This window comes from Chiloscyllium punctatum, chromosome 46 (genome assembly GCF_047496795.1).
Source record: "Chiloscyllium punctatum isolate Juve2018m chromosome 46, sChiPun1.3, whole genome shotgun sequence".
NCBI classification, from domain to species: Eukaryota; Metazoa; Chordata; class Chondrichthyes; order Orectolobiformes; family Hemiscylliidae; genus Chiloscyllium; species Chiloscyllium punctatum.
Window position 1 is genome coordinate 13,636,065 of NC_092784.1, and position 72,089 is coordinate 13,708,153.

The following is a 72,089-nucleotide window of genomic DNA, read 5'->3' on the forward strand; positions in this document are numbered from 1 at the left end:
CAGGGTTGTTAAGAAGGCATCTCGTGTGTTGGCTTTCATTAACAGGGGTATTGAGTTTAAGAGCAGTGAGGTTAATGCTTAACTCTATAAAGCTGTCGTCCAACCACACTTAGAATATTGTGTTAAGTTCTGGTTGCTTCATAGAACAGAGAACAGTACAGCACAGAACAGGCCCTTCAGCCCACGATGTTGTGCCGACCATTGATCCTCATGTATGCACCCTCACATTTCTGTGACCATATGCATGTCCAACAGTCTCTTAAATGTCCCCAATGACCTTACTTCCACAACTGCTGCTGGAAACGCATTCCATGCTCTCACAACTCTGTGTCAAGAACCCGCCTCTGACATCCCCTCTATACTTTCTTCCAACCAGCTTAAAATTATGACACCTCGTGTTAGCCATTTCTGCCCAGGAAATAGTCTCTGAGTATCGACTCTATCTATGCCTCTCATTATCTTGCATACCTCAATTAGGTCCCCTCTCCTCCTCCTTTTGTCCAATGAAATAAGTCCGCGCTCAGTCAACCTCTCTTCATAAGATAAGTGCTCCAGTCCAGGCAGCATCCTGATAAATCTCCTCTGAACCTTCTTCAAAGCATCCACATCTTTCCTATAATAGGGCGACCAGAACAGGATGCAGTATTCCAAGTGCAGCATTACCTAAGTTTTATAAAGCTGCAACAAGATCTCACGGCTCTTAAACTCAATCCCCCTGTTAATGAAAGCCAAAACACCATATGCTTTCTTAACAAACCTGTCCACTTGGGTAGCCATTTTCAGGGATCTATGTACCTGCACACCAAGATCCCTCTGTTCCCTCGCACTGCCAAGAATCCTATCCTTAATCCTGTACTCAGCTTTCAAATTCGACCTTCCAAAATGCATCACCTCGCAGTTATCCAGGTTGAACTCCATCTGCCACCTCTCAGCCCATCTCTGCATCCTGTCAATGTCCAGCTGCAGCCTACAACAGCTCTCTATACGGTAAACGACACCATCAATCTTTGTATAGTCTGCAAACTTGCTGACCCATCCTTCAATCCTATCATCCAAATCATGAATAAAAATTACAAACAGTAGAGGCCCAAGGACAGAGCCCTGTGGAACACCACTCACCACTGACGTCCAGGCAGAATATTTTCCTTCTACTATGATTCGCTGTCTTCTGTTGGACGGCCAATTCTGTATCCAGACAGCTATGTTCCCCTGTATCCCATTCCTGCTGACCTTCTGAATGAGCCTACCATGGGGAACCTTATCAAATGCCTTGCTGAAGTCCAGATACACCACATCCACAGCTCGACCTTCATCAACTTTTCTAGTCACATCCTCAAAGAACTCGATAGGGTTTGTGAGGCACGACCTGCCCCTCACAAAGCCATGTTGACTGCATTTAATCAAACCATGCTCTTCGAGATGGTCTTAAATCCTATCCCTCAGAATCCTTTCTAAGACCTTGCAGACGACAGACGTGAGACTTACTGGTCTGTAATTGCCGGGAATCTCCCTATTTCCTTTCGTTAAGAGAGGAATTACATTTGCCTCTCTGCAGTCCTCAGGTATGACTCCAGTGGAGAGCGAGAATGCAAAGATCTTCGCAAGTGGTGAAACAATCACATTTCTCGCTTCCTAAAGCAGCCGAGGGCAAATCATTCCGGGTCTGGTGACTTGTCAACCTTAATGTTTGACAAAAGTTTCAGCACATCAGCTTCCTCTATCTCTATCCATTACAGCATGCACACCTGCTCTTCAAATGTTTCATTCATTACAAGGTTTGTTTTTTTTCCTAAATACAGAAGCAAAAAACTCATTTAGGGCTTCTCCTACCTCCTCAGACGCCACACACGTTACCTATGCTATCCCTGATCGGCCCTACTCTTTCTTTGACCATTCTCTTATTCCCCACATAAGTGTAAAATGCCTTTGTGTTCTCCCTAATCCGTTCTGCCAAGCCTTTCTCGTGCCCCCTCCTGGCTCTCCTCAGACCATTTTTGAGCCCCTTCTTCGCCTGCCTGTAATCCTCTAGAGCTGAGCTTGACTCTAGCTTCCTCCACCGTATGTAAGCTACCTTTTTCCTTTTGACGAGAGGCTCCACCGGTCTCATCATCCAAGGTTCCTTTATCTTACCCCTTCTTGCCTGTCTCAGAGGAACACGTTTATTAGTCATTGCAACAATTGTTCCTTAAGCAGTCTCCACATGTCTATAGTGCCTTTACCATGGAACAATTGCTCCCAGTCCATGCTTCCTAACTCATGTCTAATTGCATCATTCTTTCCTCTTCCCCAATTAAATATCCTCCCATTTTGCCTAATCTTTTCCTTCTCCATAGCTATGTAGAATGTGAGGCAGTTGTGGTCACTATCATGAAAATGCTCTCCCACCGCAAGATCTGATACTGCCCCGGCTCGTTTCCGAACACCAAGTCTAGAATGGCCTCTCTCCTTGTCAGCCTGTCAATGCACTGAGTTAGTAAACCCTCCTGAACACGCCTTACAAAAACAGCTCCATTCAAATCATCTGCTCGAAGGAGGTTCCAATCAATATTGGGAAAGTTAAAGTCACCCATTACAACAACCCTACTACGTCCACACTTTTCCAAAATCTGCCGACCTATGCTTTCTTCAATCTCCCTGCTGCTATTGGCGAGCGTGTAGTAAACCCCTAACGAGGTGACTGCTCCCTTGCTGTTCCTAATTTCCACCCACACTGACTCGGTAGACAGATCTTCCTCACCAATGGTAACTTCTGTAGCAGTGATGCGCTCTCCAATTAGTAGTGCTATACCCCCTCTTCTTTCCCCCCCTCCCTATTCTTTTTAAATGCCTTCCTGATATAGGTACTCACTGCTTTCCTTCCCGGCTGCCCCTCTGGTCCTCGTCACTTCCTCCGCTGCTCCCACTCCTTCTGTGAAAGAGAAAACAACGCTGACCGCTATCGGTAAGTAATTTTTAAAAAACTGCCTTACCTTAGCTGCAGTCTTTTTGGTTCGTCTTTCCTCCGCTGCTGCTCGCACTCACCTGTGGAAGTCTCGGAAAGTGTGCAGAGCATATCTACCAGGATGCTGCCAAGACTGGAGGACATGTCTTAGGAAGAAAAGTTGAGAGAGCTAGGGCTTTTCTCACTGGAGCGAAGAAGGATGACAGGTGACTTGACAGAGATGTACAAGATGTTGAGAGACATAAAGTGGATAGCCAGAGCCTTTTCCCAGGGTAGAATTGTCTATCAACAAGGGGCATAACTTTAAAGTGATTGGAGGAAGGTTTAGAGGAGATGCCAGAGGAAGGTTCTTTATTCAGAGAGTGGTGGGTGGGCGGAGTGCAATGCCAGCGGTGGTAGTAGAGTCAGATACATTAGGGATAGTTAAGAAGACTCTTGGATAGGAACATTGAAGTTAGTACATTGAAGGGTATGTAGGTTAGTCTGATCTAAGAGTAGGATAAAAGGCCAGCAAAACATTGAGGGCTGAAGGGCTCTTACTGTGCTATACTGTTCTGTGTTCCAAGTTTCACTCAGTTTGTGGATTCTCATTAATTGGTGATTCTTTGAGGGAGTGAGGTGTGCGAGGGAGTGAGCTGTGTGAGGTCAGGAAGCTGGGGTAGTGCGTTAGACCAAGACTTCCAGTTTTGATGCGCATTGTTACATTCATCTAAATGCCAGCACAATATGCGTGGTTAGCTAAACCAGACAAAATCCATCAAGTTCCGTTATTAAAATTATTCTTGGCTTGCCGTTGGCTCCTCGTTTCTTCAGAAGCATTCTGTTGAGTGTCCTATCAATTAGTATCAGACCATCCACAAACATGTACAATTTTATTTTGATACTGGTGAATATGAAGGTACATTTATTGGGTATAGTTTGAGAGGCTTCACTGTGAGACACAAGATGCTGCAATTGACTGTCAATTGTGAACGTTTACACCCAGTGTCTGGTCCAGGGGGCAGATGTATGGACTCTGGGGGACATGCCAGATGTCATCACCATAAGTAAATTGTGCTTTGTGATTCAGACATTCCATGTCCATACATCTGCTCCATGGGCCAGGCTCTGACTGAAGATGAATTTGTTACCGCTGATTCCTGGTCAGTCATTGGTATCTAATTTAGAAAGCATTGATACCTGCACTGAGAGCAGTGATAGCCTGTTGGTTTCTTTACTCCTGCTCAAGGCAGATCCTAATTGATTCTCTGTGAGAGAATGTTTATAGACTGCCCTGACCCCGGATGGAAACTCTCTGGGCAGATTCAGGAGCAGACCAGTGTCTCACTCAGTGCCACAGGCAGCTGTGAGGTCCAGTAGCACTGTACCCGAATTCACCCTTTTGAAATCCACTTTTAATGTCGGTCATGATGCAAAGTGATGGGTTTACTGACCTGATCAATGATCAGGAGTTTGCCACGTTTGTGAATTGGGCAATAATAAGATATGAGCTACAATTATTCAACCGAACAATAACTGCATCATCTCTGAAAACAATAAAATTAATTTTATTTGATGGAATTAAAATATAAACCCCGAATAACGTTTTATGATACAAAGGTAAAGAATTACATTTTGCTTTGTACTGAAGAAAAATATGTCGTCTGACTATTAGGGTGATCACAATTACACATTGAATCTCAGTATTCAAATGCGTACATTGTCGCTCTATCATTTACAAAATGATTGACCTCTGACTGATTGCATATTCAGAGTGAGCAAATGATTGAACAATCAGATAGAATTATAACTCTTACACATTTAAATATAACCAATCGATTTAATTTCTCACCTGAAATGTGTGAGCTTCAGTTATTTGCAAACAATTCTATTAGTATTAAAATAATGATGGAAAAGGACAGACTAGATCAAAAAGTTGAAATTCTAAATTGGAGAAAGGCCAATTTTGACGGTATTAGGCAATATCTTTCAAAAGCTGATGGCGGCAATTGTTCGCAGGTAAGTGGACGGCGAGAAAATGGGAAGCCTTCAGAAATTAGATAGCCGGAGTCCAGAGACAGAATATTCTTTTTAGGCTGAAAGGAAAGGCTGGTAGGTATAGAGAGTGCTGAATGACTAATGAAATTGAGGGTCTAGTGAAGAAAAAGAAGGAAGCATATGACAGGTACAGGTAGGATAGATCGAGTGAATCCTTAGAAGAGTAGAAAGGCAGGAGGAGTATAGCAAAGAGGGAAATCAGGAAGGCAAAAAGGGGACATGAGATAGCTTTGACATAGAGTTAAGGAGAATCCAAAAGGATTTTACAAATACATTGAGAACAAAAGGGCAAATATGGAGAGAACAGAACCCTCAAAGATCAGCAAGGTGCCTTCGTGTGGAACTGCAGGAGATGGGAGAGATACTAAACGAGTATTTTTTATCAGTGTTTACTCAGGACAAGGACATGGGAGATGTAGATATACGGAGAAATATATAGTGACGTCTTGAAAAATGTCCATATTACAGAGGAAGAAGTGCTGGATGTCTTGAAATGCATAAAGGTGGAAAAATCCCCAGGACCTGATAGATTAGGTGAAACTTGAAAGGGTTCAGAAAAGATTTACATGCATGTTGCCGAGGTTGGAGGGTTTGAGCGACAGTTGGAGGTTGAACAAGCTGGAGCTGTTTTCCCTGGAACTTTGGAGATTGGGGGTGACTTTATAGAGGTTTATAAAATCATGACGGGCCGGGGTCGGGTAAATTGAGAAGGTATTTTCCCTGGCGTCGTGGAGCCCACAACTAGACGGCATAGTTTTCGGTTGGGAAGGGAAAAATATAAAAGAGATGTAAGGGGCAACTTTTTCACTTAGAGTGTTGTAAGTTTGTGGAATGAGCTGCCAGAGGAAGTGGTGGCGGTTAGTACAATTGCAACATTTAGATGGCGTCTGGATGGATATATGAATAGAAAGTGTTTAGAGTGTTATGGGCTGAGTGCAAGCAGGTGGGAATAGATTGGGTTGCGATATTTGGTCGGCATGGTCAAGTTGGACCGAAGGATCTGTTTCCATGCTGTACATCTCTTTGACCCTATAACTTTAATTTAGAAATGTCAATAATTTGACATGCACTATCAAATAAATAAAACGTTTACATTATTAAATTGTAGCATACAATAAGTTGAAAACTTGCTATTTTTAGAATGAATGATAAAGAACAAAGAACATTCCGACACAGGAACAGACCCTTCGGCCCTCCTAGCCTGTGCTGATCCAGATCCTCATATTTTCTAAACCTGCACCTATTTTCTAAGGGTCTGTATCCCTCTGCTCCCTCCCCATTCATGTTTCTGTCTAAATACATCTTAGATAACGCTATTGCTCCTGCCCCTATCACCTCAGATGGCCACACGTTCCAGGCTGCCACCACCCTATGCGTAAAGCTCTTCCCACTTATATCTGCACTAAACCTTTCCCCTCTCACTTTGAACTCATGACCTCGAGTAATTGAGTTCCACAATCTGGGGAAAAAGCTTCTTCCTATCCATCCTGTATACATCTGTCTTGATTTTGTAGACCTTAACCTTCGACTTTGTAATGAAAATAGTCCTAATCTACTCAATCTTTCTTTCTTCATCTTCGTAGGCGACATGGTCGCACAGTGGTTAGCACTGCTGCCTTACAGCGCCAGAGACCCGAGTTCAATTCCCGCCTCAGGCGACTGACTGTGTGGAGTTTGCACATTCTCCCCGTGTGTGCGTGGGTTTCCTCCGGGTGCTCTGGTGTCCTCCCACAGTCCATAAATGTGTAGGTCAGATGAATTGGCCATGCTAAACTGCTCATAGTGTTAGGTTAGGGATATGGGTGGGTTGTGCTTCGGCAGGTCGGTGTGGACTTGTTGGGCCGAAGGGCCTGTTTCCACACTGTAAGTAATCTAAATCTATATACAGCATTCCAAATGCAGCCAAGCCAAAGTCCTATGTAACTGTAACATGGCCAGCCAGCGCTTGTACTCAACACCTGAACCAATGAAGGAAAGCATACCATATGCCACCTTGACCCCTTTCTGACCTGTGTTGGCATCTTCAGGAAACAATGGACCCAAAAACCCAGATCTCGCTGTAAGTCAATTTTCCCCAGGTGTTTTCTGTTTACTGTGTTGTTCACTCTTGCATTTGCCCAGATTGAACTCCATCTGCTATTTCTGTGCCTATCTCTCCAATCTATCTATAATCTGCTGTATTCCTTCACTCTATGCTACTCCAACAATCTTGGTGTAATCTGCAAACTTGCCAATCAGGCAACCAATACCTTCTTCCAAATCATTGATATATATCACAAACAAAAGTGGTCTCAGTACGGATCGCTGTTGCACACCACTGGTCACAGGTCTCCATTTTGAGACATCCCTTTCCACTACTGCTCTCTGTCTCCTGTTGGCCAGCCAGTTCTCTATCCATCTAGATAGAACACTCTGGACCCCATGCGACTTCACCTTCTCCATCAGCCGACCATGGGGAACGTAATAAAACGCCTTACTCAAGCCCCTCAGTATCTTCTCCAGCAGCTTCCCTACCGCCGATGTCAGGCTCGCCATTCTACAATTACCTGGATTATCCCCGCTATCTTTCTTAAACAAGGGGACAATATGAGCAATTCTCCAGTCCTCCGGGACCTCACCCCTGTTCAATCATCCTGCAAAGATATATGTTAAAGACGCAGTTATTTCCACACTCACATCCTTCAGTAACCTGTGGTTGATCCCATCCAGACTTGGGGGCTTGTCTAACTTAATACCTTTCAGAGTCTCCAAAGCTTCCTCCCTCTTTATGTCGACTTGACCCAGAGAACTCAGAAATCTATTCTAAACTCAACATCCGTCATGTCCCTCTCCTTGGTGAATACAGATGCAAAGTACTCCCGAAGAATCTCTCCTATTTTCTCTGACTCCACGCATAACTTTCTTCCTTTGTCCTTGTGTGGGTCAAACATTTCTCTAGTTACCATCTTGCTCCTTATATATGAAAAGAAGTCTTTGGGATTTTCCTCAACCCTGCTTGCTAACAATAACTCATGACCACTTTTTGCCCTTTTAAATCCCCGATATTTACTGGGAAATGTGGCTAGTGAAAAGAAAATAAAAATTTGTTCGTGCGAGTGGGAACTCAGACCTTTTCAAAGTGTTTTGTGCGAAAAATAATTTGAAATTTGTCTCAGTGCAAATACATGCAAGAGAAGAAACCTCTTGGGAAGAGTACTTTTCAGCCACGATTCCCCCCAAAGTACTTCTGAGGTAGAAATGAGGGACGGTTTGTAACAAGGGCACAACAGTAACTATGGGTGGTTTGAACATGCAAGTTGGATCAATTAATCAACTTGACAGTGATATCCTTGAATAAAGATTCAGAGAGTGTATGAGAGATTATTTCTGAGAGCAGGCCATCATGGAAACAACCGGAGAATGGGGCTCAGTGGTTAGCACAGCAACAGGGACACAGGTTCGATTCCAGCCTCAGGGGACTGTCTGCGTGAAGTTTGCACGTTTTCCCTCTGTCTGCATAGGTTTCCTCCCACAGTCTGAAGATGTGCAGGACAGGTGAATTGGCCATGCTAAATTGCCCATAGAGTGATTTACGTAACTCAGAGGGGACTGGGTTGGTTACTTTTCGGAGGGTTGGTGTGGACTTGTTGGGCCGATGAACCTGTTTCCAAAATGTAGGGCATCTAATCTAATTTAGTGTTGATATTATGCAACAAGGAAGGATTGGTGGATGAGCTTTGCCTTGGAAGGAATAGACACAACATGCTGGAGTTTCACATTCAGATTGAAAGAGTGAAGACTGAGTCATACATGTGAGTTTTAGCGTTAGGCAATGATAATTATACAGACCGAAGGGGGGATTTGGCTGTGATGGTCTGGGGGAAGAAAAGAACAGTCAAAGGCAGGACAGCTGAAGAAATTTGGTAAACAATTAGGGAGATACTAAAGACCAAAGAAGAATTGCATTATGGAAAAAAAAAACATCCATATCTTGATGAGGAAGTCAAGGATAATATGAAGACAACTCCCAGCGCATATCATACTTCACACGTTAGTCACACTGTGGTGGTTTGGGCAAGTCAGTGGCCTCGTGGTGTTATAATTGAATTCTTATGTGATAAACCCAGATAATGTTCTGGAGACCTGGGTCCAAATCCTGCCACAGCAAGTGGCGGAGCTCGAATTCAAATCTGGAATTAAGAGACTGATGTTGCTTATGAATCGATTGCCAAGAAAAACATACCTGGTTCACTGATGTCCTTTAGGGAAGGAAAAAGCCATCCTTACCATAGACTCACCACTCTTAGACTGAAGGCATTTCTCCTTATCTCCGTTCTAAACGTTTTCTCTTGACTCTCGGGCTATATCTTTGAGTGCTTTCTCTCCGAACAGTGGAAGCATCTTCCCAACGTCTACTCTGACCAGGCAACCAGTATTCTGTAAGCTTTGATTCGAGCCCCCTTCACCCTTACACACTCCAGCGAGTATAGACCCAGAGACCTCATATGTTTAGCTTTTTCTTCCTAGGACCATTCTTATGAAGCTCCTCTGAACACGCTCCGGGGTGCTACATCCTTTCTGAGTTATGTGGCCCAAAACTGTACATAATACACCAAATGTGGTCTGACCAGAGTCTTATCGAGCCGCGGAAATCCATCCATTCAAGTCATCACAAAAGAAGTGTCATCACTGTATTTGCCTTTCTGACCAGATGGACCACCTGAAATAATAATCTTACAATAGTCAATAATAAATGTACCATGGAGTTACAAATACGAACAATGATTAAAGAATGCTGGGAAGTAGAACCCATCCTTGATCAAACTCTGTGTGCTCTTCCACGTGCTGCGGAATCCAGACAGGCTGCAGCTACCCACAGATGGTTTGCAAACAAACCTGACAGCTCCAGACCCTGTAATACCAACCTGAAGTTGGACCTGAATGGGACAATGGAAATTCGCCCTTTGGGCTATCAATATGACAACCCCAGGTTGGTTCTGATTGATCAGGGTAAATGAACCTGATCATTTCATTGGCAGATCCTACACTCTCCCAAAAGGTGTGAAGACTTGGAAGGATAAGAATCACCATAGAAACCCCTCGGAGAGTGGTAACTCGAGAATAACCACTGAAAGAGAAGACACCTACAAGGCAATCAGAAGAACAAGAAGACTTCACCACGTGGAATCCGGTCAACTTCTGGTGGGGTGGTATGTGATCATCCATGCTGAAGTTAAACCGTAAGATAGATTGTAGTGTTTTTCATTACGTTATAATACTTTTTATTGTTCTAACATTAATTGCTTTCAATAAACAAATATCATTGTTTATAAGAGTTGACTCAGTCCTTTTGCTGAACATAAGATTTGAAACACACTGTGTGGCAGGTATAGCACCTTCTTAGCTACTGACACAACCTGCACATTTACCTTGAGATAATCCTGACTGGAACTCGCAACACTCTGCACTTCAGACTTCTGAATTTTCTCCCCAGCTATAAAATAGTCCATGCCTCTCTTCTTCCTACTGAAGTGCATAACCTCGCACTTTTCCAAGTGTACTCCATCTGCCACGTCTTTGTCCACTCTCCTGCCATGAATAAACCCTTCTGCAGCCTCCCTGCCATCTCAATGATACCTGTCCCTCTATCTACTTTTGCATCATCTAAAAGCCTCGCTGGATTGCCCTTAGTTCCTTCATCTAGATTGTTAACGCACAAAGTAAAAAGTTGTGGTTCCCTTGCAAAACACCAGTTGTCATTGACTGCTGTCCTGAGAAGGACCCTTTTATTCCCACTCTCTATCTTCTGCCAGACAGCCAAGCTTCTGTACACACTAGTATCTTACCTCTGATACCATGGGCCCTGACTCAGCAGCCTCCTGTGAAGCACCTTGTTAACGTCCTTTTTGAAGTCCAGACACATAGTATCCATTAGTTCTCCTTGATCTAACCTGCTTGTTACATCCTCAAAGTGTTCTAACAGATTCATGAGCATGACCTCCCCTTGATGACACCATACTGACTTCGCCCTACTTAATTATTCACAAATCTCATTCTTCACAGTGGATTCCAGGAAGTTACCCACGATCGAGGTTAGGCTGATCAGTTTGTAATTTTCTGTCTTTTGCCTTATTCCCTTTTAAGCAAGGTGTCAGGGAGATCCAAGATGACAGCGACCCAGCAGGTCTGAGTCTACAGAGCTCTGCCCAAGACTCAGGCAAAGTGGGGTACCCATTCTCACCTCACCGGTTAAATAGTTTAAAATAGTTTTCGCCCTGCAACCTTGCCATTTAGCAGTTTGATGCTTTTGAAAATGTCCAAAGGCAAAGGGTCTCGCAGTTCACAACAGAGAGGGACCCCTCCCCCCAACCCGCAGCAAGACCGATGTCTGCGGCTGTCCTGGGGGACTCACCGGCAGGGGTAAGCCTGAGCTTGGAGCTTGTTAAACTCCGAGAGAAGTTGCTGCGTCCATTGAAGAGACCCAGTCCAGGTGGGAGTCGATTTCGATCATGTTGCAGAAACATGACGGAGAGATTGAGAAACTCGGGCAGCGTGTCGGAGGTATAGAGCAATGGACCACGGCCTCTGAGACCACTGCTGAAGTCTCCATGGGTCAGGTCTAGGCTCTGGAACATCGAGTCCCGACCATAGAGGCACATATTGACGACCTCGAAAATTGAGTTCATTGGAAAATATTCGGTTGCTGGGCCTTCCCGAACGGGAGGAGGAAGGCCAGCTTGTTGAATTCCTGGAGCAATGGCACCCACAGCTGCTGTAAGTGGAGTCAGAGCTCGGTCAGGTGTGGGTTGAACGGGCCCACCGGGTTGCTGTGCGCCGGCCCGGGTCGGACCAGCGCCCCCGCCCAGTCCAAGTTCAACTTCAACATTACAGGGAAAAACAGATGCTGCTAGAGGCCTCCAGAGTCTTGGGGAAGGATTCGCATGCCATGATATACAAGGGGTTCAGGATAATGTTTTTCCAGGACTTCTCTCCAGCTGTGGTCTGCAAGAACAAGGCATTTGATGAGGCGAAGAAGTAACTGAGGGATTTAAATATTCAGTATTCTATGTGCTGCTGTCACGGAGGATGTGTATATAACTTTGGATCACCGGAAAAAAATAAAATAATTCCTGGCTTCGATCAAATAGACTGCAGTACTTGAATTAGATTGATAATGACTTTATTTTGCCGTCCCCTTTGTTTTTTCCTCCTCCTTTCTTCCTCTTTCTCTTCTCCATCTTTCCTTGGTGAGGGGGTGTGGGCTGGGGGTCCCCTTCCTTATCCTTTCTATGGACTCTTATCTAGAGCTCGTGCTGTTTATTTGATTATTAGGGGACGTTTCTGAGTGTTATTTTTATTTGTTTGCTGATTACCTGCTGAGATTGTAATTTTGTATTTTTATATATTTTCATCTTGTGTTGTTTTGCTAAGTGTATCGAGGTGATGGTTTGTGTGGGGGTGGTTTAGCTCGCACATTTTTAACGTCTGCTCAAAAAGATATTGGAATTTATTTGCTCTATTTTATTATACCTGGGCCGAGGATATGGTTCTGGCTGGGAGATGTTATGGCGGGATTATTGGAAGGTAGTAGTGCCTCCTGTGAACAAGGGGGAAAGTCTCCTTTTAATCATGTCTGATGTAATTTTTTTTGGGAGTAGTTCTTAGTTGTTTTGGTATCGCTGTTTAAAGAGTGTTTTTATGTGTGAATCGTTGTTAGTTTTTATTCAATGTCTTTTGGGTGGGTTTCTTTCTCCTGGCGGGTCTTGGGCTTGCTTGGACGATCATGGCTAGTCATTCGTTTAGGTGTTGCACTGGGAATGTCGAGGAGAGCCACTCACTAATCAAAAGGAAAAAGATATTGTCAAGTCTTAAAAATGAAAGGGTGGATGTAGCCTTCCTACAGGAGACATATTTACTTTCTAAGGAGCATTTAAGGCTGAAATAGGGTGGGTTTGGTCAGGAGTTCTTTTCATCTTTCAGCTCAAAAAGTAGGGGAGTAGCCATTCTTATTCAGATGAATCCTCCCTTCCAAATGCTAAGCCAATAAAAGATAAGTCTGGATGGTATATATTAATTAAAACTCTATTATATGGAGAGGAATTTGAGATCTCTGTTGCCCACAGCCCCCCCCCCCCCCCCCCCGGAGCACCCTTTTAAATTTGTGACGGAAGTGTTCTGTACGTTGATGGCTCTCGGGGTGCACCACACAATTACACAGGGAGATTGTAATTGTATCATCAACCCAGGGCTGGACAGAATATCTAAGATCTCTGCGGGCATATCTATGAGACCTAGGCAGTTGGCGGATCTGAGTAGGGAGTAGGAGTGGTGGATGTGTAGCGGTGTCTTCACCGGGAGGCTAGAGACTTTACTTTTTGTTCTAACCTTCACAAGTGCCATACCGGAATCGATATGTTTCTGTCCCCTCAATCCTTTTGAACTCAATATTGTTTTATGAAGTAGGTAATATTTCCGACCCTGCCGCAGTATAGATGGAGGTTAAGACTAGTGATGATGTGATAGCTTCCCGATATTGGGGAAGAGACAATTTCCTATTGAAGGATAATAAATTCATAAAATATTTCTGGCAGGAATTTAAAACCTTCTGGGATATCAACTCCAACATGGCCAGTAACCCTTCGGTGATTTGGGAGACTGCTAAGGCATATGTGTGAGGTTTGATTATCTCATATTCTGTGATCCGGAAAAGACAAAAGGGAGAACAACAGTGTCTGCTCGAGGCTCGCCTGAAGGCGGCTGAGACAGCGTACGTTGACAGACACTCCATTACTAAACTACAGCTGATCACAGCACTTAGGGCAACTTTACCATACTTGAATACCACACTTACTCAAACAGCAAAGAGGGAGCTATTACTTGCGAAGCAGAGATTATTTGAATACAGTGACAAGCCTGGCAGATATCTTGCATTCCTTGCCAGAAAGAAAAAGGCTCCCCAAGTCATTACATCTATTAGAAGGAGTGCTGGTACCCTGACTTGTTAACGTAAAAAGATCAATGCAGCCTTTAGAAAGTTCTACTTCGAATTGTATAGATCACAGGACTGTGAGGATAGAACGAGAAAGATAGAGTCTTCTTTTAAACTCTGACCCTCCCGGGCCTAACCTCGGAGCAAGTATTGTTCTTGAATGCCCCGCTGGCAACCCAGGAAGCCCAGGAGGAGGTGAAGCAGCTCCAGAGTGGCAAAGCGCCCAGACCAGATGGATTCCAGGCTGAGTTCTATAAAGAATTGATTGGGGAATTGTTTGGGACAGTTATAAACATGCTTAATTATTCACATAGTCAGGGCTGTCTGCCGCCTTCTCTGAGAGAAGCAAATGTTTCTCTCATTCTTAAGAAAGGAAAGGCCCCAGATGACTGTTCTTCGTATAGACATATATCCTTGTTGAGTGTGGATTTTAAAGTTCTCTCAAAAATGTTGGCATTAAGAGGGTTGGCATTAAATGGGAGAGGGTTTTACCATTTATTATAAAAGAGGACCAGATGGGGTTTATAAAGGGTCGCAGATCAACTAATAACATTAGAAGAGTCTTATATATGGTACAAGCCTGCCAGCAGGGAGCGATACTGGGATTAGTTGTCTCCCTAGAGGCAGAGAAGGCATTCGATCGGGTAGAATGGCCATATCTCTTTTATACACTGGAACGGTTTGGTGTAGGAGAGGTCTTTACTAAAGCAGCGATGATCACCAACAATTCAAGTTCAGATAACTTTGCTGTTGGCAGAGGTTGTCGTCAGGATTGCCCTCTCTCATCATTACTTTTACGCTAGTGATTGAGCCGTTGGTGGAAGCTATACGAGCTGACCATAATATAATGTCTCCACAGGTTGGATCGGTTAAGCACAAAATTACTGTCTCTGCGGATGATGTCCTCCTTTTCATAAACAATCCATTGACTTCTGTGCCCCACTTAATTCAAGTGGTTAAATTATTTGGCATGTTCTCAGGTTATAAGCTCAATTTTGTGAAATCATAGGTCATGCCGCTGGGAGGTCTTGCCAGTATATTGAATTTTCCAGATGGATCCTGTTTCCGTTTTCAGTGGTCACTGGGGGGCTTTCTTTACTTCGGTATTTTTAATACTCCGGCATTTGGTCGGCGATATAAAGTCAGTTATACACATTTATAGGAGAAAAGAAGATAGGACCTTCAATGCTGGGAAGATCTCCCAATATCCTGGCATTGGTCCGCATGAATATCCTACCTGGCCTTTTATATGCTATGAGAATGCTCCCCTTGATGTTGCCGAGACAGGCGCTATGTAAGCTTTATGGTTGGCTTGGCTCTTTTCTTTGGAGTCATAGACGGCCCCTTCTTAAATTAGAAAAGCTGCAGCTTCCACAAGTAAGGGGTGGGCTTTTTTTCCGGATTTTAGGAAGTACCAATTGAGCACTCTATTATTCTACATTGCTGATTGGGTCAATCTGGTTAGATACGAAGGCCTCCCAAGCAAAATATCCCTTCAGCAATCTACTATTTATGCACAAGTTGAGAATTATTACGATCATTGTGAAAATCCTATTGTATTAAATAGAATCAAAGCCAGGAGGATAATGCAACAGGATGAGGGCAATCTAAAAAACCATATACTGCTATAGTGGAAATGTTGAGATTCTAGCCAGGGCTGACTGATGCTGGATTCAGAACGTGGGAATTCAACGGTATCTCCCGTTTTGGAGACCTTTTTGATGGGGAGGTCATGATGTCCTTCAAACAGCTGCGTTAGAAATTTGGGCGGCCTAGCAAATATCTTTTTCAATATTTTCAAATACGAGACTTTATACAAAACATTGATAATTAATCCATATAAATCTGATAGGGAAAGGAGAATGCTTCGGCGGATGCATCCACCCGCGGTCAGTACTCTCTACCACTAACTAGTTAATAAGGTATCAAAGGACATGGAACGGGTATATAATTGTCAAGAGTTGGGGATGGAAATATCATAAGAGATGTGGGAGGACCTCTGGGAAAACGCCAGGAAGATCTCTATCTGTAACAGAACTCAGGCTATCCAATTGAAAATACTTCATAGCGCTCACATGGCACCTGAGCGACTTGCAAAGTTCAAGGCAGGAGCACCGCCAATGTGTCCTATGTGCAAACTAAGATTTGGTACTTCCACGCATTGTCTCTGGAAATGCCGTAAGATCCGCATGTATTGGGACAGAGTAGCGAATGCCTAAGCAAAGATTTTGCGGATGGAGATTGGATTGGACCCAATGCCTCGACCTTTGGGCTCCCCAAACTTCCCCTCTTTGGATGTCTACGGAAGGAAGTTATTCATTATTATTTCCTTATGTCCGTAGGAAAAGCATTTTAGTGAATTCGATATGTGGAAGTCCCCCATGACTTTCAAATTGTCACTGGATAGTCATGGAATATATCCTCCTTGACTTCCTTACGAATGTGGTGCACCAAAAGACCGAATTATTTTGTAGAACATGGCAGTCCGTTTTGAACTACATTGGCACAGATATATCGGCCACATTGTTCAGAGCCTTTGCTTAGCCGTGGAGATGGCTGTGGCTGGTTCGGGGGCCCCTGGGAGGAGGAATCCTGTATCAATATAGGTTCTGTTAAGACTTTTAATAAAAATAAAAAAGTATCTAGTTATTTATTTACTTATTTATTTTCTTTTCTCCTTTTGTTTTATTGTTAGTAATGTAGGATATCCTATTTTATGTTTTGCTAGTATAGATTAGTAGTTTGTTTTTAAATTCTATATTGGGGTTGTTATTATATTGTAAAGCAGAATACACTAGTTTGCACTATTTTTGTAATTTTGTAAAAAAAATTCAAAAATCTTCTTTTTTCATACAAATATCTATTTTTTAAAAAGTGTCACGTTCACAATTTTTTCGTCTGCTGGGACCCTTCCTGATTCCAAAGATTTGTGGAACGTCACTATTCAGCTTATTTAACCATTTAGTTTTTCGAGCAACTTCTCCTAATCGGCTCTGCCTGCTCATTCTCTTGAATTTTTGGGATATTATTCATGTCTTCCGCCGTGAAAGCTGACGTGAAATAATTATTTAGTTTCTCATCTATTATTTGTTCCACACTACAATCTTATCAGCGTCATTTTCCAGTGCCCCAATATCCACTTCTGCTTCTCTTTTTTGCCCTTTATATATCTAAAGTGACTCTTGCAGTCGTCCTTTATATCACTGGATAGCTTACCCTTGTATTTAATCGTCTTTGTCCGTATTTCTTATTTTGTTGCCCTCTGTTCCTCTTTGTAAGTTTCCTAATCCTCTGGTTTCCCACTGCCGTTTGCCATGTTATCTGCTTTCTCTTATGCTTAAGCTTAAGCTTCCTTATTAGGTCTGCCTCACTGCACAGCACTAAATCTAGAATTACCCATTCCCTTGTTGCCTGCACGATAAACTGATCCAAAAAACCCATCTTGTAGACATTCCACAAATTCCTTTCCTTGCAAATTACTGCCACTAATTTTCCCAGTCCCCCAATCACTGTAACTTTGCCTCTCCTTCATATCTTTTCTAACTCCTGGTCTATCATGCGCCCCAGCACCTGATTACGATTCATTACTCCGACGATGGTTTTCCACCTTTGCGGTTCCTTAAATCTACCCACACACACTCCAGACTATCTGACCCTACTTTGAGTAATGGGAACTGAGTGATGGGACTGCAAAACACTTTAGCTTTGCATCAAACTTATAGCTTAGACATGGAGTAAAAATATTTCATTGTCAATTACTTTGAAATGTCGCCACAGTGTGTTTCTTTGGCCAAATATTCTGTCTGCATTAGGGAAGAATACAAACTTTTGAAACTCTTAGAGAAGGAAAATATGATGAGAACATGAGTCTGTAAGAAGATTAAGGTGGGCCAAGCGAAAAGGCATATATTGGTGTATGGAACATAGTAGAAAAAATGTGTCTATGCTGAAAGATATTTGCAGGTTGAATGGAAAGTAGGGTATTATTTCAGTGGAGAGATTGGCTTCAGGCACAGAGGAACCAGGCACCTCGATTACAAAATAAAGTTTTTATTGAGGTAAAATAGACGTTGAAACTTTCTGAAACAGAAATCATTTAAAAGTGGGGACGATTTTGTGCAGATTTATAATGTTGTGAGAGAACCACACCAAGAGAGTGATGGCCACAATTATATGAAATGCAATCCAGAGAAGATTCATTCAGCTGACTCCTGGGAGGAGCGTTTATTTATGTGGGACATCTTGAACGGACCAGCCCTGGATCTGCTGGAGTTTAGGCGAACAATATGTGATCTTGTTTAACCCCAGAATATTCCAAGTAGTCTTTTCAAGTTGAATTCTGAAACAATGTTTCAGCTTGTGTCAGAGATTACCATGAGTGGATGGGTTGTAAAGCTGAAGAATATCTCAGTGAAGAAGATGGTGATTTGGTGTAATCATCTCAAAGTATTGTGCCTTTGTGGAAATCCCTTCCGAGAGAGCGATGGAGAATAAGACATTGAATATTCCTTAGGGAAAGACAGGCAGATTCTTGACTAAGAATGATGCACTAATGTTTTAAGAGCAAAGGAGGAATGTCTGATTGAGGCCACAACCCCTTTCCGCCTTCTGCAAAGACCGTTCCCTCCGTGACTACCCGGTGAGGTCCACAACCCCCTACGACCCACCCTCCCATTCTGGCACTTTCCCATGCCACCGCAGGAACTGTAAAACCTGTGCCCACACTTCCTCCCTCACCTCTATCCAAGGCCCTAAAGGAGCCTTCCACATCCATCAAAGTTTCACCTGCACATCCACCAATATCATTTATTGTATCCGTTGCTCCCGATGCGGTCTCCTCTACATTGGGGAGACTGGGCGCCTCCTAGCAGAGCGCTTTAGGGAACATCTCCGAGACACCCGCACCAATCAACCAAACCGCCCCGTGGCCCAACATTTCAACTCCCCCTCCCACTCTGCCGAGGACATGGAGGTCCTGGGCCTCCTTCACCGCCGCTCCCTCACCACCAGACGCCTGGAGGAAGAACGCCTCAGCTTACGTCTCGGAACACTTCAACCCCAGGGCATCAATATGGACTTCAACAGCTTCCTCATTTCCCCTTCCCCCACCTCATCCTAGTTTCAAACTTCCAGCTCAGTTCCTGTCTCCTTGACTTGTCCGACCTGCCTATCTTCTTTTCCACCTATCCACTCCACCCTCTCCTCCTTGACCTATCACCTTCATCTCCTCCCCCACTCACCCTTTGTACTCTATGCTACTCTCTCCCCACGCCCACCATCCTCTTGCTAATCTCTCCATGCTTCAGGCTCACTGCCTTTATTCCTGATGAAGGGCTTTTGCCCGAAACGTTGATTTCGCTGCTCGTTGGATGCTGCCTGAACTGCTGTGCTCTTCTAGCACCACTAATCCAGTGATTGAGGCCACAGTCAGATCATCCTCGATCTTATCGCATGATGGAGCTGTTTTGATTCCTTACTCCTGATGCTAGTTTCTGCATTTGTGTTGTCTTTAAATACTGAAAACTTCTGACACAATTCTTATGAACATGAAAACTCTCCTTTCAGATAATTGAGCGCAGCTTTCCAAATGTGACTTTTAAAGATAACGGGAAAAGCACTCAGGAAAGATTCATGATGTTGTAGAGAGGTCAGGAGCATAGGACAAAGCGAAAGCCTGCCTTGAAACTGCTGTAAAATCAGATTGTGTCCAATGGATAACTTTAATACTTCAGATTCCTTTCAGTTGTTCTTGTGAGGTGCGTTTCATTACCAAGGCCAGCATTCTGTTGCCTGTGTTTAATTTCTATTCAGAATATAGTGATAAACTCCAGGGATTCATGTGCTGCAGGAACACTAACAGATATGTTACAAAGAGAGAAAAGGGTTCTGAACAATTTGACAGTGAAGGGATAATGATATAACTGCATATCCTATGTGCCCTCTGAGATTGTATTCCTCACTACTTGATACTCACAAGCTATGGAAATAGTGAGACTACATTCTCTGTTTCCAACAATTAAAGTGATAGAGTCATACAGCATACAAACACGCCTTTCAGCCCAGTACAACTATGCCAGCCAGAAAACAGCAAACTACATTATTCCCAGTTACCTGAAGATCTATACCCTACTATTCCCCGGCAATTTCTTTTTAAATGCTGTGTTACCGTGTATCTGTGACCTGAGCTTTTTTGTTCTTTCAATACATGCACGAAATGCTTTCACGGAAATAGATCATACAACTTCAAACACCGTGACCAACTCATCAGATCCACAAAATGTCCTCATTGTTTAATAATTATTAGAAAATCGGATTGTCTTCTTCGTTCATTTGGGATTTGCATGGAGCTAGACCAGCAATAATGTATCCTTGAGAAGTTCCAGTCCAGTTGGTCCAGTTCCAGTCCATCCACGTGGCTGGTGGGATGGAGTACCAGCAGTGAATCTAATGTGCTGGTTTGGCTGGGAGTAAATATTACTGGTAGTGGATGGAGTGTTACACAAGCTGTCTTGCTATGACGAACAGCTCGCAGGAAAACGGACTCTTTATCAATATGAATATATGAGAAGGAATTTACTATTCTTCAGAGAAATAACAACCTTACACGGAAAGTCTATATAATAATGAAAGGAAGTCTATTTCTATGTCCTTGGTGTACTTAAAATAATGGTGTCAAGCAATTAGAATAATGTTGGTGCTGTCGTTGAATGACTTTTCACTGAGCATGTGTGTAATCCTCGGTGTTCTTCGAGATGACTGGCGTGTCCGAGGTTGAATAAGTGCTGATACTCCATGGGATGATGCTGGTTTATAATCTCGCCACTTACTGAGCACAGTTTGAAGAAACAAACCAACAAGTCCAATTGGCTGCTGCTTCAGAATATTTCAGAGCTTTCATGGCTGCTACCACATGGAATCATGTTATAAAGACAAGGCCCATCGTGTCTTCATCATCCAGTGCTGATACAAGTGCTTTACAAAGTTTGTGAGGTTTCCTTCCTTATCCACCCTCTCAGGCAATCTGGGTTCAAAACAGATTCAACTAATCCTCTCTTCGTGTCTTATCTTTTAATTTAAACGTGTTCTCCCATATTTTTAACCCTTTGACAAAGGGGAACAGCTGCTGTCTGTTCACTCAGCTCATACCTTTCACGTTCTTATTCACATGGGTTTAAACTAGTATGGCAGGGGGGTGCGAACCTGAGCTGTGTACGAGAGGTGAGAGTTAATGCAGGTGAGGCAATAGCAAGAGGTAGACCAGCTAGTGGGAAGGATTTTCCTGGGATGGAACGAAGGGACCAGTTAAAGTGTGTTTGCTTTAACGCAAGGAGTATCAGGAATAAAAGTGATGAACTTAGAGCATGGATCAGTACCTGGTGCTATGATGTTGTGGTCATAACAGAGACATGGGTTTCTCAGGGACAGGAATGGTTGCTGGATGTTCCAGGGTTTGGACAATTTAAAAAGAATGTGGGGGGGGGGGAAGAGGAGGGGGTGTAGCACTACTAAACAGAGAGAGTATCACAGCTACAGAAGCTTCCATTGTCGAGGAAGATCTGCCTACCCAAGTCAGTATGTGTGGAAATTAGGAACAGCAAGGGAGCAGTCACCTCGTTAGGGGTTTACTACTGGCCCCCCAATAGCAACAGGGAGATTGAAGAAAGCATAGGTCGGCAGATTTTGGAAAAGTGTGGACGTGGTAGGGTTGTTGTAATTTTTGACTTTAACTTTCCCAATATTGATTGGAACCTCCTTCGAAAAGAAGATTTGAAAGGAGCTGTTTTTGTAAGGTGTGTTCAGGAGGGTTTCCTAACTCAGTACGTTGACAGGCCAACGAGGGGAGAGGCCATTCTACACTTGGTGCTCGGAGACGAGCCGTGCAGGTATCAGATCTTGTGGTAGGAGAGCACTTTGGTGATCGTCAGCGCAACTGCCTCACATTCTACATAGCTGTGGAGAAGGAGAGGATTAGGCAAAATGGGAGGATATTTAATTGGGGAAGACGAAACTATGATGCGATTAGACATGAGTTAGGAAGCATGGATTGGGAGCAATTGTTCCATGGTAAAGGCACTATAGACACGTGGAGACTCTTTAAGGAACAGTTGTTGCGAGTGATGAATAAGTGGTAAGATAAAGGACTCTTGAATGACAAGAGCGGTGGAGATTCTCGTCAAAAGGAAAAAGGTAGCTTACATAAGGTGGAGGAAGCTAGGGTCAAGCTCAGCTCTGGATGAGTACAGGCAGGCGAGGAAGGAGCTCAAAAATGGTCTGAGGAGAGCCAGCAGGGGGCATGAGAAAGGCTTGGCAGGACGGATTAGGGAGAACACAAAGGCATTTTATACTTAGGTGAGGAATAAGAGAATGGTCAAAGAAAGAGTCGGGCAGATCAGGGATAGCGTAGGGAATTTGTGTGTGGAGTCTGAGGAGGTAGGGGAAGCCGTAAATGAGTTTTTGCTTCTGTCTTTCCAAAAGCAACAAACTTTGTAGTGAATGAAACCTTTGAAGAGCAGATGTGCACGCTGGAATGGATAGAGATAGAGGAAGCTGATCTGCCAAAAATTTTGTCAAACGTTAGGATTGACAAGTCGCCAGGCCCGGACCAGATTTTTCCTCGGCTACTTTGGGAAATGAGAATGCAATTGCTTCGCCACTTATGAATACCTTTTCATCCTCGCTCTCCACTGGAGTCTTACCTGACGACTGCAGAGAGGCAAATGTAATTCCTCTCTTCACGAAAGGAAATAGGGAAATTCCCGGCAATTACAGACCAGTAGGTCTCACATCTGATGTCTGCAAGGTGTTAGAAAGGATTCTGAGGGATAGGATTTATGACCATCTGGAAGAGTATGGCTTGTTGAAATGCAGTCACCACGGCTTTGTGAGGGGCAGGTCATGCCTCACAAACCCTATCGAGTTCTTTGAGGATGTGACTAGAAAAGTTGATGAAGGTCGAGCTGTGGATGGGGTGTATATGGACTTCAGCAAGGCATTTGATAAGGTTCCCCATGCTAGGCTCATTCAGAAGGTCAGCAGGAATGGGATTCAGGGGAACTTAGCTCAGCGAGTGGTAGTAGAACGAACATATTCTGCCTGGAAGTCTGTAGTGAATGGTGTTCCAGAGGGCTCTGTCCTTTGGCCTCTTCTGTTTAAACTTTTTATTAATGACTTGGATGAGGAGATTGAATGATGGGCCAGCAAGTTTCCAGATGACACAAAGGTCGGGGTGTCGTTGACAGTATAGAGGCTGTTGTAGGCTGCTGAAAAACATTGACAGGATGCAGAGATGGGCTGAGAGGTGGCAGATGGAGTTCAACCTGGAAAAATGCGAGGTAATGCATTTTGGAAGTTCGAATTTGAAAGCTGAGTACAGGATTAAGGATAGGATTCTTGGCAGTGTGGAGGAACAGAGGGATCTTGGTGTGCAGGTACATAGATCCCTTAAAATGTCCCCAAATGGACAGGATTGTTAAGAAAGCATATGGTGTTTTGGCTTTCATTAACATGGGGATTGAGTTTAAGAGTCGTGAGAACTTGTTGCAGCTCTATAAAACTTTGGTTGGACCGCACTTGGAATACTGTGTCCAGTTCTGTTCGCCCTATTATTGGAAAGATGTGGATACTTTGGAGAGGGTTCAAAGAAGGTTTACCAGGATGCTGCCTGGACTGGAGGGCTTATCTTATGAAGAGTGGATGACTGAGCTCGGACTTTTTTCATTGAAGAGAAGGACGAAGAGAGAGGACATAATTGAGGTATACAAATTAATGAGAGGCATAGATAGAGTCGATAGCACGGGACCTTTTGCCAGGGCAGAAATGACTAACACGAGGGGTCATAGTTTTAAGCTGGTTGGAGGAAAGTATAGAGAGGATGTTACAGGCGGTATCTTTACACAGAGTTGAGAGAGCATAGAATGCGTTGCCAGCAGCAGTTGTGGAAGCAAGGTCATTGGGGACATTTAAGAGACGACTGGACATGCATATGTTCACAGAAATTTGAGGGTGCATAAATGAGGATCAATGGTCGGTACAACATCGTGGGCTGAAGGGCTTGTTCTGTGGTGTACTGTTCTATGTTCTATGTTCGACAAGTCTGTCAGGTTCAGTTTCCTCCCACAGTGCACACAGGTTCAGTAGATTGACCGTGCTAAATTACCCATCATGTGCAGCGAGGTGTGTTGGCTCTGGGAGACGCAGTAGGGTAGGAGTCGGGTTAACCATGGGAATTGCAGGAAAGGGATATGAGGTGGGTCTGGGTGCAATGCTCTGCAGAGGGTCAATGTGGACTTGATGGGCCAATGACCCATAAAATAACAAAAGTAAAGGTTAAATCAAACAAAGAAACAAAACAAAAAACAGAATGCTGGGGAAACCGAGCAGGTTTGGTAGCCTCTGTCGAGAAAAAAACAGATTTAGAACTTTGAGTCGACTCACCATGCATCAGATGTGGAAGCATCTGGGAAATTCTGCATTGTGTATTGGTGGATTGAGTTGAATATATGGAGAAATAGAGACATTGAAAAAATAAACAAAGGGACTGTGGATAATCAGCTGATATGGAAATAAATTGGGAGATCATTTTCATTTATTTTTCATCTTTTCCCATATCTCTGAGTATCATGCCCATGTAGGAAAATGTCAAAGTCACAGTTTCAAGTGAGTTCTGTCCCCTCTATCACTCCATCCTGAGTGTAGTCATCTTCTTTCCTTCATTAATGGGACATGGGTGTTGTTGGCTGGGCCAGCATTTATTTCACTTTCGAGTTGCTTTTGAGAAGGTGCTGGGGAACTGCTTCTCTGAACCAATGCACATCGACGTGCTGTAGACTGGCAGTGGTTCAGTCTGTCTGGTTACACGTCTTTGAGACCTTGTAGTGTTATGACTGAATGTCTGACTTGACCATTTCAAAGGCCATTTGAGAGACTACCACTGTTGACGGCCTGGAATCACATGCAGGCCAGACCAGTGAAGAAATCAAATTTCCTTCCCTGAAGGAGACCAGTGAGCCAGATGTTCTTAGTTTTGGCACCCATCAATATTTCATTAGATTGATAATTCCAAATATTTTATTGAATTCAAATTCCAGCGTCTAATGTGGCGGGATTGAAGTCCGGGTTTGGGTCATTACCTGGGAAAGGTATACCATTGGGAAATATTTGTGGAAATCTCAGAAGTTACAGTCTAGAGAAAATACAACTAGACCATCACCTCCCCAGTATCTCCACCATCAATAACGGTGTTGCTATTATCGTGACTGACGAACAGATAATTGTGCAGTGACATTGTCAACTATTTCCACGAGAGCAGAACTATTCATATTTCAGGGACGGCACAGAAATGTAACAGTTTATCAGCCAGGATTACAAACAGAGGAGATGTAGGCATTTTCAACACTGTGCCATATATATAAGTATTGACTTGCTCCTGACATTGGAAAGTCAGTGTAGTTTCTCTCCATGGTTTTCTTGGATTTGTGTTGTCAGCTGCTGCATTCATTCAGGGAGACCAGAAGCCCTAGTGTTCCTACTCTGTGCAAGGTATGAGGATAGATTTTATAGAGTATCTGAGTCTGCTGAGAATGCATAGGGAGGAGTAGAGCACTGCATTATCCTTACTGAGATTTCCACAAATACTTCCCAATGGCATGCCTTTCCCAGGTACAAAGAGTGAATCCGGTTTATTTCAACAATCAGGAGGTCACAGAGCTGTGCAGTCTCACACCAGGGACAGGACTATATTCAAAATGTCCATCAACCATTTTGATTCTGGACCTTTCTAGGCAGGAGTAGGGGACATATCCATCATGCCAGAGTCCCATCATCTCACATATTCACAAGGTGACTGTGGCCACCTCTGTCCAGTCAGGTGAATACATTGGTTCTGTCTAAACAGAAGAAGCAACAGAAAATCTTTTTCGGAAATATTAGAGAACATGGTTACTGGCAAAAGTGAGGAAATTAAGAAATTTAGAATTAGTAATGTTGAAGTACTGGAATAACTAATTGTGTTGAAGGTTGGTAAGCTGCTGGAACAGATCGGTGATTAATTTAGAGGGCGACAGAGATAGGGTTGGAGAATTGAGCTTGATGGATAACTCTTTTCGGAGCTGGTGCAGACACGATGGGTGAATACCCTCCTTTTTTCCTGCCTTTTACGTAATTATATGAAAGAGATCAAAACTCTTTATGATGTGTAATGAATCCTGCAGACTGTAAAGCAGCCATTGTGTATTGTGACCACACATGTTTACAACAGGACGGAGAGTGAAAACAGAAAAACAACTGGGGGATAGGTTTATGTCATTAGTGAGATAACTATGAGCAATTTCTGTATTTAATTATAAATAGATCATTGGAGAGCAATAATATGATTGAGTAGTGTCAACCAGATTCAGGACAGGAAAAACGTACTGGAGTTTATGGACGATGTTGGTTGTGACATCGACGAGTGAGAACTAGTGTGAATGGTGTATTTGGATTTTCAGAAGAAGGTTGACACCGTTACACACAGGTGAGAGAAGAAAGTTACAGTCCTTGGGTAAGGGGAAGGTATCCTGCAAGGATTGACAATTGGATGATGGAGAGAATACAGAGACTAGGGTCCTTCTTTGGACAAAAGGTCACGACTGATTGGGTATCACATGCATCAGTGCTTGGAGCATCGCTGTTTGTAACACAAAGAACTGATTTGAATGTGAACAACGCATACAGTCCTTTTCATGTTGGATTTATTTAAAGGTGAAAGTCTGCGAAGTGCTTTTGACACAAAGGATCGGAATGTCCTTGGCCACTAGTCACGAATAGAATTCGTGCAGAGCATCCATTAATCAGAACAGGAAATGGAATGGCAGCCTTCATTACAAAATGAATCATGTGTAGGAGTTGTGGAATGTTGTTGAGGCAGTATTTGGCATATTGTGGACAGACCTTCTGACCGTTATAAATCAATGATCACCTTGTCAGAGAGGAAGTGCAAAGCTGTTTTATCAGATTAATCTCTGGGATGATGGTAATATAAAGCGAGTGTGAACGAAATGGATGTTTAGTTGGGAGCACGGTGAGAGCATAAGAGTTGATTGTATTGAAACTTAAAGATTATGGATGAACAGGCATTATGTCCAGAGAAAGACATTGGTGGCATAAGAAATTACATTTTGCCTATGATACGTACTTCTTGGTAGTTTATGTACCTCTGTGAAGCTCCTGTGTTGGTTGGGAGAGAGCTTCAGGCTCTGAATGAACTCTCATTGCCTCAATGTGCAGTTGTTGTGTGACCCTGCACTGAAAGTTACATTGTTCACAAATCTGTCAGCAATTGCAATGCCTAACTCCCGAAAATGTTAGCCATTCCCAACAGCTTCTGACCTCAATAGAGAATACCGGTCTACCTTCTCGGACATGTCCTCTCTCCTCACCATCAACAAACCATATTAATATATACATTGTGGACCATTAGCAATGGAGCCAGGAGGAACGACATGGAGCAGTCTATCCATGCAGTGTCTGTTTCATTGGTTTGTCATGTTTGGTTGTAGATAACATCGTCCTATTTTTGTACAAGGGGCTTGAGCGGCTGAACGTCCACCTCATGATGTCATGGGAGACGCTCAGGAACCTGACTGGGCAACCCGTGGTTCCTGTTTAACAGCTCAATGTGTTTGACTGGACTCCTTACCTTCCTGTGTAATAGTCAGGAGGGAATGAATGGGCTATCCCTGTTCTTCTCCAATAGCATTGATGGACGGAATGACCTCCTCATATTCCTGTCAAGTTAACTTGAGGTGCTGTACGAGCACCCCTCTTTACTCTGGTAACGCACAGTGTGTAGCAGAACTGTAACATGAATGTTACTGACACTTCAACAGCACAAGCCTGAATGCTGTCCGGGTATTCCTCCACATGGACACAGACTGCTTCAGGAGCTGAGGGGGGCACATTGTTCTGAACATTACATGATTATCAGTCACCCCCTCCACTTCTGAGATTCTGATGTGGGGAAAGACACCGAGGCGCAAATGAGGATGTTTGTGCTGTAGATCTCCCGTAGAGATGTCCCGAGACTGAGGTGAGATATGTCGAAGAACCACAAACATCTTGTTTGTGCTGAATCACTCCAACCGGTGGGGAGGTTACCCTTGAGTTCCATTAAGTTCCATTTTCTTCAGGTAAACACTGCCTTGTTGTCAGGGCCAGTAACTATTACCTGTTTTTTATAAATTTTGTTCATGTCAATAGGTCACGGTTGTGTGTGTGCGGCGTGTTTCCTTCTCACATAGGGTGTGACCATCGGGACTTCCCTATCTCAGAGAGTTTGGGGAGATAGATCATTGAGATAGTGGTAAGACAGGGATGGATGGATGTTTGACATGGCAGGCACTCCAGGAGATGGGGCATAGAGCAGATCAGCCATGATCTTATTGAATGGAAAGGCAGGCAGCGGGGACAGAATGACCTATCCTGCTTCTCGTGTTCTTGAATACTGTTATTGGAAAGTTCATCTTTGTTATTTTCCTGGCTGTCCTGTGAAGGAATGCTGTAGTCAAAGAGACCAGAGGATTTTGTGAGCAATATCTGGGTACAGTAAGGGGTCATTATTCACTGTGAATCTGGATCAACAACATGACAGATAAATGGAGAGGGGGGACTTCTGTAAGGAGTGAGGAGGGAACTGTTTCACAGTAACACCAACTCTTTTTTCCCAAGAACGTTCTCCAATCCACACCAAATCATGTTTGACTGTATTCAGGAGCTGAAAGATCTCCTCGGTTTCTGTGCACCAGGTCGTAGGAGCACGTAATCTCCAACTGCTCCTGTGTAGCAGATTGAGGTGCTGAATGGAATGGGGTGAAATAGGACTGAGATACAGGAGTGGGTCCCTGCCCCAACAAGCACTATGTTTATGGCTGATCAGATTGTGGTCTCAGCTGCACGTTCCTATCTGCAGTTCATTATACTTGAGTCACTTTCCCGTCAAATATTTAACTAACACACCTTTGAATAAATGCAAACACACAGGTACCACAAACCAGTGGGGAGGGGAAATTCCCACTCAAATGGCCTTCTGAGAATTTCTCCTTATCCCTGTTTCGACCGAGGTTAGAGAGTCATTGCTTCTTTTTCTAGACCCACTCCTCCAGACGTCACGAAAAATTATCCGTGTAACTAAGTGTGTGATGTGGTAAATGATATCCGTCTCAGACTGGGTCAGGTTCAGTGTTAGGAACAAGTCAGACAGGTTTCTTAAATTTGTAAAAAATCTAAAACCAAAGCAAAATTACTCGAAATACGATGGATACATAAATGAAATAAGAGTTTGAACATTGACAATATGTACATCAACATTTATTTTTCTATAAATCTGAGACACAGAAATATGCACACAAAGACACACGCACACGCTCACACACACGTCTGAAGGCAAAAGGAAAAAATAGAAACTCTGCAGAATATTAATTCGAAAGACCACTGTCCAAATAACAGTTAATTTTATGACAATTGCAAAATTGAGATAGTTTCAATTGTTATTTTGCCTCTGAAGTGATTCTGCCTCACAGAAACTGCTAGCACTGGGGTTTCTTCCTGGAACAGTTGGATTTGGCTGAATTCCCTTTTCTGCAGGCAGAGGAGAGATTCCAATGAATCCTCAACACGAACCTTCAAAGAGTTCGAAAGATGGCTGATTGGTTTTCAGCTCTCTTATGTTACTGTAGAGAAGTAGAAGTAGAGATGGAGCAATGGCCGTTTGCTTCTACGACAGGTCGCATTTGCTCCCTCTCTGATCTGAAACATGCAATAATGTGACCCAAACACCAACCTGGACTCGGTAAGGTCTGGGTGAACATTCTCCTAATTGAATTACTCCATCCCCGTTACCTGCTCCATTTAGAAATAATTTGTAATTTATAATTTGAAGGTATATTTAGATGTGTCTGCATAATTTTTGTACAATATATTAAAGTCTTCATAGTACCTGTGTTAAAATGAGTATATTGTTTTTAAAAGTAAATCCTTAGTTTTATTCTCTAATCCTCAGCTCAGCCCCAATACACTCTCCTCAGCGTCTTATATGGTTCAATACGATCAGCTCTCATTCTCAGGCCTGAATTATTCTGACCTTGTAGAGTCCATGAGGGGTATGGATGCGGGTTCAGCCAAGGTTATTTTCCAAGGCAGGAAGAGTCCAAACCAGAGGGCAAAGACTTAAAGTGAGAGGGGGAAATTAAAAAGTGGTATCTTTTTCACACAGAGGGTAGTGCGTGTATGGGACGAGCTGGCAGCGAAAGTGGTGGTGGCTGGTACAATTAAAACATTTAAGAGGCAATGGATGGGTATATGAATAAGAAGAGGTTAGAGAGTTATGGGTTAATGTTGGCAAATGGTTTTACATCAGATTAGAATATCTGGTCTTTGCAAATGAGCTGGACTGAAGGGTCTGTTTCCGTGCTGTATGACACTATGGTTCGATCAGGTCTTCATTCTAGCAAGGAGTAAAGTGAAGCATCTGTGAAAAGCTTCTAAAACAATTGCATTTTTTTTCTTTCAATTTCAGGGTTCATTACTACATACAATACATTCGATGTAGTCTCAGCATCGTCATGTACAGATACAGTAAAACATCCCGATGAGTATACCCAATTGCCTTTGGATGAAACTGCATCATTCAATACACTTCTCTAATCACTTGTTGAATCTGCTGACTAGATTTATATAGCTCATGTACCGAGACACACACATCGCTCCGTACCAATGCTTCTGCGATTTTCTCTCCATTTAAGTAGGTTACTGTTATTTTATCTGTTCTGAGCACTGACTTCCCTTAGCCCTTGTTATACTGTTTTCTGCCAAAGCTTTGGTCACTAATTTCCCCTGTCGGTATCCCATTGCAGAGTCTCCATATGCTGTGAAATGACATTCTTTGTAAATAAACTAATTGAGTTTCAATCCAATCAGTCATCTCATCCAAGTCATTGGTATAAATTGCAAATTGTTGATAATGTCACACTGATCCCTGAGGCATTCCACCAAGTTGCAACTTTACAACCTGAATATAAACATTTATCCCGAATATTTATTCCCTGATAGTTTACCAGGTTTCCCCTGTTGCTGGGCAACAGGCTAGAAAGGTTGAATGGCATCATCCTACACTCTGTAATGTACTTAGTGTGCTGAATGACTCCAATCTATTCCTGTGTAAATCCTTAAAGGGCAGAATGGTCTCCGCCTGTCTCATTATAACGACGTTGACTGGCTGAATGGGATCTTTCTTTACCTCTGTAACATTATTGAGTGGTTGAGAGAACAGCATCTGGCCATTCATCCCCTCGGGCCTGTTGCACCATTCAGAATGTGCATTGTTGATGGGATTGTGACTAAAATCCCCTTCCTGTCAGTTCCTAATAAATATGGATTCTCTTGTTCATCAAAGATCTATGGAACTGAACCTTGCTACTTTGGCATGAGAACATCACAGATCATATCACCCTTAAGAGAAAGGAACATCCTTGTCTCAGTCAGAAATGGGAAGGTCCTTATTCTCAAAATGTGCTCCCCTCAAACGAATCACCAATTTTTTGATATATAAGGAGTGGACAATTAGGAACATATATCGACCACTCAGCCCCTCAAGCCTGTCCACATTCTCATTAACTCGCCTAAATCAAATACTTACCAAATTCAGCCTCCACTGACCTCGTGGAAAGACAATTCCAGGCACCGCAAGATTATATGAGCAATGAACCTTGGAGCAGGATAGGGCCATTCAGCCCATCTTGTCTGCCATGACATTTGAACACGGCTAAAATATTTCTCAACCCCATTCTCCTGCCTTCTCCGACTGACCATTGATAACTTATTAATGAAAACGTATATAAATCTGTATTGAAGACAGTGTGTGCCTGTATGTGGGGTTATGTTTGTGTGTTTGTGTGTAAACGTCCATATCTGTGTGTGTATCTCCGTGTGCATATATTTTATGTGTTAGTATCAGTATCTCAGTTTGTGTGTACCTCTGTCTGCATCTCTGTGCAGAGTTGTTTTTGAACTAAATAGATTGAAATTGGGATCAAATTCTCCCTCTTCTCTCTCTGTCTGTCCCAGTTGTTCGCAGAGTTCATAGAATTCCTACAGTGTGGAAGCATGTCCTTCGACCCAACACATCCACTCTGACCCTTCGAAGATAACCCACCCAGACCCGTTGAAATACTATCCTACGTTTAGTCATGACTAATGACCCTAACCTACACATCCCTGGGCACTATGGACAATTTAGCCAATTTACCTAACATCCACATCTTTGGACTGTGAGTGGAAACAGGAGAATCCGGTGGAAACCCTCGCAGACACGGAGAGAATGTGAAACTTCACACAGACAATCGCCTGAGCGTGGAATCGAGCCCGGGTGCCCGGCGCTGAGAGGCAGCATTGCTAGCCACTGAGTTTGGTCATTGGATTCATACAATGCTACCCTCTGCTGGACTCTCCACACCACTGCATCAATGGCAGAGTTTTTACTCTCTCAGAAGATAACAAATCTTCTGCGAATCTCTCAAATTGCACGGCCGTTTGATTTTCCAATAATATCTTTGGAAGCATAGAGCTGTTTTGTCCGATACTGAGCAATGTTGTTCCTGCGTCATTAGCAACACTACTGGGCCTTTTTCAGGACTTTTCAATACTTTCTCAAATAAGTTTTAAGATTGCAACTCACAGAATGAGAAATCAATTCATGGCACCGTCTGACGAAATGGTTCACTTGGTGGTGAGCATTTCCATTCTGACAGGCCCAAGTATATTTGCCACCCACCATGTACCAGCATTGTGTGTGCAAGCCTGCACGTGTGTGCGTGTGTGTGTGTTGAAGTTGCTATCAGTTTGGATCATGCTATGAGCTCTCTCTCTCTCTCCCCCTCCCAGACTGAATCCTCGAGGGTTGTCACTCTCTGCCGCTCTCACTGCAGTAGGGTGGGGAGGCCAGCTGAGGGAGAGATTGTTTCATTTTCAGCACCAAAGAGACGTCAGACCTGCACTTAATTATAGATACTCACAGAGTCAAATACAAACACACGGGTACGGGTAGTGGTGGTGGAGAGATGGATGTTGGGCACTCCACCACCCATCTTGTCCCTTTCCTTCCTATCCCAGGCTGTTTCTCTTGGAATGCGAGAATTGGAGGGAGGGAGTGAAGGTGGGAGTGGGGGTACCTGCTGTTTGTGCTGGTGTGGGTGGGGAGAGAGGTGAGATGGTGTTGTGTCCAGATGGAGTCAGTCCATAGTGTTGTATCCAAACAGTGTTATTAGTGAGGGAGATATAGTGGAGGGGAAAGAGAGAGAGAAGGAAGGTGCGATTTGCAGTAGTGAGAGTGGTGGAGCATGAGCCTTGTTCGGGGTCGGGACTATAACAGATATACAGTGAGTGTGAGGGAAGAGAGAGAATATGGTGACCCTTATCCTGACAGAGCGGGGAAGGTTATTGATGCTTGTTCTGTATTGCTGGGCATTTCCTCAGACCGCAGATGCTGCACTGAGTTGGGTGGTGAGCTCAGACGATGCTCGGTGGGTCTGGTGATGTGGCCGCCTCTGGGAAGAGAATAATCCTTTCCTGTAGTAGCCCGTCCACCAGGACCTCCGTGCCCCTGTCGACAAACTGTGGTGCGATTGCCCCTTATCCCCCATGCTCGGACTAAACCGTGCAGGGCAGCTCCAAACTGAGAAAGCTCAACCGTGTGCCCATTGGACTTTAAAAGATGGCACCAGTGTCAGGGATCAGGGAATATCCAGGGGCACCCGGGAAATGGTGAGTACCTTCAGCCATGATGAGAGGGTCACCATGGGGTGGGGTGGGTGGTTAATGAGGTGCATTCGATAAGATAGTACCAAGAAACTAGCTCAGCCTCGTGCAGACAATCCCTCTGTCACACTCAATGAAAACGTCATTGAGACAAATTGTTGTTAGAATCAACCCAATGAGTCGAAGATTCTGCTGACCCCATTCCCTGTTACAACGCTGCAGCTGTTTGTCCAATGCTCTCCATCACAGGGAAGGAGCTAAACATCACCTTACCCTTGAGAATAAGGCAGTGGGGAGGGGGTGATTTTGGTATCAGTGTGGGTGCACTTTATGGCAAGTCATTATAATTCTATTACTTTCAAAATAGAGATGGAAAAGGATGAACCAGGTCTCAAACATAAAGTTCTAAATTGTTGAAAAGTCAATTTTTATATTAATCAAAAATTTTCAAAGTCGATTAGGGCAGATATCCGCAGAGAAGGGGGAAGCCTTCAAAAATGAGACATCAGGAGTACAGAGACAGTATGTCCCTGTTAGGGTGAAGGGTAAGGCTGGTACGTGTAAGGAATGGTGGAGGATTGGAGAAGTTGAGGTTCTGGTTACGGAAAAGAGGGAAGGATATGTCAGGTATAGACAGCAGGAATTGAGTTTTGTTTTCTTAATTCATTCACGGGATGAGGGCGTCCCTGTCTAGGCAAGCATCTATTACCCATCCCTAATTGCCCAGAGGGCAGTTAACAGTCATCCACATTGCTGTGGGTCTGGAGTCTCATGTAGGCCAGACCCAGTAACGATGGCAGTTTGTTTCCTTAAAAGGTGTCAGTGAACCAGACGGATTTTTCTGACATCGGAATGGTCATCATTAGCCTCTTAATTCCTGATTTAAAGTGAATCACTAGAAGAGTCTGAAGTCAACAAGAGTATACTTAAGAGGGAAATTGGGAGCATAAAACGGGGACATGTGATAGCTTTGTTAAATAGAGTTAAGGAGAATCCAAAGGAATTCTACAAATACCTCAAGAACGAAGAGTAACTGTGGGGAGAATAGGACATCCTCAAGATCAGCAAGGCTGCCTATGTGCAGAACCACAGGGAATAGGTGAGGTACTGAACTGAATATTTTGTATCAGTATTTACTGTGCAGAAGGATATGGAAGCGAGGGAACTTGGGGAATATGTAGTGACATCTTGGAAAGTGTCTGTACTACAGAGAAGCTGCTGGAGGTCTTAAAACAAACAAAGGAAGGAAAATGTCTTGGCTTTTATTAGATGTGCGCTATACTCTGTGGGAAGCTAGGGAAGTGATTGCGGAGCCCCGTGCTATCATCAATAGCCACAGGTAAAGTGCTGGAAGACTGGAGGTTGGCTAACGTGGTGCCATTACTTAAGCGATTGAAGAAGGGTAATAAGGAAAAGCCAGTGAACCTGACGTCAGTGGTGGGTAAGTTGTTGGAGAGGATTACAAGGCATTGGATTTTCACGCATTTTGAAAGGTAACGACTGATCAGGGATAGTCAACATGGCTTTGAGCAAGCAATATTGTGTCTCACTGACCTGACAGAATTTTTTGAAGAAGCGACTAAGAAGATTAATTGAGGTAGAGAGGTGTAAATTGCCGATATGGACATCGGTAAGGTGTTGAACAACATTGTGGATGGTCAATTGTTCAACATGATTCGTTCATATGAAATACATGGAGAACTAGCCATTTGGATACAAAATTGGTTCAAAGGTCGGAGACCGAGGGTGGTGGTAGAGGGTTGCAATATCCTGGCAAAGTCTGCAATGTTCTTCATGCTGTGCAGATAGTCTGCTTTATGGAGTAGTCCACCAGCACGGTCTGCTTAGCTCTCAATCTTAGCCATTACCTTACCCCAGTTTATGGTGTCTGTGCTCATTCTGTGAAGCAGATTCAAAATTTGAGGCAATGGATCATTTCAGCTGATCTGGAAATGTCTTTCTTCAATGTATGCATTCTTGTGATTGCGCCCACTGTTGTCTCACTTATCCATTTATTCCAATACCCCCATCTCCTTTTCCACATTTTCACCAAGTTATCAGTTAATTAATTATTTGTTTTTTTTTCTGTATCTTTCCCTGGCCTTGGCTTTTGACTCCCTCGTGTATCGAGAGCTGGCATGGTGAACTTCAGAAACATTGAAATGGTGTGTGTCAAGCTGTTGTTCACTTCCCGATGTGTCCCATGTGGTGCTCCGTGGACAGCGGTGTTCCAGCATCTCTGACTCACATGTTTGAAACTTGGTATGTGCCTGATCGCGGAATGCATCTGGTTGTCTCTCTCAGTTGATTGTGCAGTCAGTAAAACGAGGTATACCCTTGAGTATAATCGTAAAGAACCAGGCATCTAACTTGTAGCTGAGGGGCTTGTGACTGACCCCTGTTATTGAAAGGTTAGAGGAGCTGTTGGGGATGGTTTGCTGGAGGTTGTGCTGTGGGCTGCCTCATACATTCCGGACAACCTGAGGATTTGGTGACCCAACTCCGAATGGAACATGGGGACTGTAGTTACAGCATCTGGGTCTGTAACATGAATAACAAATGGAGCAGAGGCTACAGAGAGGGGAAGCTCTGAAACCACGGAGTGAGTGTGTGTGGGGAAAGTGATCAGTGTCTGTGGCTTAGTCTGGACAAGTACAAACTCTCACTCTCCCCGTTACATACACTGATGCACACTCTCCCTATCTGCCCCCACACACATTCACATTGCCCCTCTCTCACGTTCCACACACGCACTCCACTCTGTCACATACACGGATGAACACAGACCCTCTCTCTCTCCTTCCCGCACACACACGCACAATCCTCCTCACTCTCTCTCACATACAAAATGTGTGTCTCTCACTCCCCTTCACGCAGACATGCCCTCTCTCTCACACATTCGCATACGCGCTACTCCTACTTTGTAAATAAAACCAGTCTGACTACAGGGCAAGACACAGACAGAGTCCAAACAAGGCCTCAAGCTTAGAATACATTATCTGACCGCAAGTGTTACTTCATTTACATCGATAGTACCTGAAGGTATCTCCAGACAGTGACTTGAAATAAATTCTATGATTTGCATTTTAATCAATCAAACCCGCATCTCTATTCTAACTGATCAAGTACTTAAGATCTATATTAGGTATGTGTACAATTCATGTGCATGACGTGTACAACCCTTTGATCTTGGCTAAAGATGGCTGGAAGTGAAGACTTTACGGTGGAACCGTTGATGAACAGTGGAAGGCTTTCAAAACAATTTTTCAACGTTCTCAGCAACAGCATATAATGGTGAAATGGAAGAACTGTAGGAAAAGGGTAATCTGCCATGAATGTCTCAGGAAATAAGGGAGGCTATCAAATAAAAATAAATGGCATAAATAATGGCAAAGGCCAGTGGGAAAGTAGAAGATTGGGAAATCTTTAAATGTCAAAATAATGTCAAAACCGTTAAATGTCAAAATAAAGCAACAAAAAAGTTATCAAGACACATCAGATAGGTTACAAGAGTAAACTACCTCAGAATATAAAGGCAGATAGCAAAATATTCTATACATATACAAAACAAAATGAATGGCTAAGGTAAGCAATTGTCCTTTAGAAGGTGAGAAGTGGGATCCTGTAATGAGGTATGAGGAAATGGACGAGGAATTGAAGAGTTATTTAGTTGGTCTACACAATGAAGGACACGAATAACATGCATTAATTGTCAAAGGCAGGAAGGTAAGTGAGTACCTGGAAACAACCATTCCCAAGGGAGAGATATTGTTGGGCAAGCTCATGGAGCCAAAGGTAGATAAGTCTCCTGGCCCTGATGGAATGTATCCCAAGGTACTAACAGAGGTGATGAGAGAAATAGCAAATGCACTTGTGGAATTTTTTTCTGATTTCACTGGACTCTGATACAATTCCAGCAAATTGGAAAACAGGGGTTCAGACACCACTGTTTAAAAAGGGAATTAGACAACACGTGGGAAATTATAGACCGGTTAGCTGAACATCTGTAGGAGAAAATATTTCAATCTATAATCAAGGAATAAATGGCAATGCATCTTGATAGAATTTGTCCCGTTGGGCAGACACAGTGTTGGTTAAGGAAAGGCAGGCCACGTGTAACTAATCTACTGGAATTTTATGAAGACATGACAACTGCAGGGACCCAGTAGGTGTGGTGTACTGAGATTTCCATAAGACATTCGATACAGTGACGCCAAAAAGGCTGCTGCGTAAGGTGTGGCATTACGGGCAATGTATTAACATGGATAGAGGATTGGTTAACTAACATGAAGCAACGAGTGGGAATACATGATTGTTCTTCTGGTTGCTGATCAGTGACTAGTGCTGTGCCTCAGGGATTGGTGCTGGGACTGCAATTATTCACAGCTTGCACAAGATAATTTGGAGTAGGGGACCACGTGTAGTGTCTCAAAGGTTGCAGACGATACTAACATGAGTGGCAGAGTAAAATGTGCAGATGACGGTTAAACTTTACAAAGGGACATAAAGAATGGAAGTGAGTGTGTCAAGGTGTGGCAGATGGAGTACAATTATAATAAATGTAAAATAATCCATTTTGGTAGGACAAATACTAAAGAGGACTATTATTTGAATTGTTTAAAAAATGCAGCATGCTCTTATGAAGAGGAACCTGGGTGTCCTTATGCATGAATCACAGAATCTGGTCTGTCGGGGCAACAGGTAATTAACAAGGCAAATTGAATTTTGTCCTTCATTGCGAAAGGGATTGAGTGTAAAAGTAGGGAGTTATGTTGTAGATTTAAAGGGTGTTGGGGAGACCACACCTGTAGTACGTGCAGTTTTGGTCCCCCCATCTGAGAAGGGAAATACTGGCACTACAATGTATGCAGAGAAGGTTCGTTAGGTTGGTTCCAGAGGTGAGGGGTCTGGTTATGAGGAGAGACTGAATAGATTGGAATTATACATTGATTGGAATTTGAAAGAATGAGGGAGGAAGGAGTAGAAACATTTATATTTGTGAACGGAGTAGGTACGATAGAAATATAAAGGATGTTTCCAGAAGCATGTGAAATGAGATAACAGGACAAAACCTCAAAACTATGTGGAGCAGATTTAGGACTGAATTGAGAAGGAACGTCTTGACCAAGAAGCTTGTGAATCTGTGGAATTCTTGAGGATTTGTCATTGAATGTGTTTGAACTTATATAGATAATTTTTTGAAGATTACAGGAATTAAGGATTATGGTGAGTGGGCGGGTAAGTGGAGCTGAGGCCATGAAATTATCAGCTATTATCTTATTGAATGGTGGTGCAGGCTTGAAGGGCCCGATGGCCTACTCCTTCTCCTGGTTTGTACGTTCTTATGTAATGGGTGAACATGAAATGGGAATTATATTTGACAAACTGACTAGTCGATGCATACAGAGAAGAAATGGCTGCAATGCATTTAGATTTTCAGAAAGATCTTGATAAAGACTATGGCCGAGTGTGCAAACTCAAATGTTACGGCATTGGGTCTAAACTATGAACATGATTTGAGAATAGGAGAAATGACACGAAACAGTGAACAGGAATAAAACAATCTGTTTTGAAGTTGAAGGATCGTGGCGTGTCGTAGGGATTAGTGATTGTGACACAGCTATTCTCAATGCATACCAAACATTTACGTGAGGGAATCAAATGCAATATTTCTCAGTCTGCTGACAGCACTAAATGATGTCAGATAGTTAGTGGGTGAGGAGGATTTAAAAAAAGCTCCAAAGTGTTTGAGACAAGTGGATTGAATGGGCAAATACGTGGCAGATGAAGATCAATGGGGGTGGATGTGACGGTGTGTACTTTGATAGGTACAATAGAACAGCAACCTATCATTTGAAAAGGGATTGTATGAAACATGTTGGTCTTTAAAGGGATTTATGTTCTTTCTTTTGTTTTCCTGTTGCGCAGCCCTCCGAGGTCAGTGCAGGGCAGTGTGTTCTGAACCCAGAAGTCAATACTGGGAATGGCATTGGCACGCTGACCAGTGTACACAAACTCACCAAGTGGGGAGCTGTAACATTTAAAAGGATCTGTATCTCCTTGTACACCAGTCACTGAAAGCAATATTGCAAGAGCAGAAAGCAGGCAGGAAGATAAATGGTGTGTTGACCTTAATTTCTCGGGGATTGACTGACAGAAGTAAGGGTGTCTTACTGCAGCTATACAGGGCCTCAGTGAGAGCCCATCTCGAACATTGTGCAGTATTGTGTGCAGTTTTGGTCTCCTTACCTAATAAGGGGCAAACCTGACATTGAGGGAGTGCAGTGAAGGATGAACAGACTGATCTCTGGAATAACAGGCTTGTTGTGAGAGCAGAGTTTGGGGCATTTGGGCCTGTATTCCATGGGCGTCAGGAAAATGAGTGGAGATCTCAGTGAAACATATAAAACTCTGACAGTGTGAGACATATAGGAAGATGATAATTCCCCTTCTTGGGACGTCTAAAACAAGAGGCCACAGTACTAGGTACAGACAGGCCACTCTGCTTTGAGATGAGAATAAATGTTTGCACTCAGTGACTGGTGATCTGGGAATTTCTCTCCCACATAAGCTGTGGAACACAAGGCACTGATTATGAATAAGGATTTCTCGACACGAAAGGGAGAGGGAGGCATCTGGAGTATGGCTGTCACAAGCTCTCAGACGTTAGGAAGGAGGCCTCTGCAGGGTCAACAGGAATGTGTTTCCCATTCCCTTTTCCGATACTGAGGCTGGTGCCGGGAGTTCTGTCAGGTTTATCCTTCCAAACTTCAGAGCAGTTTGATACAATTTCGTGTCCTACTTTGCCGTTTTCGAGCCCATGGAAAAGTTTATCACATGCATGTGTGTATAGAGTACCGTTTAGGCCAGACCAGGAATGCATGGAATTCTCCAGGCCAAAATTCACTTCCTGAATGTACATTGATGAAGCAGATTGGAGTTTGCAATCGGCATTGATTTCAGCATCATCGTTACTGATACCAGATTTTAGATCTCGATATGTTGTTAATTGCTATTCAATTCCATCAGCTGCCAGGGCATTAGCCTGGTCCGGATTAGTAATCTAGTGATATTTCCACAACAGCACCATCTCCACGTAGGGACCGATTGGAAACCACACTGAGCTGGTTACTTCTGTGCGGTTTGACAGATCTGTCAAAAAGAACTTCTCCCAGTTTAACTGTCGTGATGGGACTGACGGGGTGGCAAATGGTCAGAATGTAATTATTCTCCTCTTCGCGGACTGGACATAGTTGAGTAATTTTCCACATTGCAAGAAGATGTCAGAGTTGGAGCTGGAATGAAACAGCTTCCCCCAGGGACATGGCTTGTTGTGCAGCACAAGTCTTCAGTCCTGTTGCAGGAATCGTGTCAGGGCCCTTTGCCCTTGTCGTATCTACTGTGTTCAGCTGTTTCTTCATGTCGCTTGAAGCAAATCGAATTGATTGAAGACTGGCATCTGTGATTCTGTGGGCATCATGGCGAGGGTGAGGTGGATAATCCACTCAACACGTCTGGCGGATTATCTTGCCAAAACTACATCATTATCTTTTACACTGATGTACAGGACTGTTCCATTATTTAGGATGGGGATAATAGTGAGCCCTCTCCTCCACGAAATTGTTTAACCCTCCATCACCATTTATGGCTGGATGTGACAGTACTGTTGGTTTGTTGGTGTTGTGATCATTACACCCTCTCTATCAGATGTTATTGCTGCAGTTTGGAATGCAGACAGTCAATTATGGTAGCTTTAACGGGTTGTCATAAGGTTTAGGTACACACGATTGGGAGACTGGCAGGTTCACCTATACATCAGTGAACCATAGATCAACTTGGTTGGAATGGTAGACTGAGGGATTATCCCAGGAAAAACGTTACAGATTGTGCTTGAATTTAATTATGTTTCTGCTGCTGCTGTGGTCTGGAGAACCACATCAATGTCAGGAATTCTTTATCTAAGAAAGTTTGGAGAGTTAGATCATTTAGAATATCTGCAGATGAGCTTTGACTTGGAAATGAATTGAATGCAATGAAAGACTAGTGATGAAGGAGGAATGAAAAAGTCATAGACTCTTAGAATCATACAATATGCAAACAGACATTTTGGCTCAACTCGTCCATACTCACCTGGTTTCCTAAACTGAATGATTACTATTTTTCTTCTTTAGGCAACCACCACTCCAAACCTTTGGTATTCATGTACACATCCAATTGTCTTTCAAATGTTGTAACTGTACTCCCCAATGCTCCTTCCTCTGAAAACTCGCTACATATACACACCACCCTCTGTGAGAAACAACTGTCCCTTAGATCTCTTTTAAATGTCTTCTCTCTCACCTTAAACCTATCCTGTCTGGTTCTGGACAGACCCACCCGGAGGAAAGGATCTTGTCTATTCATCCTATCCATGCCTCTCATGATGTAATAAAGGTCACCTCTCAGCCTCCAACGCAAAAGGAACAAAATCCCAACCTATCCTTATATCTCAAATCCTCCCGTCTCCGTCACATCATTTTAAATACTTTTGTCCCCTTCTCAGTTTATAACATTCTTCCAATAGCAGGACAACAAGAATTGCTTCAAATGTGGCCTGACCATTCTCTTGTAGAGCCAGAACATGATGTGCTAATTCCTATAATCAATGCTCTGACCGATGGAAGTCAGCTTGCCTTATGCCTTATTCACTGTCCTGTCAATCTGCGACTCCACTTTCACAGAACTCTGTACCTGGAACCTTGATTTCCCTGTTTGGCAACACTCCCCAGCGCGCTAAAATTTTCTGAATAAATCCTACACTCGTTTGTCTAACAAAATGCAACATCTTGCATTTATCTGCATGAAGATCCTTCAGCCAATCCTCAGCCCACTTGTCAAGTAGATCAAGATATCTTTGTTTCCTAAGATAGCCTTCTTCACTGTCCACCATAACTCCAATTTTGGGGGTTTCATCTCCAAATTACTATCCACGGATCCAATGTTCTCGTTCAAACAATTTACAAAAACAATGAACAAAAGCAGCCTGGTCCTTGTGGCACAACGCTGGACACAGGCCTCCAATTGGAACAGTAAATCTCTCCCAGCACCCTCTGTCTCCTGCAGTCAAGTCAGTTTTGTATCTAATTGGATAGCTGTCCCTGATCTCCTGTGATCGAACCTGATGAAACAGACTACCATGTGGAACCTTATTGGGCCTCAATAAGGTCCACATAGACAACGTATGTTGCTTTACCTTCATCTATCTTCCTGATCACCTCTTCAAAAACTCCAATCTCATTTGTGAGACATGGATTCCCAGACATAAAGCCGTGCTGAATATCCCTAATCAGTCCTTGCCTTTCCAAATGCATGTAAATCCTGCATCTCAGAATCTCCTACAAACACTTCTCCACCCTTGACATCAAACTCACTGGTCTGTTGTACCCTGGGTTTTCTTTGCAGCCAAATTACAAATAATGTAACAACATTAGCTGTCTTCGTTTCCTCCAGGACCTCAACCGTGGCTGTCAATGACACACATAAGAAAGTCAAAAGAACTTCAGATTTCGTAAACCAGAAACTAAGACAGAAATGTGCTGGAAAAGCTCTGCAGGTCTAGCAGCATCTGTGCAGAGAAATCCGATTTAATAAATTACAGCACGGGGGAAAACTTGCTCCCAGCCCCACCATCTCCAGCACCCAGCGCTAATTTAAACTTAAAACACAGAAAAGATTTAACCCATGCTGTAATGTGTAAAAATTCAGAAGGCCAATAACCATCCTAAAGGTCAATATTTAAAGCAAAAATTAACATTTTTTTATAAGTCTAACAGGGAATAATTAACTAACAACTTTTTGCAACTCCTTTCTCTGACCTATCTTTTACTTACTCTTCGACAATATTGGTCCGATAATCCCTCCACCCCACCCATCCCCAATTAAGATATACCAAAACATTCAAATTTCATAACCAGCCAGTTGTCGAATATTCTCTTTGTATCGTCCTCTGTCTTCGCTTCTTCTCCTCAGAGTTTCTGTGTCACAGGTCATTGATAAACAAAGGTACATTTCGGAGAGCTATTCTCTGGGCAGTCTGCAGATGTTGGTGGGGTGGCAGTTCTCCCCTAACTGGTCAATTTTCTTTTCAGCTTTCTATCCCAAATCATCGGGTAATTTCCTTTTTTTATATAATATTGCCAAATGCCAAATTTAAACTCGATTGTCGTTTAGCTTCTTGGGACATAATTTAAATGGATTGATCAAATTTGATTTTATTTTTTGTCTCATAGCAATGCAGGTACTGCAAACTGCTGAACCACATGTTACATTGTAAATTTTCCAGAACTCACTGTGCTTGTGAATCCTTCAACTTTCTTAAAGGTACAATACCCTTTACACATTCATAACCCCTTCACTCTGAAAAAAGAACAACAAGAATGAAAATACGGTCTCATTTGTTTTTCTATTCTTTCAACACATTACCATAACATACAGATAACCTAAATCTAAGTTCACCTTAACTTCTTCCCCTTTACCTATATTTAACATTGGATAATTACAAATCTCGTCTAATCTTTATCAGTTAAATCTGTGAGAATGCATCTGAGATTACATACTTACGACACGCTACGTGTACGATTTTTAAATTAGAAGTCTGTAACATAAGACTCCAATGAAATAGTCTTTAAAGCGTTCAAAGAATGTCAGCAGATTGGGTTCTGTGTGCACAACCATCTCCAACACTCTGTGAGTTCACATTGAAATGTTATAAGGCTAGTACTAAACTCAATAGTTCTTTGTCAATCATGGAATATTTTCTCTGGTGGATGTTGAGCTTCTTTGAAAAGGACGATCCCATCTCATCGCAGTGCAGCTCCAACTGCAATGTCACTCACATCGACGGCAACTTTGAAATGTTTTCAAGCGTTTGGAATAGCTGAAACTGGTTTGGTGCTCAATATTTCTTTTTAAAGGTCGGATGCCTCCTGGCATTGTTCTGTCATCCAATACTTTGCGTTTTTCTTCAGCAAGTCGGTTAACGGTGCCACTACACTGCTGACATTTGGAACAAACTTCCGATAGAATCCGCTGACTCTGAAGGAGCGAAGCAGCTTTTTCTTCGAGGTTGGCCATGGAAATTCCTTGGTTGCTTTTGTCTTTGCGTTCCATGGGATCAACCTTCCATGACAGATATTTTGTCCCTAGAACATCATGTCTGCTTTCACAACTTGTGTTTTGTTTTATTTTATCAGCAGTTTTGTTTCTCGTATTCGTTCAAAAAGCTCTGCCAACTGTACCAAGTGATCTTTCCAGGACTTCGTGAAGATCACTACATTGTCTAAATGGACTGCACAGTTTATTAATCAGGCCACAACTCTTTTCGTGAGTGTTTGGAATGTGTTGGGTGTGTTCGTCATTCCAAAGGGCATCACTTTGAATTGATACAGACCATTTGGCGTTACAATTCAGAAATTTATTTCACTGTCTCTGATAAAGGTACCTGCCAGAAACCACACATTAAATCCAAACTTCGTGATGTAACTTACTTATCCAACTTTCTCGATACAGTCCTCCAATGTTGGTATTGGATATAAGTCTGATTTTGTAACAGTGTCGATCTTCCACTAATCCAAGCAAAATCATTGAGTCCCATCCGGTTTGGGAACTAAGATGATCGGCGAGCTCCACTCGCTCGGGCTTGGTTCGATGATGTCCTCATTGAGCATAACCTTCACCTCCTTCTGGACCTGTCTGGCTTTGAGGGATAAAGCCGATATGGATTGTTTTATCGGAACAGTACTCTCTACAACAACTTCACATACAATAGTCCCCACCATATGATTCTAACATATGTCCTCATATTGCAATAACAAACCTTTCAACTGTGTTCTATGCTCCTGAGAAAGATAGTTTACTAATCTACCCCACTGCTCAAGGACTTCTACGTTTTTGACATATTTTGAGGCACATCAAAATCCTCGACATTTGGAATTGATTCCTCACTCTGTGGGGGAGTAAATAACACATGTTTCTCCAATTCTTTCTCTCCTCTACTTTTCAGGAGGGGACCTGCACACTCATTTATAAGTCACATGAAGTGGTCTTCAAATGTGGGAATTGGCAACAGAGGTGCTAGTTTCATTACTGTCCCTGGCCTACCTGCCTTTTGGCATGAATGACATATATGCCAAACGTTAACCACATCTTTGTGCATTCCACGTCAATAAAAATGTTTTTGTCCCTTAGCCCGAGTCTTTCGTACCCCTAAATGACCTCCTACAGGTAGTTCATATGCTACCTGTAAAACTTCCTGTCTCTATGCTACTAGCAACACAATCTGGTGCACCTCAGCACATTTCTCCTCTGCACTAACCTGATGTGGTCTCTATTTCTGTCTTAAACTCTATCTTTCAGATAATAACCCTCATGAATATGCTCTTCCTCTTTTTCAGAGTACACTTCCACATATATATCGTTTATCGTCTTGTCTGTCTGTTGCAAGTCCTTTCAGGACAAAACACCTCTGTCTGACCGACTGCCTGTTCAGGTTTTCCATGCACCATTCCGGCAAACAGGGTGTCCATTAACTGAATTTCAACTGCTTCATCTTTGTCTATAGTTTGTCCTTCGTGCTGTGACTTATAATAGTGGGATATGGTTACTGCACAGCCTGGGAAAATACCAGGATATTTCCGATTTAACACTTCCGTTTCTTTGTCTTCCTTGGGCTTCTCCACAACAAGGGATGTTACTCCCAACTTGGACCCTGCTAAACCCTTCCCAAGAACAAACTGCATTCCTGGATGTGACAGTCTGTAAATCTTTCCCGCTATAACTTCCCCAGTCTTGATTAGGCACTCCAATCTGATCTTACATAGGGGAATGATAAATTTCTGTCCATCTTTCCCATAAATTAATGCATTCCCGGGTATCAGATCAGAAAGACTGCAAATTTATTCATCTCTTCCTATTATCGACTGGTTAGATCATGTATCTCTCAAAATGATAACTTCTTGCTCTTCTTCCACTATTATTTCTGAGTAAACTTTACTCACAGACGCAAATCCTTTATAGAGATCAGGTACTAACTCCATACCCAGCCCCTGCCTTGGCTGTGCACTTTCCTGCAGCTTTAAAGGTTTCCTTTAAATCTTTCACTAATGCCACTGGCTTAGCTTGTTTTACCACTTCTTTTCCCACAGTCCCTTTCTTAACAATCAGCACTGTGACCATACATTAACCTCCTTATGTCGGTGAAAACACCTTTCCCCAATGCCCTTCAGAAACCACCGGCACTGTAATTTTCTGTGTTCCACTCCATTACAGTGAAAATACCTGAGGCCTTTCACCTCCTTTCCACTCTCTTGGGCAGCTTCTTTAACCTGTAGTAAACTCATATGTTCTACTCTTTCTTTTATAGTGTAGCATCTCCCCTTCTCACAAACTCTATCCCTCACAGGACAAAATTCTGGCTGGAAGCTTGTCTTATGCAGCAGCATGTATTCATCTATTAATTCTCCTGCCCTTCTCAATTTCTGAACTTTCTTTTCCTCCACGTGAATTATTATCATCCCTGGAAGAGAGGTTTTAAACTCCTCCAGCAGAATAATCTCCCTTAGAGCCTCACAAGTCTTATCTATCTTTAAAGCCTGCACCCATCTTTCAAAATACCTGTGTTTAATTCTTTCGAACTCAACATAAGGCTGATCTTGTTCCTTCTTTATGTTTCCGAACTGCTATCTATATGCTTCCAGTACTAATTCGTAAGCACATAAAATACCTTGATTCACGTCTTCATAAACTCTTGACCCCTCAACTGGCAGGGCAGCAAATACCTCACTAACTGTGCCTACCAGCTTAGCCTGAACTATCATTACCCATAAATCCTTTCACCACTCTACCTGCCTAGCCATTTTTAAAAAAAGAATAAAGAAGGCTTCAACATCATTCTCATCAAAATGTGGCAGAATTTTGAAATAGTTGTATACATCACTAATGTCCCTTTTACTCTCCAGCCTGTTCACTTGACTTTGCCTACTAAATTACAACTTCTCAAGTTCATATTCACTCTCTCTTTGCTCAGCTGAGAACTTTCTCCTCTTTTTTTAATCCCCCCTCTCTCTTGCTTTCTCTTCCTTCTCTCTCTTTCTCTCTCCCTTAGTTTATCTTTAAAACTACATTTTCTTCAATTGTAATTTAAGTGTTTTCTAAATCTCCTGCACTTGTCTGTTTCGCTGGCACACCTTATTGTTTGAGCAATTTCCTGACAATTTCTGCTTTACTCTTGTTCTTGGGTAAACCCAAATCCATATTCTTTGCTAATTCTAAATGTTTGGCCTTTATGTTTTCCTTCTAAATGCCATCGGCAAATGTGAGAATCATCTTAAAACCCCAGAATCTTTTTAACATTTTTAATACCGATTTCTCTCACTTTAAATTTAACCAACTACATGTCATATTAAACAAAGTGTCTCATCGACTTTTTATTTAAAGCTCTCGGATAATAACTGATTATGATTGATTAAATGATTAAATGAGTTAATGTAAATGATTAAATCTACTGTGCATTTTCATACCCCAAGCCCATTTAACTCTGCCCAAATCTCAGACTGGATCTGTCTAAACTTGTTCAAATCGCAGACAAAAGGCCCCAAACTGTTATGACACAGGGGAAACCCCTCTCCTCATCTGAACCAGCTACAAAGAAAAAAGTACACGTCATGCTGGAATCTGTTAAATTTCGAGAGGCACAGATCCATTTACAGAGGTCACTATTTAAAGTAAAATGATCAATTTTGCTATTTAAGTCCAACAGAGAATATTAAAATGAACAACTATTTAGAACTCGTTTCGTTAAACCTATCTTTTACCTCCCACTCTACAATACTGGTCCGATGAAAGAAAACACCATGATTAAGATTTGAAAAAAATACAATCACGTTTCAAAACCAGTCAGCTTTGTCAATTCTCCTTTGCAGATTTTTCTCTTTAGATTTTTATCTCGGTTGGCTTTGATGTTCTGCTGTTCAAACGTCTTACTGACAGGTATCTTTAAGAAAGCTCTTCAGCTAGCAGTCTATCTTTGTGAATGCCCTTGGCAGTTCTCTCCCGAAATGTTCAAACTGTCCAGTTTTAGACCTCAAAACATTGGATTATTTAATTGATTTTGATGTCATCAAATACATTATATTTCAAACTCCATTGGATTTGAGAGTGCTGGGGCATAGTTAAACTGACCGGCCGAATTTGAATTTGATTTTGTACCATGACAACTCAGACTCACTATTTGTTTCACAGTCAAATGTTACATTTTAACTTTTTTCAGAACAATGTACACCTCTACACCTTCATATCAATATCGTTTGTCAGCCCTATATAGTTTTCCATGAATTTGATCACCTAAGTTCACATAATATTTTTTTTTCAAAATAAGACCCACTTTCTCTCATCCTTCCTTTGTCTAAATCCTTCTTTCAAGTTATGATTCCAATTGCTTACAATGTTACTGGTATTCTTCGACAAAGTGATACATTGTGTGTGTTTTGTGAATAATCCTCTGGAATTGAAATGAGATGAACGAATGAGATGCAATCACATTCCCATATGAAGAAGTAAATGTGCAACATTTCCGAGCTTTCTGATTTTAAAAAAAAGATGCAAAAATCTCCTTTATTCGGGATTGGGAAAGTGAACAAATGACGTTCACAGACAGAACAGGAGTAATTCAATAAAGTTTTACTGGGATCATTGAATGACCAAATATTTAGTTTTCCCCTGAGAGTTTAAATTTAGCTTTGTTTCAAGTCTGAGTTGTGTATGTTTTTGTCAATATGCAAATATCATCGGTGACAAAACCACAAGTTGCTGGTCATGCTCAGTATTTCTGAAAGTATCTGTTGTGAGAAAGCAGATTCAACATAGGATAACAGAATGGGTCTAGGTTGCTTACTTTTTGCCAAAAGTGTTAAAGTATGTGCCGGTTAGGTGCAATAGTCAGGGGCAAATTCAGAGTAATCGAGTACGCGAATGGGTCAGAGTACGTTACACTGCGGAGGGTCAGCGTGGACGTGCTGTGTGAAATGGCCTGTTTTCCCACTGCAGTGATTCTATGATTCTATGAATTCTTCATACAAAGGGCGGTTGCTGCGAGGATCAGGGATGTCTCGGAGCATGTTCGGGGCATACTGAAGGGGGAGGGTGAACAGCCAGCGGTCGTGGTACACATTGATACGAATGACATTCTTAAGAATGGTGAAAGGTCCAGCAAAGAATGTTTAGGAACCGAGACCTGAGTTTAAAAGCAGAATCTCCATGGTTGTGTGGGAAATAGAACCCACTGACTTCAATAACTTCAGTCTGAGACAAGATCTGAAGCAGCAGTATCAGTTATTATACTCTTGCAAGAGTGGTGCCTATAAGATAGGCACACCGAATTTAACTAGTACACAACTTTTTGTACAATTAATTCCTCTTTTACTCCTCCCCCACTTATTCCATTGCTTCTCCCCTGTTTACATCTTCCATTTCTTTCAACATGGCTGTTTATCTCTTGCCTCATCTGGCCTTGTTCGTGACAAAAATGCATGTCCTGCTTGGCTGTTTCACCACATCCCTCTGTTGTCCATTGTTAATATCCTCGTTGACTGCCATCTGCTTCCTTGTTCGCTAAAGCAACATTTCCTTCCATTCTTTGCCCATACTGAGCCTTATGAACTCTTGGTTGTGTTTTTTTTTGTTTTTGCAGAAGCAGGAAAGAGATATTTATAGCTGTTTGTGCAAGCATATCTCGCTTAACCTACACCCCTCTTCCACTTTCATTTTTCAGCCTTGTGATTGTTGCAGATAACAACATTTATAATTACTCCTCACAATTCCCCCTTTCTATTTTTACATTTACTTGTTGTTTCTGCAATTTTTCCTTTAAGCATCGCCCCCAAAATTCACAATCATCATTCCTGAGACTTCATCCATTTTGGTCTCACTCATCCCGTCATTATTTAATAGAAAAATGTCCTTCTGCCTGATTCCCTTTTCGGGGCATCTCTTCCATTCAGGCTGTCTCAATCAGTCTTTGGGTGAGCCCTCAAATACAGGGTATGATGCAACAGCCAATGGCTACCAATACCCTGGCTACTACAATTAGGGAAGTAAGGTTGGAAACCACCATACCCTTCCAGTTTTTAAACAATGCTTGAAGCCATCCCGTGAGAGATGTGTTTTCTCCTGAATTTTCATAAGTTTCTCTGCTAAGGTAGTCAATTCCCTTACGGCCCGAGCAATTGAACCGTCAGGTGCAGTGTTATTGGGAATGAAGGTAAAACAGCTTCCTCCTAACATCACACACACACACACACACACACACACACACACACACACACACACACACACACACACACACACACACACACACACACACACACACACACACACACCCTGTTTCCACTAGAATCATATCAAGGGCCATCTGTTTTCCCAAGCCATCCTACTTGTCGCGTCAAGCTGTTCTGATATTCCTTTAACAGCATCTCTTGTATAATTTATAAATCGCTGTTGGTTATTGAAAATGTAATTTATCCAATCTACATTTTTATTAACTGTCACCCACCAAAAGAGAGCTGACTTGGGAGATGCTTTTAAGTCTTTCATCTCCAAGGGAGGGAACATCAGAGATAGGGAGGTACCGTTCCTATCATTCCATGCAGTCTTATCCTGGTACAGGGCTATCATACGTTTCATGCCCTTCCTGTCTCGCTTCCACCCGAGTGGAAAGGGAACCACCTGGGCCACTGGTATACCAAAGACACATGTATAGCAATTGCTCTTGTTCAGACTTTTTATAGTAGTTACCCATTCAACCCAGGCATTTGCATCCACGTACCCAGTTTCTATTTCAATGGTCTGTTTCAGTCCTTTACCTCTATAAATTTTTACTACTTTAAAGTCATCGGGAGGGGTGAAAGGTTGTACCTTATTATCCAGTCGGTCTGCCCATTTTCCCTGTCCTACGCTAATTCGTAAAGAACAGCCCAAAAAATCATTCCCGTTAGTTTTCATATCTATCCCAAAAGATTCATTTAATTGTAACTGATAGGTGCCCCCCGCCGCCCCCCACCACTCCCCCCACCACCCAGAGTTGCTTCGTGCGATGTTTCATTATCGTTAAGTATATTGGGTTACACTGTATCGGGACAATCAAAAGCTGGTCGGAAGGTGGCCCTGTGTATTGTGACGAGACTATTATACCAAGTACCATCCCCGAGGCCATTCCCATAGGACTTAAGATGTATCTCTGAGCTGCGGTACTGTCCCTGATTGTCTACATCCCCACAATTTACCAAGGTGCATGCATCGGCGTCTATTACTTGCGGGTTATCAGACTCAGGAACCGTTAATAACACATATGACATTGTTGTTTGACAAAATCCCAATAACAGAGCTATTACCATAACTCTAAGCATCCCCAGCATTCTAAGATCATGCTGAAGCACCAAAAGACTTAAGATACAATCCTGCATAAATAATCCCACGCTCACGTCACCACTGTATAATCAGTTACTCAAAGTCTCTTTAGCCTGAGTTTCAGCAAGGCTTGCATTGATTCGGCTGTCCAGACTTCTTCCTCAACTGGAGATTCCACTGGCCCTTTGATCCAAGTGTAGTGATTCCAGCCTTTCTCCACCGTCCTTATTTCCGTTTCGGTCAAAAGAGCCTGGTACGGCCCTTCCCAGTCCGGTTGCAATTAGTCCCTGTCCATGATTTTACTAAGACCCAATCTCCCTGTCGAATCAGATGAACACGAATACAAGGGGCGGAGTCTGTGCCAATAAACCCTGTTTCCTGAGGAAAGACAAAGAGGAGGACAATCCCAGTATATACTTCTTTAAGAACAAATCTTTAGTTTCTGGGTTTGGCATTGGCCAGACGATATGCCTCCACCTATCCGGATTAATGAGCAACTATTACCAACATATATCTCAGTCTTCGCACTCGGGGTAATTCGGTATAATCTACTTGGATGCTTTGGAATGTTCTTAGCCCAGGTTCTCTCCCTCCTGGGACTTGTTTCCTTCACACTTTCTTGTTTACTTTTTTAAGTGTTATGCATCCCTCACATATCTGTTTGGCTATCGTATGTATCCCGTTGCCTCCATATTTCCTTCAGACTAAATCACACATTGCTTGCACTCCCCAGTGGCTCCCCTAATGTCAGACAGGCATCATTTCTCGCATCATCATTTTGTTTAACATTTCGCTTTCATCAGGTAACATCCAATGTCCTTCTGCTGTTTTTACACCCCCCAATATCTTTCAATTCTTTTTCCTCTCTTTCAGTAAATATTGGAGCTTCCCAAGGACCTGGAACATTATGTATTAGGGAATAAATCACCGCTTCTTGTGGGTTCAGGGCTGCTTCGTTAGTTACCTCATCGGCCAGTAATGTAGCTTTCCATTCTTTAATTAACAATGAATTAATGCAGTAATGTTTTAAATTAACCATGAATCAATACGACAGGTCACTAAGAATGTGTGAAGGCATCCTGCCAATTAATATTGATTCAGGCTCGCACAATCGATTTATTATAAATATTAATTATTAATTATATATATAATATAAATAAAATAATCATTATCTGTAATTCAGGTTGGAAACACAAGTGACCAAAACATTTTTAAAAAACTGTACTAGTACAGTTCTGTTTGTTTACCAGTCACTTGTGATTTCTTATTCTGTTTCTGTAATTGTTTTGCTTGAGCACATTCATTTTTAAGAACCTCAACAGATTTCATAGCACTATTTGCAGTTAATTCAATCGCCAATTTAGTGGCAATATCTCGTCATGAGCGCAAAACTGATTCTTCGTGCCTCTCATCACCGAACTGTTGCCATAATCCAATTAACCCTTTCGTTCCTCCTCGCTTCGGCTTAACATTTAAGGATGACCTAGCTGCCCCAATATCGACTAGGAAAACGACTTCCTTATTATAAAGTCGCACCTTTAAATTTATCAAGTGCTCCTGGTGAGCCTCAGGGAGCAGGAACCCCTGACACCCCTATTCTTCATCGAAATTCATAAACAATATCACCCTCTCTTCCCTTTTCGGATCCGGACACTCCCGCTTAAAGTGACCTGACTTTCCACAGTAATAACATCCCGCCTGTGGGGATTTCAACCTCGATCCCCGTCCCTGTCCACCAAACCCCTTAACATCTCCTCCCTTTATTTTCAACATGCTGCCCACCACCATTCCGGTTTCTTTCTCCTTTTAGTTTTGACCTTTTTTTATTAACTCATTAACCGTGGCTACCATTATTTTTGCCTTTTGTTTCTGCTAATATGTTGCGTTGCCAGATGTTTATTTGCTCCGTATAACTTCAAATACCAATTCATCAATTTATGCTTGTTTACCTTTTAAGCCTGTTCCTAACTATACATTTTGGAACATTACTTATAAGTATATATTTATATATTATAAATTCATTCATTCAGTATTTAATATTTAAAATGTAAAATGCATACAATTCCGAACTTTGAAATCCACTGTAAGTACCCGGTTTTATTCCCTTAATTTAATCCTAAAATTAGATTTCTTAAGTAGGCCTGACCAGTCATTGCTCAATTACAATGCCATAGGTTGTGAAATAACCTGAGGTGCCTTAAAAGGATTTGTCTATTCAAGTTTTAAAAAAAACTTCTCATGCATGAATAATGGCCGAATCCAAGGCCACAGATATTAATCATACGATTTTTAAAATTACAATCTAATGTTGAGCTGAAACTTCAATTGTCCTCGATAAATTACTTATATTTTAGATTACGTACAGCGTGGAAACAGGCGCTTCGACCCAAAAAGTCCACACCGACCTGCTGAAGCGCAACTGACCCATACCCCTACATCTAACACTATGGGCAATTTAATGTAGCCAATTCACATAACCTGCACATCCTTAGATTGTGGAAGGAAACCGGAGCACCCTCACGTTGACACGGGGAGATTGTGCAAACTCCACACAGTCTGTCACTTGAGTCAGGAATTGAACCCGAGTCTCTAGCGCTGTGAGGTAGCACTGCTAACCACTGCGCCACTGTGCCACCCATGACACCATCGTGCCGCCCATATATGTAAGGATAAAAGAGATTAGTTAGAAACCGACAGTGAGGCAGTCATGACCTGTAAAAGAACAGGAGTTGACATTTTATTTCATAATCACCGTAATATCCTTAACTTTAGAATAAATCATGTTAAATTTCCATAATAGAAGTCAGAATCAAAACAGTCCTGGATCTAAAGCTCCAGGGAACAAAACACAAGCACTCAGTCACCAACAAACAAATGTGCTTTCAAGCCAAATCACAAAGGGTTAAACTTTCTACCAGCTGGACAGGAATTGGGTGTGGTTGGTGTTAGAGTCTGCTAGGTTTGACTGGATTAATCAATTGGCAAGGGGTGACTGAAAGAATGATTCATCGAACGTATGAGGGATGATTTCTTCGTGTAACATCTCAAGGAACCAAACAGAGAACTGGCTTTGCTATAACATAATGAAGAAGGAGTGATAAATCATACTGTAGTACAAGATCACCTTAGAAAGAGTGAACACAACATGCTGCAGTTTCAAATTCAGACTGAAACAATGAAGACAGAGTCACAGTTGTGAGGTGTAGTGTTGGACAATGATAATTTTACTGGCCTGAGGAAGGTGTTGCCCTGAGTGGACTTATCAAAAACATTAAAGGGCGGGACAGTTGAAGACCAGTGACAACTACATCGGGAGATAGTCCAAACTCCTTAATTAATGTGTAATCCTGAGTGGAAGAGGAATTTTAAAAAGGTGAAAAGTGATCCATGTCTTAAGAAGGAAGTCAATGTTAACATGAAGGTAATGGCCTGGTGGAATTATCACCGATTGCTGGACCAGATAATGTTCTGGGGACTCAGGTTCAAATGTCACCGTTGTAGATGGTGGAATTTAAGTTCAATATGAAAGTGGAATTAAGAGACTATTGATGGTAGTGAATCTATTGCTTATTTTTTGAAACTTCCATATGTTTCATGAATGTCCCTTAGGACGGGAAACCATCATCCTTACCTGCTCTGACCTACATGTGACTTCAAACCCACACATATTTGGTTGACGTTTAACTGCCCTCTGGGCAATTAGGGAAGGACAATGAGTGCTGTCTAACCAGCGAAGCCATCATCCTATGAATGGAACAACGAAAAACGCTTTAATTATTCGAAAACTTTTTCTAAAAACAAAATCAAAATGGCTACGAAGGAAAATGAGCAGAAAACATCAGAATTGATAAAGAACACTTCTCCGAGTCGACAAAAAGTAAAAGAATGCTGAACGCAAATGTTGGCCTTTTAGAGGATGAAAACGGCGAGGTAGTAATGGGAAAGTCAGAAGTGGCAGAGTTAAAGCCAATACTTCCTGTTTTCATAGTGGAAAGTGATTTCTTTATAAAACTTACAACAACTGCAAAGGATCTTGATGGAAGTACGATGCTGAGGGAAAAAGGTATTAAACACATTGATGGGATGAGAGGAGTTCAGGCCTTCAGCCTGCAGTCTATTGTACTAAAGGAGGTAACAGCAGAGGTACCTAATGTGTTAGTTACGATATTCAAAAAATCCTTTGATTCTGGAACTGTGCAGAACTATTGGAAAATTAATAATGTGACGCTCGTGTTCAAAACAAGAGATAGGAAAAAAAATGGCAAACTTTAGACCAGTGAGCTTGAACTCTGAAGTGGGGAAGTTTCTTCAGTCAACCATAAAGTAGGAAATAACTGAACATTTGGAAAAACAAAGATCAGTTCACCACCGTCAGCACGATTTCATGATGGGCAAGTTGTGCTTCACATACCTGCTGGGGTTCTTTGAGAATGTAACCAACAAGGTGGATAATTAGGATACAGCAACTGCTGTCCATCTAAACTTCAGAACGCATTTGACAAGGTGCCGTATAAAGGACTGATCTAGCAGGTTAGATCCCGGGGGTTAAGGGTAGAATATTGAATTGGCTAAAAGATTGGCTTACTGACAGAACGCAGAGCATCGGGATAACTGGTCTTTCTCTGACGAACTAAAACTAGAGAGATGCTGCAGGTTTCAGTTCTCAGACCTCAACTGTTTACAATCAATCCCAATGACTTGGAAGGAGAGACAGTATGTAGCAACTAAATTTACAGATGGTACTAAACTAGATGGCAAACAGGCTGTAATACGGAAATAAAGAGCATACAGATGAATGTTAGAAATTGGGGCAGATGGTTATAGCTGGCAGATGGTATGTAATGTGGATAAGTGCAAAGTTGAATTTCCTTCCTAATTCTAATTTCTATGTTCTTGTGTTGCTCCATCTGCAGATCTTTGAATTTTATTCATTGTTGTTGGCTGGGATAACATGACTCGTGGGCTTTGGTCAAGGGAGGTGTAGGTTGGTCTGTGTGTCAGGAACAAGACATTAATGTGGAGAAAAGACCGCAATCAGGCTTTGTTGATTCCCCAGCAGGCCTGGCACCCAGCTGGCCTATCCCTGCTCTTTATTCCTGATGCTTGAGCATGTTGGAGAGTTGAATGGAACGGATTGCGAAACGGAGGCACGAGGAATGGGGAATCTGGATCACAAAACTACTTCTTAAATATCGCATTTTTCAGAATACAATATAAATCTTGCAATATTTTAAAACCAAATCCATTTAGAAATAGCAAAGATTTTCTACAGTTGACAGATTAATGGTGAGACCACTTTCACTTTATAAGTGTGTCTCCTTTTTATTGAGACTACGAGTAAGGGGAAAGGCTGCTCTCTGATCACCCTGTGCATTCCTCTCATGTTGTTAAACACGCCACCAGGAGCCCCTCTCAACCTTCTTTGCTTAAAAGTAAAATCAAGTAAATCACACCTCTCTTCAGTTTGAGTAATCTCTTGTCTTAATACTTCAGAAATGTATCACATTTATACGTGTTACATTTTTTGTTATCAGCGATTGATCTGTCCACCTGAACAGTTGGTTTATACTCTCCTGCAACCTCACACTTGCCTCCTCGCTGTGAACCACCAGCTTATCTTTGTGTCATTCACAACGTTATTTATCATTCCCCACAAACTCCATCCCTCCCATTCTCATCATCATCATTTATGATGTTCACTACTTAGCCTTGATTTTCTTCCCGTTCTCTTGTTCTTCGTATTTTTGTGAATTTATAGCGTAATGCAGTTGAGGTTTTTTTTATGAGGGAGCCACGAATTTTATTTTGGCCATTTATTTTCGCCTTTTATATTATGCCCTTCTCTATGATTTATTCATAAGGCTTGTACGTAATTAATATTGGATTAGGTTTCGGTGGCTTTCACTGCAACATTTGGGTTTGACATGGCCCTGGGTAATGTCATTTGTATCATTCCTGCAATAGTTAGAGCTGAAGAACTTGCTGTCTGTACGATGAACACAGAATCACAATTTTGTTTGAAAGATTTCGAGTGATGAGGATAAAGATTCAATAAATTCTGCATTTGGAATCGTGGCAGGAGATTAAACCGTATTGTAAAGTCACTTTGAATTGGGGACAAATAATTAAAACATGCATCCACATTTCTTCATATTGTAAAAACAGTTTCACATAATGTTCTTAGAGCAGCATGGATCTTACAGCTGCTCCTGGGATTGCAGACAGTTAAAAATTTAATGTAGTCTTTTTTGCAGTTGATATAGTTATTATAGTTTATTAATTTAACATCATTTTTTCAATTTTGTTTCATTTACATACAAAAACAATCAAAAAAACTCGCAATTTTCTTTCAAACGAATATTTGTTTTAAAAGAGCTTTTTAAGGGTGGTTTCCAAAGAAAGGAAAAGTCTATTTCTGTTTTAAAAGGTTTCTTTTATTACACTGCACATGTGTTTTTGCTTTGAAAAATTAATCAGCTCTTTTTAAAATACAGAGTTGTACCTTCCTTCCGGAGAGTCCGACATGTTTTCAGAACCGGAGGAGACTACTTTCTTCTCAGGATTAATTGAAGAGGAATATTTTTATTGATTCAATTCACTAAATGGTTGATTTTGTTTACGTTTTATATGTTTGATACGTATATATATATATATTTTTCCATTTTTTGAAACGTTATTGTCTGTAGGTAATTAAAGGTATCATCTATATAAGTTGTCAAAAACAATCCTGCTTTTATGCATAATGTTATTAAGGCCATATGTAAGGTACAGTGAGAGATGGCTGGAAGATTTAGAAAAAAAATGTCATCCAGCAAATCAGTTAGATAGTTGGGTGACTGTCAGGGAAGATAAAAAGGTAGTTCAAATGTCTCCGGCGGCGATTCCTCTATCAAAATGGTTCTCTGCTTTTAGAACAGCTGAAGGGAATTGTCTCTCTGAGGAAAATGGAAGACCAATCAATTATAGGACAGTTGGAATGATTCTTATGTTCAGCAGCGTTTAAGAAGAGTTAGTAGAATTATTGCTTCAGTGGACTTTTCTATCAGGGGCATCAACAGGAGATTCTGGGGTAGTGACCGTTACTTTAGGATGGGTTCTTGCTTTCACTGTGCGAGGATTAAGAACGTTTCGAAACATTGCAAGCCCGTTGTTAAAGATGAGATTGAATAGCCAAACATTATTGTAGATCATGGCAGGAATGACATTTTTTAGGGAATGATTAAAACAGTACAGTTTGAAATTGAGAGGTGAGGTAGAGTATTAAAAATAAAACCGTTAAAGCAATACTTTCTTATTTACTCCCAATGCCAAACTCAACTGGGAAGGAACAAAGGGTTAAAGGAGAAAAATCAACGGCTGAGAAGCTGTTGTGTTATTGAGGGATTTAGACTTTTGGGAAATTGGAATCTATTTTAAAATAGAAATAACCTGTTCAGAAAAGATTGGTCTAATCTAAACTGGAAAGCAACGAATAGCTTAGCAGGGAGATTTGCTCATTCAATGCAGTGAAACATTATACTGATAGTGACGGCAAGGTGGATGTTCCAAGTAGCAGTATAAATGGCAGGATGGTTAGAGCAGTTAATGATTGTGAGGCGAGCACGTCAATTGGAAAAGAAAAACGAGAGTCAAGATTATATCGTACTTCTGAAGCACGAAATTGCATTTAGTTCAATGGAAGGGGTCTTACAGGGAAGGCTAATGAACTCAAGGAATGTTTAAAAACATGGGATTGGGACATCATATGTATTACAGAAAATTGGTTGAGAGATGTCCAAGTCGAGAGTGTAGTTCTGGGAAAGCACTACAGGTCAGGCAGCGTGTGAGGAGCAGGAAAGTCAACGTTTTGTGCAAATATCGCTCATGAGAATGGGATGATGAAGGACTTTTGCTTGAAACATCGAGTTTCCTGCTCCTCGGATGCTGCCTGACCTGCTGTGCTTTTCCACCACCACACTCTCGACTCTAATCTCCATCATCTGCAGTCCTCACTTTCGTCTGAAAGATGTTCAAGACTGGCAATTCAATGTTCCAGGTGTACAGGGTCATTGAAAGGATGGAAACAGACATGCGCAGGGCAGGGAGGGGGAGGTCTGCAATTTTTGATTTAGGATTAAATTATTGCTGTAACTGGATAACATATTTCTGAAAAATTATCCAGTTAAAATATGCATGTAGTATTAAAAATAAGAAAATAATGTTCACTTTGGACAGAATACACTAAATGCTCATTTGTAACAAATCGTCCAGTGAAAATATATTGGTCGAAATTAAAATAAGAAAGGAAAGAGCACGTTGACTGTATTGTACCATATGCTCTCCAACAGTAAGAAAGGAATTGAGAAACAGACATGTAGGGAGATCGTGGATATATTTAATCTTAATAAGGTTGTAATCATGGGGGATTTTAATTTTCTAAAAATTAATTGGGACTACCACAGTGTTAACGGGTTAGATGGTGAAGAATTTGTCAAATGTGTTCACGAAAATTTTCTTCATCAATATGCGGATGATTCTCACAGAGAATGAGCAAAACTAGGCCTTCTTTTGTGCAATAGGCAAGGCAAGTGACAAGTAAACGTGAGGGAATATTTTGGGTTTTGCGATCATAACTCTATTAGTTTCATAATGGTTATGGAAATTAATAAGCCTTTCATTAATGTCTGTCTAAATTGGAGTACCATAAATTTTAATGGCATGGGACAAGGACTTACCAAGTTTAATTGGAGTAGACTGTTAGCAGGTAAAACAATATCTGACAAGTGGGAGGCAGTCAACAGTGTGACGGCGGGAGTTGAGAGTCATTATGTCCCTGTAAGAGTGAAGGGTAATGCTAGTAAGCTTAAGGAACAATTGACAAATACAGTTATTGAACTTTTATTCAAGAATCAAAGAAAGCCTTACTTTAGATATAGACAACTTTATTCAATTTCATCTCTTACTCAATATAAAGAGTGTGGGGCATTATTTCGAGAGAAATCACGAAAGCAAAAAGGAGGTATGAGATAGCATGGGCAGATAAGTTTAAGGATAATCCAAATATATTGTGCAACTACATTAATACCAAGAGGGTAGCCAAAGAGAGGGTAAGGCCTCTCAAAGATCATGAAGGGTATCGATGATTTGAACCAATAAGATGGGGAATAAAATCATCCCATTCCTGGTTCACTAGACAGCAACAAACACACACAATTGCCTGCACCTCACATTCATCCATCTTGAACTCTATCTGCTATTTGTCAATCTCTTGTCCCATTTGCTCAAGATCCAAAGATGTGCAGGTCAGGTGAATTGGCCATGCTAAATTGCCCGTAGTGTTAGGTTAGGGTTATGGGTGGGTTGTGCTTCGGCGGGTCGGTTTGGACTTGTTGGGCCGAAGGGACTGTTTCCACACTGTAAGTAATCTAATCTAATCTAATCCTTTTGTATACTTAGAAAACCTTCTTCACTGTCCACGATGCCACCAGTTTTGGTGTCACCGCAAACTTAGGAACCATGCCTTCAATATTCTCAAGCAAATAATTTACATAGGTGACAAACAATGTAAATCCAGGACCAACCTCTGTGGAACACTGCGGGGCACAAGCCTTCAGTCCGAAAAGCAACCACCCACCATTACTCTCTGTCTCCTGTCATTGCACCAATTGAAAGTGCTGGAGAGAAACCACACAGTTCTGGCAGTATCGGAGCAGAGAAAAATGGAATTAACTCTTTTTGAGTCTAACATAACTTGTTTAGAACTGGTTCATATAAGACTCGATATTTTCACTCTGTTTCTCTGCCCAGATCCTGCATCATCTGATGCATTCTCCTTCATTTTGCATTTGTATTTCAGATTTCCACTTTCTCTAATATTTTGCTTTTTCTTGATTGCTCTGGATGTTGAAAAAGATTATATTTGGACAATATGCTCCATTCCTGTTCCCATCACTTGTGTCAATGACACATATATTGCACTGGAGTCTGTTTCTTCTTTAAGTTCTGAAAATAAATACGCAGACCTCATCAAAGTATTTTTGATTTAAAAGGCCTTTTAGACACAGCTACACTTGATGAAAAAATAGGAATAGTTTATTAATTATGATTTGTCTGTGCATTTAATGACTAAACTTGTCTCCTCAGTCTCTGAACATTTTCAATATATTTCTCTGAATAAGTACAATACAGGTGGTTGTCACGCAGCCCATCATCTCTGTACCAGCTCGGTATGAGCTGTATTCTCACTCTTACTCTGCTGTAACTCACTATAACGAAATACATTTTGTTATCTATATCTGTTTTTATTTCTGAGTATCCCGTCCAGATATAAACAATCTTAACAATCTGTATAACCTGTGATTAAACATTCGATATAAAAAATATAACTATGTATTTCACATTTAAAATTGCCCTATTCCATTCACATTGTTGTTCAACATTCCATATACCAGGGCTTATCTGTTAACTTGCTCTGCATTGCATTTCATTCCTTTTGTCAGAAACAGTGATGGCTGAATACTGGTGACGGGGAGATATTACTGCACTCCCCTCAGGTCACCTCAGCCACTTGCCTCAGCCCTTTCTGTCTAATAGCCATTATCATATTAATTCTATCCCTTACTAGTTAATTCATGACTTTTAATAAACAAGGTTATTATACATTGTTATGGACCAGTCCCGACTCGTCTCAACATTCTCAAGAACATAGCCCAGTCCGTCATGATGCCATTTGTTCAAGGTAAGTGTATAGGGATATTCCAAGAGTGAATTAATTGGCCTGACTGTCGACTTTTAAACAAACAGAATGTATTTGCAAAAATAAGGAATGAAACACAACGAACCAAAAATGCCGTCCCTGAATAGTTCATCCTATCTAACACTGACAGGCTATCTCCAATTAATGATGCTGATTCAAATTACTTGCAACAATCCTAATAAACAAACCCCTGAGCACAAAGACTAAACATTACACCATAAAAAAAATTATAGGTTACAAAGTCAGAGGGCTGAAGGGGGGGGGGGGGAGCGTCCAGTTTCAACACGGAACCTGACTCAACTAACCCTCGAACTGAACTGACCTTTACAACTGGAGAGCTGGCCACATCCCCTTGAATGCATCAGTTTTTTTAAAGGCTTGGAAGCCCTCTGTCCGAGGCATTATCTGTTAGGCAAAAAACAAAGGACCCCAAATGAAGCATTCAATATTTAGACATGTTGGAATCTTGGGATGTTTAGTACCTCTCTGAAAAAAATCAAGGACAACAAAACCTTATAAAGAGACCCCATGTGTGACAACTCCCCCAATATAAAACCGAATCTTCAATGTCCAAAGGTGGCTTCAGTTTTCAAAACCACCTAAAATAGTGGTTATACTCTAAAATGCGAATATACATTTGTTTAGAATAAACATGCGAACACTACATCCAGATTCAGTGTGTGGTGCTTCCATCATTGAGTGTCTCTAATTGCATTGGCAACCACGTTTTCAAAACCTCCACGGGCACAATTTTGAAATTGAATGGCTGTAACAACAGGCCCCAGCTGAACAGTCTCGCATTTTCTCCTTAAATTTCTCCAAAAAGATTTCATTGGGGAATGATCAGTGCAAATGGTTGACTCTGATATGTTGCTGGCAACGTAAACACTGAAATGTTGTCGTGCCAACACAAAGCTCATAGTCTCTTTCTCAACTGTTGAATATTTCTACTAATGAACATTCAACTTCTTGGAGAAATACCCAGTAGGTCTTTGTGTCTTCTTGTCGATTTCCTGCAGGAGCCCAGCACCGAAATCCACATTATTCGCATTTAAATCCACCTTGAACGGTTTTGCATATTCTGGTGTGTCTGATCGTGGTCAGTAGTTACCACATAATTCAAATGCCGTCAAATGCCTTCTGACAGTCCTCTGTCCACTGAAACGTCTTGCCTTTCTTTAACAATTCAGTGAGTGGAGCAGTCACACTGCGAAAATGAGGCACAAACATTCGATAAAATCGACTTAGTCCCAGGAACTGTTTCTTTTGTCAACAGTATTGGAAATTCCTCAATCACCTTCACTTTTAAAACTCATGGCACCGTTTATCTAGGTCCAATAGCATGGCCAAGGAAGGTGACTTTTGCTTTGGCAGATTCATTTTTCACTCAGTTTACCACCAAGCCTGCCTTCTGAAGTCGATCAAACAAGTCCGATAGATGCTTTAAGTGTTCCTTCCATGAGTCAGTAAAAATCACAAGGTCATCAACGTACACCACAGGTTGGATAATCCGGCAATGTATTGGTTATTCCCTGAAATGTGGCCGGCACATTTTTCATACCAAATGTAAGTTGCTTGTCCCACATTTTCAACACAGTCTTCCATCCATGGAACTGGGTATGCATCAATGTTTTTAACTGCACTGACGTTACGTTAGTCCTCACATAATCATTGGGTATCATTTGGGTTTGGCACCATGACTATGGGTGATTTCCAGTCACTGTAACACATGTTGATTATGTCATCTTAGAGCTTTCATTCAATCTCCTTCTGAACCTGTGCCAACTTTAGAGGATTATGCCTGTAAGGATGTTGCTTAATCATAACGGCATCTCTTATAGCTACATTATGCACAATTAGGTGATTACGTCCAAGGTAATATATGCATATCTCCCCATGTGATAGTAATAACTCCTTCTGGTCATTTCGATTTTTCTCAGAAAGTTAACTGAATCATTTATCCCAAGTTTAGACAACTACATCATGGCCCACTTTAATTTGAGGAATGTCCGATTCAGAATCCTCGGAAATTGTTTTTTTTTTCCGTTCTGTGCTGTAATCATTTACACCTTGTTCTCTGGCTGTCCTTACCTGTCAAAATACCTTTTCAGCATATTCACATGACGTATACTGTGAGATTTCTTTCTTTCTGGAGACCCTATCAAGTAGTTGCCCTCACTCAATATCCGTTGTATTTGATAAGGTCTACTAAACCTTGCTTTTTAAGGTTCACCTATAACTGGAAGTAATAGTCATACCTTATCACCGATCGCAAAATTGCATTTTTCAATTTCCTGTGCGCTTCCTGTTTTGTGCATGTTGCAATACTTTTAAATGCTGTCTTGCCAACTCCCCAGCGCTATTAATCGTTCCTTAAGTTTTGAGACCGAGTCCAAATGTATGGCCTTCGAACTCTGATTTACTCTTTTCTCCTAAATCAATTTTAATGGTCCTCTCACTTTGTGCCCCCAAAAATAATTCCAATGGAATAAATTTTCTCTGTTAATTTGGGGCATCCCTGATCACAAAAAGTGCAAATGGAATTCCCTAACTCTAATCACCTGGATAATCCTGATTATAAGCCCTCAACATGGTTTTTAATGTTTAATGTCACCTTCTTAGCGCTCTCTGCAATTTTGAATGGTATGCAGTAGATTTGAATTGCTTTATTCCGAAGACATTATCGTGATAAATTAGATGTGAAGTTTGAACCTTGATCTCACTGTATCTTCATTGGTAATCCGTATCTATTTTATTTTAAGAAAAGAGTAATTCATTTTGCAATTCCTTCAGCTGTGATACTACACCTTGGGATGGTCTCTGGAAATCTAGTCGAGGCATCCATTATTGTTAACAAATACTGAAGCCCACTTTTTTGTTTGTGGTCGGGGACCTAGCCAATCAATTAAGACTCCTGTAAATGGTTCCTCAAATGCCGGAATAGTTAAGAAAGTTGCAGATTTTATTATCACTTGTGTTTTTCCAATTTCCTGGCATGTATGATGCATCTGGCAAAATTCAACTACATCCTGTTGCAGTCCAGGCCAGTAAAATGTCTTTGTATTCAGTCTGTTTTTTCATCACTCCTAACTGACGTCTAGGTGGTAACTCATACACCATTCGCATCACCTCCTTTCTGTCGCCCATTGGCAATATGATTTGATGAATCTCTTCCCATTTCTCATTTCCTTGAATATATGTTCGTCCCCATTTCCTCATTTTGGCATCATTTTTAAGGTAATAACACTTAGGGATACATTCAAAATTCCTAACGTATTTGCTTTTTGATACAACTGCTTTAAACTTTTATTTTCCTGCTGTGACTCAATTAGTGTAGCTGAGCAAAATTTGTTTACATGATCACCTATTTGCTCCTGATTTGTCTCAACTTTCTGATGGAACAAAATATCTGCTCATGGCACTTTAGGTTCCTTATCTTTACGTTTTTGGAATTTTCTGTTTCAACTGGTGACATTGGGACCGTATTACCCAAAATCAGGAAAGTGTCCAGGATAAGATTCCGACATTGATTCAGTTGCCTGCATATCCACTGGCTTTTCAACGAGAGTAGCAGTAATCCAACCACTGAATCAGCTATATTTTGCGCAAGGACAAATTTTATTCCTGGAGCTGAGACTTTGTCTATTACCCCTACCACAATTTCCCTACACTTTTCAAGACACGCTAAGCACACATTACATACTTTTGCACCTTTTGTCTCATGGTGAATTCCCTCTTGCAGTACCTTTTCTGGAAATAGTCCTTCAGGAGTACATATCTCCTTACCTTTTCACAGAGGATCCTGTGTCTCTTAATATTGCACCCTCTTTACCTGCCCTATGTGAGTAAAGTTTCCCTTTGCAGGTATATTTTCTAAGTAGATCTGGCACTTCCTCCTTAACAAACCTCCAATCAGCTTGTACACTCTGATGCATCTTTTTAGCTTCCACTGCGCTTTCTGTTACCACTCCGACAAAACTCCCAGACTTATCTTTTTTCCTTCATCTGTGTTTTTTTTTCTGAACCCACCAAAACAGTGATTCCATGTGTCCTAATTTGTTGCAATGAAAACACCAGAGCTTTTTATCTTCTTTGCCTCCTTCACGTATTGCCTTTTTACACTGTGGTAAGTTCTTCACCGAGATCTACATCTCCCTTTCTACGTGGGGATTTCACTTTGTCCCAACTTCTGCCCATCATGGACTGAAATTGATTCTGGAAGCCAGAACAAGTTCTATAATCATAATCACTAGTCATAATCATCAGCCTCTTCAGCTGCCAGTTTGGGCTTTATAACTCTATGATCTTCCAAATGAGTTTGGACGATGTGAATACTAAAACTCCTTCAAAGTAATTGTCTCTCGAAGGGCATCATATGTTTGCTCTCTTTTTAAAGCTCTTATCCATCTATCAAAATTACTTTGTTTGATCCTTTCAAACTCAATATGAGTTCGACCAGGATCCTTCCTTAAATTTCACACATTGTCTGTCGGCTTTTGGCACATGCTCATATGTATGTTTTCTTCTCCTCATACTCCCCAGATCCCTCCTCTGATAGTGTTGCGCATACCTCACTAGCTCCACCTACAAGTTTTGTATGGGTCAACAAAACCTACATGGTCAGTGGCCACTGAAATTCTTCAGCCACTTTCCTACTTATCAAATTTAGGCAAGTTGTGAATATACTGACACACGTTTCTCACCAGGCTTTGGACTACCATGGGCTTGCCCATCCTCAGTCTGTTCCTCACTAAGCTTACCTTTAGCCTTCACCATTATCCTTTAACGCTGACTTTCTATTCCAAGTGTCCATCTCTGAAGCTCAAATGCTCCCTCTTTTTCTTTCTTCCTGCTGAAGCTTTTTTTTTCTTTTTCCTCTGCTAAACCTATTCGTTATCTTTCTTCCTCTTCTGACTTTAGTCGTAGCTCAAATTGCTGCATCTCTGCTTCTAACTCAAGCTGCGTCTTTTGCGATTGAAGTTTATTCATCTCCACATATCCTGATGGAATTTCCAGCAAATTGGAATGCTGAGATACTGCTGCAAACATCTCATCTTTCCTCACATCAGACGGTAGCTTCAACTCACTTTGTCTACTAATTCTCGCGGCTTGGACTTATGTGAATTTTGTAAAAAACCCCAAGGTCATTTTCTCCACCTCCAAAACAAGCTTGGTTCCTGCAAGAACCATTGCTACCTGAAGCTCTGTTTACTCACCAAATCAATACACGAAATAAGAGACATTAACACCTGCCACTCGCTGCCGAAATTCTGCAAAGTCCCCCTAATCTGGTATGGACGAGACCAGACCCTTCAAAATATTTTAAAAGGTAGCCCGGAACTTAAATTTGCTGTTTTTTGAAGGTTAGCGAATAGCTGATATTTCCAGAGTGATTTAGCTGGTCAGACTGCCGAGTTTGAAACAAATGACATTTATTTGCCAAATTACCAAATTAAACATAAGGAACCGAAAATAGAATGCCTGAATAACGTATCGTATCCCAACCTGACAGGCTATCCCGATTTTGGGATGCTGTTCCAATATACTTGCAACAATCCCAATAAACAAAACCCCTTAGCAAAAAGGGTAAAACTGACACAACTGATTACAGGTTATAAGGTCAGAATGGCAGAAGGGGGCAGAGAGCTTCCAGTGACCCTGACTCAACAAATCCCTGAACTGATCCAACCTTGCCAGCTTGGGAGGTCCTCTTGATTAAAGAGGCTACTTTTCAAGACTTGAAAGGCTTCTGTATGAGAAATTATCTGTTAGCTATGAACAAAAGGACCCTAACGAAGCTTTCAAAAGTATGAAATATTGGAACAGATTCTAAGTGGATATATTTGCACTGACCATACACAGGAAGTGTGGATCTGTCTGGACAATCCACTCGTGACCATGCTGAATCTTCAACACATAGTATGATTGAGCACTGTTTTATGTAAACTAACAAATATCTTAATACATTATATTGGCTTCAAAGCGGTAAGACTTACATTTTTGGAATTCAGTCCAAAGCCAAATGTGGCATGTTCTCACAAAGCCAGTCCTTTTACAGGTCGTTTAGAGGGTCGTTTAGACCCTCTTTACAAAAATCAAGGACAACATAACCCTGTAAAAGGACTGGCTTTGTGAGAACATGCCACATTTGGCTTTGGACTGAATTCCAAAAATGTAAGTCTTACCGCTTTGAAGCCAATATAATGTATTAAGATATTTGTTAGTTTACATAAAACAGTGCTCAATCATACTGTGTGTTGAAGATTCAGCATGGTCACGAGTGGATTGTCCAGACAGATCCACACTTCCTGTGTATGGTCAGTGCAAATATATCCACTGAGAATCTGTTGCTGGGCACCTGTTCCAGTCGAGGAGAGACCAGCATGGAAACCACGTCTAGATTGTGATTTTTTTTGTGGATGGTCATGATGGAGCGTTCAGGTGGTTACAGTATTGCAAATGAACAACACAGCAGAATTATCTAGCATGCGATAAGAAAACGTCCATAGGTCTCCCTCACAACTAACTTCATGTGAGCAGTTGGTGATGGAAGATGTGTCCATTAGTCAGCAATGTCAACATTCAATACAATCCAGTTGTTATTTTGAACTGAAGATCGAATCTGAAAGAAATTATCTGAATCTGTTTGTTCAGTGACTGTGATTGATGTCAGTCTCCATGGATCCTAATTATGTCACTGGATGGTTTTCCTCTTCTATTTGTACGGGGCTTCTTCCAATGCTTTATCCCATTATTGCTGCAGATGCATCATCTGCAACACTGACAAGGATCAGCAGTTGCAGATACAGGGAGAGGAGAGATCAAAATCTGAGAACCATAGCCTGGACTCTTCCAACAATGGGCCAGAATCTGAGAACAGTAGACTGGAATGTTTCAATAATGGATCAGAATCTGAGAGCATTAGATTGGAATATGCCAACAACGGATCAGAATCTGAGTACAGTAGACTGGAATGTCGCACCAATAGTTCAGAATCTAAGAAAAATAGACTGGAATGCTGCAACAATGGACAGGAGTTTATCTTTGGGTCTTGTCTATTTTTACTGGTATTGGCACATATTACCATTTCGGATACACGGTGCGCTGTTGATTATTCAGGCTGGTTACTATCCCATGCTCGCTATTGTTGGTGTTCCTGGTAAGTCTCCCCATCTCTATCGATTTATTAATCCCATAAACCATGGTGAACTTCAGTGCTATTTCTGTTACCTATATTTAGTAAAGACAGGAACTATTGTCTTCAGTTTCAAATGCAAATCTATTCATTCTCCTCAAATTTCAGAACAACCCACACCCCAGCCCTCACACAATAACTGAGAACAAGACTGTTCACAATCCCGAAGTACCTATTTTCCCCGAATTGATTTATGTCTTGGTATTCTCTCCATCACGAAAGCTACCCACTACCAACTCCATGATATCCCCAGACCCTATCTTGACGTCAGTGTGGGTGCTAAATAAACCATTATCTATACCTTGGTAAAAGTCAGACTTTATGTTTCCTGTTCTCTTCTAATCGGTCTTTCCGTTACAAGTGTTTCCATCAAAATCTTGTTCTTATCTGTAAAGTAAATTCATGACAGGGACACTGTGTCAGAGAAGTAATGTCAATGGCCACGTAATTCAGTAGCCCAGGTAACTACACTATGTACGCTGTTTGAAATCCTATCTCAGATGATGACAGAACTTAAATTCAAATGAGAGGAACTGGAAATAAAATAGAATTTTACTAGTATAATCCCACCAGCACTTTGTCAATAAGTTTACCTATTTCACTGATGTCCTTTGGTGAAGAAATCTCGCATTATTGCCTGCTCTGAATTAAGACTGACGTCAGACTCAATACCTCAAGGAATGGCCTCACAGTAAAAGGCATTTAGTGAAGTCCACCAATGCTGCACTGCTAGTGATGCAGACATCCCATGCGATAACAATTTGTAAGGTAGAGGAAAAAATACAAAAAATGATGGTAAAGATCAGAAACAAAAGGAGCGAGTAAGTCACAGAGAAACTGAACAGATTTGGCAGCCTCAGGTCGAGAGAAAAATAGAAGTGAAATTTGGTGTCAAATCACCATACGTCAGAACTGAATGCAGCTGGGAAATAGTGTGTTTGATGTTGACGACATGGATGGCTGCTATGAAATGGAGAATGAGTGAGTTGAATAGATAGAGAAAGAGTGAGGTAGACAGAAAGAAACAAACAGAGGGATTGTTGATGATCAGCTGGAATTGAAATAAAAATCCAGACTAATCATATTTATTTTTCTCCTGTTCTCATATTACTGAAATTCATGCCCATGTCCGCTGTATATCAAAGTCTCGGTTTGAAGTGAGTTATTTCCCTTTGTCTCTCTTCCTTGAGTGTGATCATCTTATTTTATTCAGTAATGGGATGCTGAGCCAGTATATAATTCCCTTTCCTCATTGTCCTCGAGAAGGTGTTGGTGAGCCACCTCCCGGACCCACTGCAGTCTGTGGGCTGCAAGTAGGCAGTGCTGAGGTCCGCCCGGTTTCATTTCTTTGAGAATTTGTAGTGAGTGATATAACAGAGTGGATGGCTTCGACATTTCAAACTACAACTGCGTGTTAACCACAGCGCTGTGGGTCTGGAGTCACGTGAATGTCCGACTGGGTGAAGATGGTAGATTTGCTTCCCTGAAGTGCATTAGTGTGCCAGGTAGGACAAACACAATGGTTTCATTCGATTCTTCAATCCTGTTATTTTATTGAATGCAAAATCCAACCTTTGCCGTGGTGGGATGCGAATCCAGGGCCTGGGTCATCACTTGGGTTCCTGCTTTAATATTACAGGGATAATGCAGCTAGGCCATCACCTCCACAGCATACCAACGCTCTCCAATGGCAATTTTGGTGTTGCTGTTGGCGTGGCTGTGCTTAAGCATAGTGTTTTGCAAGGCAACAAAATGATTTGGCAAAACGTATCATGCTTCTCATTTTGTATCTATGAGAAGGCGAGATGATGGGAAGTGCTCTTGGTGAAAAAGAGGTGGATGTCCTTGGCCATGAGCCACTGATAGAATTCATACGGAGCAGTAAGTATTGAGCATCATGTTATGCACAAACGTGTCAGCAGCCACACTCTGACAGGGTTGGTCATTCTCAAAACCTTCTGACCTCCATGCAGAAGACTAGCCTGTCTTC